The sequence below is a fragment of the Saccopteryx leptura genome, chromosome 2, assembly GCF_036850995.1.
Source record: "Saccopteryx leptura isolate mSacLep1 chromosome 2, mSacLep1_pri_phased_curated, whole genome shotgun sequence".
NCBI classification, from domain to species: domain Eukaryota; kingdom Metazoa; phylum Chordata; class Mammalia; order Chiroptera; family Emballonuridae; genus Saccopteryx; species Saccopteryx leptura.
The window spans coordinates 81,561,678-81,633,766 of NC_089504.1; the positions used below are offsets into that span (position 1 = coordinate 81,561,678).

General features: G+C 39.0%; 1 protein-coding gene and 1 pseudogene across 1 annotated transcript; both read right to left on the reverse strand.

The window, feature by feature from the left end:
• Positions 1-16,422: 16,422 nt before the first annotated feature.
• On the reverse strand, positions 16,423-17,265 carry LOC136393864 (interferon alpha-5-like; annotated as a pseudogene).
• An 8,818-nt stretch (positions 17,266-26,083) lies between these two features.
• Positions 26,084-30,950, reverse strand: KLHL9 (kelch like family member 9). The gene has a single exon (XM_066368263.1). The coding sequence runs from the start codon at positions 30,391-30,393 to the stop codon at positions 28,540-28,542; it is 1,854 nt and encodes a 617-aa protein (XP_066224360.1). The 5' UTR covers positions 30,394-30,950; the 3' UTR covers positions 26,084-28,539.
• Between the last annotated feature and the right edge of the window lie 41,139 nt (positions 30,951-72,089).

The window sequence follows — 72,089 nt, forward strand, 5'->3', positions numbered from 1 at the left end:
TAGATAAAAGTGAGTGGTTGCCAGGTGGAGGGGTATAAGAGGGAGGAGAACAAAGAGAGACAAATATACAGTGACAGAAAATTATGCTACTTTGGGTGATGGGCACACAATGTAATCAACAGTTCAAATGATATACAAATGTTCACCTATATACTTTTATTGATCAATGTCACCCCATTAAATTTAATTTCTAAATTTAAAAAATTTTAAGGTTTTTCATGAGAAGTTATATTTCAGATTCTGGGGACAGCAAATAACTCTCCAAGAAATTGAAAATATAAATGAGAAATATATTATCATAAGGTTACTTATTTAAGAAACATAGATCATTTACTTTTCTGAACATATTTTAGGAACTCGATATATTTCAAATATAAAACCTTACTTATGATTTAGATATTTTATAGCAAGCATAGATAATACAGTGCAGATTACTTTCTTGGCTTTGACAAACAATAATTTAATTGATTTGAGTGTCATCAGAATAATTTTTTTAATTTCCTCCTTTTTCTTTGGAATTTATAAAATGAGGAAAAGCATGCTTCACTCATTCTGCTGACAACCTCCAAGGCACAGCAGCTTTATTCTTCCCCTTTAGAAAGCTGCTGATTCCTTGTGGCAGGCAGAAAGGGTGGAGGTGTTGCCACATTCATACTCCCTGTGCTAACAAGACCCAGCTGTCTCAAGACCAGTGATCTCTTGTCACAGCTCCAACAAAACCCAGATGAAAGCCACTCATCCCCGTGCTCCTACTCCAGTCACACTGCCCAGGGACATACCTGTGCTGGGGAGGCCTGTGGCTAGTGCCTCTTCACTGCCAATTAAGCCTCTTCACTGCCCACTCTTCCTTCCCACTTGGTTCTCTAATATATAATATATTTATAAAAATATAAATACATTTTTTCTATGTATTTTTCCGAAGTTAGAAGTGGGGAGGCAGAGAGACAGACTCCCGCATGCACCTGACTGGGATCCAACCAGCATGCCCACCAGGAGGCGATGATCTGCCCATCTGGGGCATTGCTTCATTGTGGCCAGAGCCATTCTAGAGCCTGAGGTGGAGGCCATGGAGCTGTCCTCTCTATATATACTTTTAATATATAACCAATAACTTCTGGATATGATCAAGATATGGCTACAGATTTATTTTCAGGATAAGGTGAGAATATGGAGTTATGTGTAAAAACTTATACAACTCAACACCAAGAAAACAATCCAATTAAAAAATGGGCGAAGGATCTCAATAGACACTTCTCTAAAGAGGACATATGAATGGCTTATAGACATATGAAAAGATGCTTAACATCACCAATCAATAGAGAGACATAAATTAAAACCAAAATAAGTTATCACCTCACACTTGTCAGAATTGCTATCATCAATAAATCAAGTGCTGGCAAGAAAGTGGAGAAAAGGGAACCCTTATGCACTGTTGGTGGAAATGCAGACTGGTACAGCCACTATGTAAAACAGTATGGCATTACCTCAAAAAAATTAAAAATGAAACTGCCTTTTGACCCAGCAATTCCTATTCTAGAAGTACATCCAAAGAAACCTGACACATTGATTGAAAAGAATAGATGTAACCCTATGTTCATTGCAACATTATTTACAATTGTCAAGATTTGGAAGTAGCCCAATTGCCCAGCAGTAGATGAATGAATAAAACAAAGAAACAAAAAGAATTGTGGTACATTTATACAATCGAATACTACTTGGCTGTAAAAAAAAGAAAATCTTACCTTTTGTGACAGCATGGATGGACCTGGAATATATTACGCTAAATAAAATAAGCAAGGCAGATAAAGATAAATACTATATGATTTCACTTTTATGTGAAATCTAATGAACAAAATAATTTAACAAAATAGAAATAGAAGCATAGACACATAGAACAGACTGACAGCTGTCAAAGAAGGGGGTGAGGGGCTGGGTGAAAAGAGGTCAATGAATTAAGCAAAAAATATTTTTAATTATTTTATATATATAACATATAGACACAGATAACAGTACGATGATAGCCAGATGAAAGGGGGGTGAGGGCAATGGAAGTGGGCAAAGGAAGGATAAATAGGGACAGAAAGAGACTTTTCTTGGGGTGATGGGTGCATGATACAGTGAGAGGATGATGTTTTGTTGAGCTGTACACTTGAAATCACTGTGGCTTTGTTTACCAATGTCATCCCAGTAAACTCAATTTAAAAGTCATACAATTTTTGCCTATGAAACATGAAAGACATGAAGGACTCAAATTCATAATACAAAGTGAAAGTAACCAATCTGAAAGGCTACGTGCTATATGATTCCAACTGCACGACATCCTGGAAATAGCAAAACTATAGAGACAGTAAAAAGATTGGTGGTTGCCATGGAGTGATGCAACAATTTTCAACTTTTTTTATCTCGTTGCATACGTAACTAATTACTAAAATTCTGTGGCACACCAAAAAATAAATTTGCTGACAAAAAAAAAGTATATGGTAATTTTGACCTATTTACACCGAATGGCTATTGTTGTGTTGGCTGTTGTCTTTTTTAATTTGACAATCTAAGAGAAAAGAGGTCAGTGCCTCTGAATAAATATTAAGGTATTGCATGTTCTTAAAATTCTTGTGGTACATGGGTTGCAAATCACTGGGGTAGGGGGTTAAATTGGTAGGGCGCAGAGGTTTTTTAGAGCCATGAAACTATAATGGTAGATTCATGTCACTATACATTTGTACAAACCCATAGAATATACATCAAGAGTGAACAAAGATAGATGTAAAGGATGACTGTGGGTGATTATGATGTATATTTGTTGGATCATCAATTGTAACAAGTGTTCCATCTGGTGGGAGATACAGTACTGATAATGGGAAAGGCTATTCCTACATAGGGGCAGAGAATATGTGGGAGATTTTTATACCTTCTCAGTTTTCCTGTAAAACTATAACTGATCTGAAAATAAAGTATATATTTTAAAAATATATAAAATATAAGAAAAAAGACTTCTTTCAATGTTAGCTTCAGCTTTTTCTAAGAAAGAACCTTTTTAAAAATGAGATAAATCTGCAAGGGACAGAGATGTCTGCCTAGATCAGTAGTCAGTTTTCCAGACTTAATTTTGGTCTTTGTCCATCTTGGCCAATAGGTGGCACTCTTCCTTTCTAAATTTATTTAATAGTTGACAGTAAAATGAATCCAACTTTCTATTTATTTATTTATTTATTTATTTTTGCAACCACTGTTACATCATCGCAACAGGGACATTCCAAACCCTTCTCAAAGTTTTCACAGCAAGGGAAAAAATACTTGTCAAATGAGAGTTTCTGAAAAACCTAGAACTTTCACCCAACTTTTGCTTTCAGATGGTGGCTTTGTACTCTTAAGGGGAAATTGATAGACACCTTAATGAAAAAGGAAACAGCTGTATGAATGGGCAGTTACAGCTGAATGAAGAGTGAATGAGGAGCACACTGGGGATATCTAAACTGGAGAGGAAGGAAAATATATGGGAGTGAATGAATAGGATCCAGACACAGAGCGGAAGGGGAAGTGTGCCAGGTATCAGAATCAGCAAGTGAATACAATAGATATAAATATATAGTACATTATATATAGTATATTTCATAGTATATACAGGAAAGTATTTTATAGTACATATGTATATTATGTATATAATTACACAAAATTGGTAAGTCACTTTTTCCCAATTCTGTTTCTTAAAATGCCAGCATTTTGCAATCAGTTACAGAGAGAGAGGTGGGAGAGTTTTATTTTCTCACAGAGTTCTACAGGAAAAATAAGAAAATAGCCACCAAGTGCTAAGCCCTCATTCAGTGGAAGATACTCTGCTAAGTGTTTGAAAATGTTCTACTTTGTTTAATACAATACTCTATGATTATTTCCACTTTTTTACATTTGAGAAAACTGAGGCTTGGGAAATTAAGTGACTTCCCCAGTATCACACATATGTCCTGACAGAACATATATACAATACAATGCAGAATCTTATACCACATGGTATATATAAATGTGTAAGCTTCATCTTGTGAAATTCTCAAACTTTATTCAATTCTTTCTCAAGATCATTCTTCCCTGTTTGTCTCCTAACTGCACTGGCTACTCCATCTCTGTGACCTTTGCAGACTCTCCTCTTTTCTCCTTAAAAGATTAACATCTTCATAAGCTGTAGGCCATCTTCTCATTCTATACTCATAAGCTATGACCTACCAAGCACCTATTTCCAAAACACAATAAACAATTACAAAGTCATATCTCCAGGATGTACATTTTTGGAGATCCCAGATTCACATATGCATCTGCCAATGAGAAGTCTGTCTTTAGATGTTTCAGACACTTTACAGAGTACATTATCTTTTTCCCCCTTCCTGACATCTGTGAAGGAAAAGGCAGCTATGTAATACTAGAAAGCCCGGCGGTCATAGGAAATGACCGCTGTTCTAGATATTATAAATTGTAATTAAAAAGATTTGTGCAAAGGTGTCTGCTAATTCAAACTGAATTACCCAGGGCAGGTGGTGAGGACGCCCCTTTGCTTACTGCCCCACGGGGTTTCCCCCTTCTATTTGCTTAATTGCTTAAAGTAGAGTGCAATGAAGGAAACCACTGGCAGTACATTTCTTAAGAGCCACCGCTAGCTCAATAAATAAAGGTGATTTAAATAATAAAATGTTAATTCACATGTCAAAGATCTCTTTGTACACAACATTTCTTGTGTAGATCTCTTCATCATTTTTAAGCTCGCCTTGCAGAGGACCATCAATTATTTTTAATTTTACATCTGTTCTTTCACGAACTCTTGAACAGGCAACATAAAGTTGACCATGTCCAAATGCAGGCTCAGGTAAAAAAATGCCAACACGCTTAAGCGTTTGGCCCTGAGACTTATTGATGGTCATAGCAAAGACAAGTTTTACAGGAAATTGTCTACGTCTCAATTGAAACGGCAACCCTGTTTGAGATGGAGCCAAATCAATTCTTGGAATGACATGTATTTCACCTTTAGAGGAGCCAGTCAAAGACTTAGCTATTATGACATTATTTTTCAATTGGAGAACCTCTAGTCTTGTACCATTGCAAAAACCCCTTCTGGTGTTAAGATTTCTTAACAGCATAATAATTGCTCCAATCTTTAACCTCAATTTGTGAGGTGGCATGCCAGAAGGCGGGACTATTTGAATGCCGTGGCAACTTCACCCCATTGGCTAGTACAGTTACGCAAGCAACCAATAAGCTATTGGCGATAAACAGACACTTAAGCCGCATATAATAAAGAAACCTGACAAGCTCAGAAGGGCACATGGCAGACTTGACAAGCTCAGTAACCAAAAGTGACCATACAGATGGTCTGATTATAAATTACTAAATTCCATGGACAGTAGTCAAGTCCCAGGCCGACAGTTTCTTTAGCAAGGCTTAATCTTTACTAATGTGAAACCTGTATGTTTTACTTAAGCACTAGGATAACAGCATTTAAATGTGAGAGCAATTTTATTTTCCAGACACATCAAAGGCACAATTACAGGCCCCAGAGCACAAGATTACCAGAGATCACAGAACCCCTCATTGTTGTCTTGTTCCCCACATATCATCTCTATGTGCTGTACCCACCAATATACCGTATTTCCCCATGTATAAAATGCCCCTATGTATAAGACACATTTTGGGGCCTGAATTTTGGGGGAAAAAAAGTATTACATAAAGTTATTGAACTCAAGTTTTATTCATTGTAATATTTATACAACTCCTCATCACTGTCAAAACTCCCAACCATTAGCTTGTCCTCATCTGTGTCTGATGACGAATCATTGTCTTCAACAATGAGTGCAAAAACAAGTGTGAAAATGTGGGAAATTCAAGTAAAAAAAAACACTACAACCACTGTATAAGATGGTTAGACCCCAAAATTTTCAAAAAAGGGTGCATCTTATACATGGGAAAATACAGTAAAAGAAATATGTGTTTCTCCATTTTTTCTTATTCTTGCTGTTTCCCACTTTCATAATCTACCTCCCATAGATTTTGTGTAACCTTCTTTATGTTTTCTCCTTTTTTCTGAGAGAGAGAGGTAGACAGAGAGGGAGAGAGAGAGAAGCATCAACTTGTTGCTTCACTTTAGTTGTGCATTGATTGATTGCTTCTTGTACATGCCTTGATCAGGGGTTGGTCCAGCAATCTGGGCCTCAAGTTGAGCCAGTGACTCCTTGAAGCAAGTAACCTTGGCCTCAAACCAGCGACCTTGGAATTATTTCGATGATCCCATGCTTAAGTTGGCAACCTTGGGCTTCAAACCAGCAACTTCAGCATTCCAGATCAACACTCTATCTGCAGTGCCACCACCAGTCGGTCAGGCTCTCATTTGATTCTATATCTGCCATTCTCCAAAGCATTCTCAGTCTGTTGAGATTTGGCTTCCAGGTGTGTCCTCAAAACTTCAGCTCAAGTAAGCTCTTAAAAACCTTTCTGTAGGCTGAACATTCTTTCATCAACATATCCTTTATTCAAGCTTCCAGTAAGAATATCTTGTTTATCTCTCATAGATACATGAAACATAATTAAAATTCATTAAACATAATTATTGTTTTCTATCTTCTTCCGAGCTGAAAGCTTGAAGAGAATATGTTTTGCATTTGCTATTTTCACCTCTATCTCCTCAGAACTATCACATAATCTGACTTAGAAATATGCAGTTTTAAAATATAACTGGGGAAAAAAGAATGAGTAAGCTGAAAGCATCATCCATTTTTCAATATAGGTTGAAAATTCAGCCTATTTTTTTTCTCTATGATTAAACAAATCCAAGACGTAGTCTGGGGAAATTTTTTTTTATAAATTATGAAAGAAAACTTTTGATAAAAAATAAAGGTAAACATATTTTGTTACGTTTGAATACATTGTGAAGATAAACTTGATATTATATGTAAAATCTATTCTAAATACCATACATAGTATGACTAAGATAAAACAAGTAAATGAGTATATTAATATAGATATTAGAGCCCTTACCATGTTAATTATAGTTACTTTAAGTTTCTAATCTGAGCCCTGGCCAGTTGGCTCAGCGGTAGAACATTGGCCCAGTGTGTGGAAGTCCCAGGTTCGATTCTTGGTCAGGGCATACAGAAGAAGCAAACATCTATTTCTCCACCTCCTCCTCCTTTCTGTCTCTCTCTTTCTCTTGCTCCCTCTTCCCCTCCCTCAGCCATGACTCAAATGGGTTGAGCTAAGTTGGTCCCGGTCGCCAAGGATGGCCTCACCTCAGGTGCTAAAATGGTTTGGTTGCCAAGCAACAGAGCTAGGCAGAGCATCACCTGGTAGGGGCTTACTGGGAGTATCCCAGTCCAGGTGAATGTGGGAGTCTGTCTCTGCCCCCTGCCTCTCACTTAATAATAATAATAATAAGTAATAATAATAATAATAATAAAACTTCCAGTCTGATCATTTCAAAATCCCTGCCATATCTAAGTCCAGTTCTGGTGCATGCTATTTCTCTTCAAAGTGTGTTTTGTAAGTTTTTGTTGAAAGATGAATGTGATGTACTGGGTAAAAGAAACTGAGGTAAAATGGCTTTTAAGGTGAAAGTTTTGCATTTATCTTGCTAGTTGAGCTGTGTTTATTGTTTGCTATAGCTGTAGGTGTCAGAAGCTAAAATTTCTTCTGTGGCCTTGCTTTTTTCTCAAACCCTGTTGTCTTTGGGTTTCACTAAAGACATCTTCATGTCTGACTCTTGCAGTTCTTTACAATTGTAATGCCCCGTTATTGTACATGTGGTGGTAGGTATGGGAGAAGGAAAATGTTCTATAAACCTGATTATTCTCAGTTTTCTAGTGAGCCTGTGCCCCTGGGATGTGACCTTCCCAGTGCTTCTCATCTTTTAATCAGCTATTAGGTGAGACAGAAAAGTTAGAGGGAGCTGAAGTGAAATATTTCCCTTCCCCCAGGTGGCTTAGGCTCTGGTAAAATAGTGACTATTGAGGGCAGGCCTTTGTTTCAGAGAACAGAACACTCAGAGTAATTTATTTTTTTATTTTTTACTTTTCTATTATTATTTTTAATGGGGTGACATTGATAAATCAAGGTATATATGTTCAGAGAAAACATCTCTAGGTTATTCTGACATTTGATTATGCTGCATTCCCATTACCCAAAGTCCAATTGTCTTCTGTCACCTATTAACTGGTTTTCTTTGGGCCCCCCCCATAACCATCACACTCTTGTCCATGTCTCTGATTCTCATTTTTATGACCCTCCTATGTATGGAATCATATAGTTCTTAGTTTTTTCTGATTTACTATTTTGCTCAGTATAATGTTATTAAGGTCCATCCATGTTATTGTAAATGATCTGATGTCATCATTTCTTATGACTGATAGTATTCCATAGTATATATGTACCAAAGCTTTTTAATCCACTTGTCCACTGACAGGCATTTGGGCTGTTTCCAGATCTTCACTATTGTGAACAATGCTGCCATAAACATGGGGATGCATTTTTTCTTTTGAAACAGTGCTATGGTGTTCTTGGGGTATATTCCTAAAAGTGGGATAGCTGGGTCAAAAGGCAGTTCGATTTTTAATTTTTTGAGGAATCTCCATACTGTTTTCCACAGTGCCTGCACCATTCTGCATTCCCACCAGCAGTGCAGGAGGGTTCCCTTTTCTCCACATCCTCGCCGGCACTTATTCTTTGTTGTTTTGTTGATGAGCGCCATTCTGACTGGTGTGAGGTGATATCTCATTGTGGTTTTAATTTGCATTTCTCTAATCATTAGTGATGTTGAACATTTTTTCATATGCCTATTGTCCATCTGTGTGTCCTCTTTGGAGAAGTGTCTATTCATTTCTTTCGCCCATTTTTTGATTGGATTGTTTATCTTCCTGATGTTGACTTTTACAAGTTCTTTATAAATTTTGGTTATTAACCCCTTATCAGACGTATTGTCAAATATGTTCTCCCATTGTGTAGTTTGTCTTTTTATTCTGTTCTTATTGTCTTTAGCTGCACAAAAGTTTTTTATTTTGATATAGTCCTATTTGTTTTTCCTGTCTTTAATTTCACTTGACCGTGGAGATAAATTGGCAAATATATTGCTGTGAGAGATATCAGAGAGCTTACTGTCTATGTTTCCTTCTAAGATGCTTATGGTTTTACGGCTTACATTTAAGTCTTTTATCCATTTTGAGTTTATTTTTGTGACTGGTGTAAGTTGGTGGTCTAGTTTCATTTTTTTGAGGTAGTGGTCCAATTTTCCCAACACCATTTGTTGGAGAGGCTGTCTTTACTCCATTGTATGCTCTTACCTTCTTTGTCAAATATCATTTGTCCATAAAAGTGTGGGTTTATTTCTGGGTTCTCTGTTCTGTTCCATTGATCTATATGCCTGTTCTTATGCCAGTACCAGGCTGTTTGGAGTACAATGGCCTTGTAGTAGAACTTAATATCCGGAAGTGTGATACCTCCCACTTTATTCTTCCTTTTCAAGATTGCTGAGGCTATTCGTGTTCTCTTTTGGTTCCATATAAATTTTTGGAATATGTGTTCTATATCTTTGAAGTATGTCATTGGTATTGCATTGAATTTATAAATTGCTTTGAGTAATATAGACATTTTAATGGTGTTTATTCTTCCTAACCATAAGCATGGTATATGCTTCCACTTGTTTGTATCTTCCCTTATTTCTTTTACCAATCTTTTATAATTTTTGAGTACAAGTCTTTAATCTCCCTGGTTAAATTTATTCCTAGGTACTTTATTTTATTGCTTGCAATGGTGAAGGGGATTGCTTCCTTAATTTCTCTTTCTGACAGTTCATTGTTAGTATATAAAATGCCTCTGATTTCTGAGTATTAATTTTATATCCTGCCACCTTGCTAAATTCATTTATCAGGTCCAGTAGTTTTTTGACTGAGACTTTAGGGTTTTCTATATACAATATCATATCATTTGCAAATAAGGATAGTTTTACTTCTTCTTTTCAAATTTGGATGCCTTTTATTTCTTTTTCTTGTCTGATTGCTGTGGCTAGGTCTTCCAGAACTATGTTGAATAAGAGTGGTGAAAGGGGGCACCCCTGCCTTGTTCCTGATCTTAAGGGGATTGCTTTTAATTTTTGCCCATTGAGTATAATGTTGGCTGTGGGTTTGTCATAGATGGCCTTTATCATGTTGAGGTATGTTCCCTCTATTCCCATATTGCTGATAGTTTTGATCATGAATGGTTGCTGGATTTTATCAAATGCTTTTTATGCATCTATTGAAATTATCGTGTGGTTTTTCTCTTTCCTTTTGTTTATGTGATGAATCACATTGATTGATTTGCGAATATTGTACCAGCCTTGCCTCCCAGGAAAAAATCCCACTGGATCATGGTGTATGATTTTTTTCATATATTGCTGGATTCGTTTTGCTAATATTTTGTTGAGGATTTTAGCATCCAAATTCATCAGGGATTTTGGCCTACAATTTTCTTTCTTTGTGTTGTCTTTGCCTGGTTTTGGAATCAGAATTATGCTTGCCTCATAAAAGAAGCTTGGAAGTCTTCTTTCTTCTTGAATTTTTTGAAATAGCTTGAGAAGGATAGGATTTAGTTCTTTGAATATTTGGTAGAATTCACTTGTGAAGCCATCAGGCCCAGGACTTTTCATTTTGGGGAGATTTTTGATAACTGTTTTGATCTCATTTGTTGTAATCAGTCTGTTTAGGTTTTCTGATTCTCCAGATTAATTTTTGGAAGATTATATGTTTCAAGAAATTTGTCCATTTCATCTAGGTTGTCTAGTTTTTTGGCGTACAGTTCTTCATAGTATTTTCTTACAATATTTTGTATTTCTGTTGTGTCAGTTCTTATTTCTCCACTCTCATTTTTAATTTTATTTATTTGAGTCCTCTCTCTTTTTTTCTTGGTGAGTCTCGTTAAAGGTTCATCGATCTTGTTTATCTTTTCTAAGAACCAGCTCCTGGTTTCATTTATCCTCTGTATTGTTTCTTTAGCCTCTATGTCATTTATTTCCGCTCTGATCTTTATTATTTTTTTCCTTCTACTAGCTCTGGGCTTTACTTGCTGTTCTTTTTCTAGTTCTTTTAGATGCAGGGTCAAGTTGTTTATTTGAGCTTTTTCTAGCTTCTTAAGGTATGCCTGTAATGCTGTGAACTTCCCTCTCAGGACTGCTTTTGCTGTGTCCCATAAATTTTGAGTTAATGTATGCTCATTATTGTTCATTTCTAGAAATTTTTTTTATCTTTTTTGATCTCATTGTTAACCCATTTGTTATTTACTAACATGCTATTTAGTTTCCAAGTGTTTGAGTATTTTTCATTTTTTCTATTGTGGTTGCTTTCTAGTTTCATGCCATAGTGATCAGACAAAGTGCTCGATATGATTTCAATCTTCTTAAATTTGTTGATACCGCTTTGTGTCCTAACATGTGGTCTATCCTAGAGAATGTACCATGAGCACTTGAAAAGAAAGTATATTCTGCTGCTTTAGGGTGAAAGGTTCTGAAGATATCTATTAAATTGAGTTGATCTAGTGTGTCCTTTAAGTCTGCTGTTTCTTTGTTAATTTTTTTCTGAGGATCTATCTAGTGATGTTAGTGGGGTATTGAAATCCCCTACTATTATAGTATTGCTGTTGATCTCACCCTTTAAATCCATCAAAGTCTGTTTTATATATTTAGGTGCTCCTATATTAGGTGCATAGATATTTATAACTGTTATATCTTCCTGTTGGATTGCTCCCTTTATCATTATGTAATGACCTTCTTTATCTCTTACTATAGCCTTTGTTTTAAAGTATATTTTGTCTGTTATAAGTATTGCTACTCCAGCATTTTTTTCATTTCCATTTGCATGAAATATTTTTTTTCCATCCTTTTATCTCCAGTCTATGTACATCTTTTGTTTTAAGGTGTGTCTCTTGTAGACAGCATATATATGGGTCCTGTTTTCTTATCCACACAGCTACCCTATGTCTTTTGATCAGATCATATAACCTATTTACATTTAAGATTATTATTGATATATAGTTGTTTCTTGCCATTTTATTCTTTAAAACTGTATTTCTCTTTTCCCATATTATTTTTCCCCTTTGATCTGTTTACAACAGGCTCCTTAGCACTTCTTGCAGCACTGGTTTGGTTGTAGTGAATTCCTTGAATTTGTTTTTTGTCTGGAAAGCTTTTTATTTCTCTTTCAATTTTAAATGATAGCTTTGCTGGATAAAGTAGTCTTGGTTGTAAGCTCTTATTCTGTATTACTTTGAATATTTCTTGCCATTCCCTACTGTCCTCAAGTGTTTTTTCTGAGACATTGGAAGGTCCTTATAGGGGTTCCTTTGTAGGTGATAGCCTTTTTTTCTCTAGCAGATTTTAATATTTTCTCTTTATCACTTAGCTTTGGTTTATTTTAATTATAATGTGTCTTGGTGTAGATTTCCTTGGGGTTCTCTTTAATGGGGTTCTCTGTGCTTCTTGAATTTGTGAGATATTTTTCTTCCTTAAATTAGGGAAGTTTTTGGCCCTGGCCGGTTGGCTCAGCGGTAGAGCGTTGGCCTGGCGTGCGGGGGACCCGGGTTCGATTCCCAGGTAGGGCACATAGGAGAAGTGCCTATTTGCCTCTCCACCCCCCCTTCCTTCCTCTCTGTCTCTCTCTTCCCCTCCTGCAGCCAAGGCTCCACTGGAGCAAAGATGGCCCGGGCGCTGGGGATGGCTCCTTGGCCTCTGCCCCAGGCGCTAGAGTGGCTCTGGTTGCGGCAGAGCTACGCTCCGGAGGGGCAGAGCATCGCCCCCTGGTGGGCAGAGCGTCACCCCTGGTGGGCGTGCTAGGTGGATCCAGGTCGGGCGCATGCGGGAGTCTGTCTGACTGTCTCTCCCCGTTTCCAGCTTCAGAAAAATACAAAAAAAAAAAAAAATTAGGGAAGTTTTCAGCTATGATATGTTTGAACAAAGTCTCTATCCCTTGTTCTTTCTCTTCTTCTTCAGCAACCTCTATGATGCAGATGTTATTTCTCTTCATGTTGTCACACAGCTCTATTAGAGTTTCCTCAGACTTTTGAGTCTCTTTTCTTTTTCTGCTGTGCTTTTATGCCTTCATTTTTCTTGTCCTCTAACTCACTCATTTGATTCTCAGCTTCATCTGTCCTGCTTTTAATTTCTTCCATTTTGTTCTTTATTTCTGATATTGTATTTGTCATATCTGACTGATTCTTTTTTATTATTTCAATGTCCTTTTTTATATTTGCTATCTCTTTATTTAGGTGTTCGTAATGAGCATCTATTGTTCTAAGATCTTTAAGCATCCTAACAATCGTTATTTTAAACTCTGCATTCAGTAATTTGGTTATATTTGACTCATTCAGGTCCTTTTCTGGGGATTTCTCTTGATTCATTTGTGTTGCATTTCTCTGCCTTCCCATTTTGTCTGTGTAAAAGAAGGTTTTGGCCACTGGAGTCCACTGGGTATGGCCTCTGTGTTCCCTAGGTATGGTCTGTCTGCAGACCTGCCACCCCTCTGCTGTGCTCCCTAGGGCATTCGGATATGGGGGTTTCCAGTGCCAGCCCACTGGGGCTGTAGCTGTGGTTTCCGCCTCTCCTTTATGGGAGGGGCTGTGATCACGTGCTCAGGTGTACAAGCCTCAGTGGCCTTGTCCTTTGCCCCACCGCTGCAGGTGGGGTTATGTGTGCGCTCTGCTGCAAGCCTTGGCCCTGATGGCAGGGGTGAGCACCTTTGCTCAGCTGCCGGTCTCTGCCAGTTTCTGGGCTTTCACCCCACCCCTGCAGGAGGAGCCCACTCACAGGAGGGCTGCAAGCCTTGGCTCCATGGTCAGGCCAGGCTGCGTGGCCTGGCTCAGTCACGGGACTCTGCCTGTTCTGGGCTTTTGCTCCACCCCTGTGGGAGGAGCCGGCTCATGTGTCAGGCTGCAAGCCTTGGTTTCTATAGGCCAGGTGAGGCTGCGCTCCTGCACCCTTGCTCAAGGGCTGGTCTCCACCCCTTCCAGGGCTCCTGCCCTTCCCCTGCATGCTGGATTGCAGGCCACCAGCAACTGGGCTTGAGCACTTTTACACATCCCCTTTGCTCCAGCCAGGCAAGACTGAGCTCACACCTAGACCTCAGTTGTGGCCAGCTGGCTTCTGCCCTTGCTGACAGAACTGCGATTCCATGTCCTGCCACTGCCTGCCCTCAGCCCTGTGCATGGTGTGCTGCAGCTTAGGCCCTAACACTCACTATTGTAACCCCAAAAGCTCCCTCCTTCTAAGCGACTCTGCTCTAAGTATCATGGGAGAACTTGTTTGGCTGGTGTCCTACTTCCCTTTGCTGGTATTGCTGTTTCCAGGGGAAATATTCACTTCAGATTTGGGGAGGGACTCACCCAGGGGTTAAGGTGGCTGTTCCTCAAAGTGTTTCTCCCTGTGCCTCCTAGATTACACTCTCTTCCTGCTGCTCCGGTCCTCTCCTCTCTCCCCAACTCCCGGAGCCCCGGTTGAGTCGTTGTGAGAGAGGTTTTCTGTGTGGTCCCTTTAAGAAGAATCCTGGGTTTGAGAAATCAATCTCTTTCTCACAAACAGTATCCTGACTTGTTTCCAGCTAAATGCTGTTCATAGGCCTCTTCTAGGCTCTGGGGCTGCAGTTTGGGGCTTTGTTCCTGGGATTCAGGACCCTCCCCTCTCTGCTAAACTCACTTCCCACCACGCAAGTCTGTCTGGGCTGCCGTTCGCTCCGGGGAGCTGGGCAGCCCTCTCCAGATTTCCGCTTTTTCTACCAGACTCAGTGTGGCTTCTTCAGTGTTCCTTGGTTGAAGAGTCCTCTTAGTTTAGTCCAAAGTTGGTTTTTCCAGATGATGGTTCTTGAAATTAAGTTGTAATCCACTTTGGTTCTGGGAGGTGGAAGTTGGTACATCTGCCTACTCCATTGCCATCTTGTCCTCCTCCCACTCAGAGTAATTTAAAATTATTTCTGTTTCCATCTTTTGTTGGAAGCACCAGGTGATAGATTTTTCTCCGATCTTCACAGTGAAAACCTGGTGGGGCTTGGGGTGCAGGGGGGAAGCTCCTAAAGGTAAAACTCACAAATGTGTGGGACATTCTGAAGTTTTAAAATCTCAGGTTTATCAAAACAGGTATCCCAGTAATTCTTTAATTAGTTTAAGTATTCCTACCAATACCAGCTTCAGCTACAGGCTTTTCCTCCAGGTCAACTGTGATTCTCTGCATTCTTCCTCTCCAGTTATCAGAGCAGTATGCCCTCTGAGCTCAATTCTCAATAGATACAAGATGACTTGTTTTTTAGTGTATTCTGCATTTTTTATTGTTGTTGTGAAATCTGGAATAATGACTTCTAATTTAAATACATGTTGAACAAGAAACCAGAATTCTCCAGTATATGAATATATAATATACACAATATCATTATAGCTATCTCTTAGGAGTAATGCCCCTAGACATATGCATTTTTACAAAAACATTTTAACAATAATTTTGAATAATTTAACTTACAGTCACATTCTGTGCCTAATGCAGAATTAAAACCCTTTAAGAAGCCTAAACACATGGGCAATGGAACTTATTAAGAAAAGAGAATCATATCAATAATTGTATTAGTTATAGAGAATCATTTCCAGGACCCTTCCTTACTTCATCTTTCTTACAAATTTGGTGATGAAGAAAATGATGAGATGACTTCCACTCAAATAACTCCCTATAGGTACAGTTGCTCTATTTCTTCCATTCAAAGTACCTCTTTATTGCCATTGCAGGGCCTTCCACTCCTCCTTACAATCATACACCTACTAACACTGATTTTAATATGAATTGGTGATAATCTTTTAAAGAATTAATATTTAAATAGTAATTAACTGATTGTTGTTTCTAGATTACTTTTCCCACAAAAATCAAAGACACAAGAAAATAGGAACTGCATTTATGTTTACCTCCATATCGAGAGGGACATAAGCCCTGGCTTAGATCAAGTTTAATTTTGCTTAAATATAAATATGACAATAATGGGTAAATGAATCATACCATCCTTTCTTAAATCAAGTTGTACATTTAGGTTTGGTATTTCTTTTTTAAATAAACACAGAGAAAGTTTTCTATAGTAAAAATTTAATAACCAAAGAGAAGAATAATTTGAAAATATAAAGAATATATTTTATTATATGAATCACAATGTAAAGGTGCACATACTATTTATAAAAAAATAATTTAAATCTTATAGTTAAATAAATAGAGAAATAGATCCATCATCATGGTTGCCTGTGTAAGACTACTATCCACAGAGTTAAATATTAAATATAATATTAATACTCTTGAAAACATTTGACGAATTTGATTGAAGTCAGGTCATGATTATAGCAGAAACGAGAGTCTTTGACATAACAAAACACTATTAATCAGTAAGATTCATTTCCACGTGGAACCAGGTGTCATTCCTTACTCCTTAATCTTGCCTCCAAGTTTGCTGATAAAGACAAGGATCTCATGATGTCTGCTCTGACAATCTCCCACGCACAAGGGCTATGATTCTTTTCTTGCAGGTAGAGAGTGATTCTCTGGAAGTAGTTCCTCACAGCCAGGAAGGAGTCCTCATTCATCAGCGTAGTATTTCCATCCCCACCTCCTGCATCAGAGAGGCTTTTAGGTGACTCAGCTGCTGATAAAGTCTAGTGCACAGTTGGTCCAGGAGGGTGTTATCCCAAGCAGCAAACGAGTCCTCTGTTCTGAAGAGGTAGAAGGTCTGTAGCATCATTTCATGGACAACAGAGATAGCTTCAGCCTTCTGGACCTGGCTCCCACCAAACACCTCCTTGGGGAAGCCAAAGTCGGTTCTGTCCTTCAGGCAGGAGAAAAGGGAGATTCTCCTCATTTGTCTCAGGAGCATCAAGGTCCTCCTGATAACCAGGTTGTAGGTCTGAGGCAGGTCACTGCCCAAACAGCAGATGGGGTTGCAGCTGAGCACCACCACAGCCACCAGGAAGGGCCATTGGGGAACTTGCAGGTGCTGTTGGCCTGGTTAAGCTGGGTGACTCTCTGAACCTTGGTCTCTAGGCTGTCTAAGACCTTCCTTTTTGCATGTGTCTTATATAGAGAACATAGGAGTTTTCCATTTCTGAATGGTTCCCTTCTTGCATTTACTACATGTGGTTTTTTTTTGTTTTGTTTGTTTGTTTTACTACATGTGTCCTTCCACCAGGAAGGACAAGGATAGGGCCATTGGGGATCTTGCAGGTGCTGCTGGCCTGGCTGAGCTGGGTGACTCTCTGAACCATGGTCTCTAGGCTCTCTAAGACCTTCTTTTGTGCATATACGGAACATACAAGTTATTCAATTTCTAAATTGTTCCCTTCCTTTCTACTTCTGCTTTTCTTTATGCACTTTCTACATGCATTTTGATCAGTGTTTCTAGATTGTATTTTTTTTCACTATTTCCCCCTGTCCACCAAGTCTTTCGAAGTTTATTCTAATTGAACCCCATAAGAAAACTGATATACGGTGTATATATTATATTTATGTACTGTATTTATATGTGCTTTATACATAAAAAATAAAAGTGTAAAACAATTTATTCAGTGAAAGATTAAGAATGAATAAATAAAACTTTTAAGCTACAAGTTAAATTTACAAGTTATTGACAATATTTAATATAATTAAAATGGCAATTTAATTTTATAGTTGAATTAACTTTATTTTATTTTAGGTTTTATTTATTGATTTTACAGGGAATAGGATGAGAAGTAGTTGCTTCATTCTAGCTGTGTTTTGGTTTCTTGTCATATGAGCCTTGTCCAGACAAGTCCAGGATTTTAAACTGGTGACCTGAGGATTCTAGATCAGTGCGTTATATGTTGCACTACCACAGGCCAGGCAAAATTTTTAAAAATATATTTTTATGCCCTGACTGGGTATCAAACCAACAACCTTGGTTTATTGGGAGGATGCTCTAACCAACTGAGCTACCAGGCCAGGGCCTTAGTAACAACAAATTTAATTTTATAACAAATTTTGCATTAATTGAATTTATTGGGATGGTATTGGTTCACAAAACCATACAAGTTTCAAGTGCACAACTCAATAAACCACCATGTGTTCTCTGCATCATGCACCCTCTGCCTAGCAAAGCAACTTTTAATGTAATATATACTGCTTACAAAAATTGAGGGATATTTCAAAATGAATATGAAGCAATGGAAAAAGAAGCATTTGATTTTTTTTCTTTTATTATTAAACAAGAACATCAGAAAAGCAAATGACAGGTCAAAGAAAGTTGTTCAATTATGCAACTATGATGCAAAACCAACGTTTATTTCAGTGGTGAAAATGCACTATACAGAAGGCTGGGAGTACTGGAATATCTGCACGTTCCCTGATCCCTTAATTTTTGTGAACAGTATATATTTACTCATATGAATAGTAATGTATCCAACTACATACTCAAATAAAAATGTATGTAATTCAAAATACTACCAATGTATAGATATAATTTAGAATCATTTAAAACTACTACACATTACTGAAAATATAAATTACTTTTTTAACATAAATTTTTAGGTACTTTTAATTTGGCTTCATATCCGAACATAATTTTTAACTTCTCTAGCTGCTGGATATTCATATAAATACTGTCAATATTTTTTTTTTTTTTAGCATTTGACAATGAGAACAATTTAGACAAAATCATCAATTTAAAATACTTCTTTGTATTTTGCATTAAATTAAAATTCCCAAAGGACTTTTTGAGGTTTCAACCCAAGTCTAGTCTTTTCAAACAAACAACTTTTTCTTAAATTTATAACTGAGTAAATATTATTATCATGTGAATATTAATTTTCATCTCTGATCCTGAACTCTCCTTTACTTTTTATTTTTTTAACTTATTTTTATTAAATGTTTTAATGTATTGTGTTAACATGGATTCAAGTGTTCCACTCAATATAACAGCCTCAATCCCTCACAATATGCCCCCCATTAATCCCCTTAGCCCGCTCTTTCCTTTCTCCCTCTCCCTCCTTCCCTCTCTGGGACTTACTGTCCTATTATCTGTATATATTATCTTTATTATATGCGGCTTAAGTGTCTATTTGTCGCCGATAGCTTATTGGTTGCTTGCGTAACTGTACTAGCCAATGGGGTGAAGTTGCCACGGTATTCAAATAGTCCCGCCTTCTGGCATGCCACCTCACAAATTGAGGTTAAAGATTGGAGCAATTATTATGCTGTTAAGAAATCTTAACACCAGAAGGGGTCTTTGCAATGGTACAAGACTAGAGGTTCTCCAATTGAAAAATAATGTTATAATAGCTAAGTCTTTGACTGGCTCCTCTAAAGGTGAAATACATGTCATTCCAAGAATTGATTTGGCTCCATCTCAAACAGGGTTGCCGTTTCAATTGAGACGTAGACAATTTCCTGTAAAACTTGCCTTTGCTATGACCATCAATAAGTCTCAGGGCCAAACGCTTAAGCGTGTTGGCATTTTTTTACCTGAGCCTGCATTTGGACACGGTAAACTTTATGTTGCCTGTTCAAGAGTTCGTGAAAGAACGGACGTAAAATTAAAAATAATTGATGGTCCTCTGCAAGGCGAGCTTAAAAATGATGAAAAGATCTACACAAGAAATGTGTACAAAGAGATCTTTGACATGTGAATTAACATTTTATTATTTAAATCACCTTTATTTATTGAGCTAGCGGTGGCTCTTAAGAAATGTACCGCCAGTGGTTTCCTACATTGCACTCTACTTTAAGCAATTAAGCAAGTAGAAGGGGGAAACCCCGTGGGGCAGTAAGCAAAGGGGCGTCCTCGCCGCCTGCCCTGGTAATTCAGTTTGAATTAGCAGACACCTTTGCACAAATCTTTTTAATTACAATTTATAATATCTAGAACAGCGGTCATTTCCTATGACCGCTGGGCTTTCTAGTGTATATATAATTTGGCCAATCCCTTCACCTTCTCTGATTCTGTCCCCTCACCCACCTTCCCTCTGACCGCTGTCCCTCTTCTCCCTGTGACCCTGCCTCTGCTTCTGCCTCTATTCTGTTCCTCAGTTCACTGTGCTCATTAGATTCCACATATAGGTGAGATCATATCATATTTGTCTTTCTCTGCCTTGCTTATTTCACTTAGCATAATAGTCTCCAGGTCCATCCACGCCCATCATGAAAGGTAAGATATCCTTCTTTTTCACAGCCACATAGTATTCTGTGTGTAAATGTACCACAGCATTTTTACCCACAGTTGACAGACAGTTGGTCTGTTTCCAGATCTTAGTTTTCGTAAACAATGCTGCAATAAACATGAGGGGGTGCATATCTTCTTTTGAATTAGTGATTTGAGATTCTTAGGATATATTTCTAAAAGTGGAACAGCTGGGTCAAAAGGCAGTTCCATTTTTAATTTTTTTACTCTTTATTTTGTATAGGAAGTCAGGTTGCCTCAACCTTCTAGGACCCAACTCTTTAAGTGGTAGGTGCTATGATCTGAATGTTTGTGTCCCCCTAAATTCATATTTTAAAATACTATGAGTGATGTGATGATATTAATAAGTGAGGCTTTTGGAAAATGCATAAGTGATGAGGGCCAAGACCTCATAAATGGGATTACTGCACTTATAAAAAAAAGACTCAAGAAATCCCTATTCTCTTCCAGTTTATGAGAATACAACGAGAAGTCTACAACCCAGAAAAAGGCTCTTGCTGAGCATGCTGAAGCCATGATCTTGGATTTAGCCTCCAAAACTGTGAGCAATAAATTTCTGTTATTTATAAGCTACTCACCCTGTGGTATTTTGTTATCACAGCCTGAACTTGACTGAGGTAGTAGGTATGAGGCCATCTACAGAAAATCAGCTCATTAGTAACTAGACTCTGTCTTATTTGCATTATTATTTGCTTATTTGAGGGCCCAAGGATGATGTCCATGTCTCTAGCTTGAACAAAAGAATGATAGGGACCCTTTCACCTAGACAGGGAACACAGCAAGAAGAGCAAGGCCTATGGGCAAAAAAGGCTGAAAATATATATTGCATTTTGGACCTGTAAAGTGCAGGTATTCTAGGACAGCAGGTAGAAAGGCAGGTCTCATGTTTAGAGATAGGATTCTGAGTAATGACACACATATGCAAGTCATAATCATGAAGAGGACATTTGGAACAGTTAGGGAGGTTAGGTCTGTATGTGCAGAGAGGCTGAGGTGGGGCACCTAGCTGAGCATTTTGAGGAACACCAAAATTCCAAGAGAGGTGGTCAGCAAGGGAAAGAAGAAAGGTATAGGGTCAATGCTGGACATGGCCCTTTCCCCTCCTGAGCTACCTGTCAGCAGGTCATGGATCCTGACCTCAGGCCAGGAGATAAAGGGTAGTAAAACTGTAACCAAGGTTTTATTAAAAACAGTGGAACCAAGTCACCAGATATGTATCAAGGAGGGACAATACAGAATGGCACATAATCTTCCCCTACCCTCTGCTTACCTGCTTGCACTTAGACAAAAATTTTCGCTTGAGTAACCACTCAGGGCTTAGCTTTTTAAACCACAGCTCCTCCCAGCAGGGCAGAGAACTTTCACTTACCACCTGCCATTGGTGCTGCCCCTATATGTAAGTAATAAAGACAATATTCACTCCATCTGGTCCTTTTTGTGGTTTCTTTGGGATACTACAACACCATATCCATTTTCTAGGTCTGGATCTCCTGTGTTACAAAAGGAGCAGAAAAGCAGGAGGTGGTGATGGGATAGAAGTCAGATGGTCAGATTTTAAGTGGGGGGTGTGGTCAGTGTCAGATGCTTCTAAGATGTCAGTCATGGCCAAATAATGGTGATCTGTGACCTGAGTAAGATGTGGTTTATTGTATTTTGCCTGAGCCATACAGGAGAACAGGGAGGCTGAAGGCACATTACAGTGAGAAGTGAGCTGCCTATGAAGCACAGATATTACAGAGAACATTCAAGAAGTTTGGATATGAAGAGAATGACAGGAGCAAAATAACACATGTGGTTGTAGGACTGAGGAATGGTCATATTAAGGATGAAAATGACAATAAAGCACATTTCATATTGATCAAAATCACAGTAAACAGGAAGACGTTATACAGGCAAGAGAGGTGGTAAGTGATAAAAGCATAAGCACCTCTCTCAAGCCTCCTCTGCTTTCCTACCAAGGGACTCCTTTTAAGGAACTAAGTCTCCTAGAATTGCCTGTCTGGCATCACAGAGGTTTGCACTGTGGGGCAATGCAATACGGTGAGGCTTGGGGTGGGTAAGAGATCCAGTGCTTTATAAAAGGATGTTAGATCTAAATGTGAGATTGAAGTGGGGATGGATATGGGCTACACTTACATGGCTTTCTCAGGCAGATCGGTTTCATCTAGAAGGTATATCAATCTTGAGCATGTGAAAATGTGTTCTTTAGATTCATGTGCCTACATTTTTAATCATGTATCCTCAGGGATACCAATGTCTAGGTTTGAATACTGTTGTATAATAGCAGTATTCTGTGGTTTCACATGTTAATACTTACCTAGACTCTCTTTCCTTTGGAGAAAAATAAGAGAATCAAATATTTGATGTTGGAAGAAATTAATACCTTATACTTTACACCTGTTACTATTTTATAACTACCAATTTGTACTTCTTACTATCTTCCCTTTTTACCCAGCCCCCAAGAGCCCCTCCCAACTGGCAATCATTAGTTTGTTCTTGATGAGTTTGTTTTGTCATTTATTTTGTAAAACAATTTTTTTTTTTTTAACTAGTAAGGCCATTTAACCAATTGTTCCCTAATCATGGCCTGGCCTAAATATTTACATTAACCCATCTTCTAATCGATAAGCAATCATAAAAGGAGCAGTGAAAATAGCCATTGATGGGCTTCATGTGCCATTGAAAGACAGTGGTATCTCAAAATTCAAAATATTTTTCCTTAATTTCTAAGTTTTCCTATTATGGATAAGTGGAGAGGTAGTCTAGAAGGTTGGAAAACCTTTCCCCAATTTTTTTTTTTTACACAGGGACAGAGAGAGAGTCAGAGAGAGGGATAGATAGGGACAGACAGACAGGAATGGAGAGAGATGAGAAGCATCAGTCATCAGGGTTTTTTTGTTGTTGTGACACCTTAGTTGTTCATTGATTGCTTTCTCATATGTGCCTTGATCACGGGTCTTCAGCAAATCGAGTAACCCCTTGCTCAAGTCAGCAACCTTGAGTCCAAGCTGGTGAGCTTTTTGCTCAAGCCAGATGAGCCCGCGCTCAAGCTGGCGACCTCGGGGTCTCAAACCTGGGTGCTTTGCACCCCAGTCCGACGCTCTAGCCACTGCACCACCGCCTGGTCAGGCACCTTTCCTCCCAATTTTTGAAACCTTCAAGTGTTTCAGTGTACATGTGATATATGAGTGGTTTTGTGAAATCTGTTGGTGACTTTCTCCTCTAGAGAAAGATAGAGAATAAAACAAACTGAAGTAAACATTCTAATATGAATGTTATTACTGACTTTAAAATTTTATATTAAGTATGTTTCAGTTCGATTATCTTGAGTTAGAAACTTTTTATGGATTGCTAATTTATCACTGGAAGAACTTTTTTACTTCTAAGTGATATATTTCCCAAATAAGATGTTTGAGTCAATAGAAATTAGACCTGCTCCCTACCCACACGTACACAGTCTCTGCTGACTGGCTCTTGGGTGAAATGAGGCAAAGAATAATATACCTCTATCTCTATAATAACAGTTTTCTGGCTGCTGTCATCAGCTTTATACTCATTCTAAGATTGCATGAAATATAAAACTGTTCCTTCAGATCTAGAAAAGAAATATGGGCATATGCATATTCTAGGTATCTTTCAGGAAGCACTATTAAGAGGTCGCCTGTTTTCAGTTATACTCCATCTGAGGAAAAGAATGTATGTATACGTTAATGTTTAAGGATATTTTTCTGTGAAACAGTGTTTTGGAGAATGTGGAAATGGGTAGTTATGCCACTCTATGGTTCTCATAGCCAAGAAATGGGTTTTATTTGAACCCATGAATGGTACAAAAGAATTTGCATCAGCTGGTAGAGATGTCACATGTATGTGTGCTTGTGTGTGTTGCTGTCTGGGTTAGATGTGACCTATGTGATTTGAGTATTCTGACCCTAGCATTTGCACTGGAAAACCAATATGAAAAGCTCTTAGAATATTATGTTTGTCAAATATACTTATACTTGGATATATTTCATATTACATTCTTTCTGCCACTGCAAAAACTTAACTCTGTTTTCATGATAAGGCTCTCTGCTAAAAAACAAAAATAAAAAGAGGTAATGGGGAATCCATTCCAAAAAAAGGAAAACAAAAACATATAGATGTGAATGCTTAGACTCCTAATAAAAAGTTGCAGATTTTCAATAATGAAATTATTTTATCAATAAAATAAAGGTCAAAGCAATTTAAACCTTTATTTATTATAGCCAAAACTACATTCTTCTCTTTGACCCACTAATACACAGTTACTACAGGTTTTAATATTTATATAATTGAGTAGGATCTGAAGACTGTGAACTTTCACATACCCTATAAAAATTTGTTTTGTCACTATTGTTTTTGCTTAAAAGGGTTACATTTTCTGTAATCTATCTAAACAAGGTTTTTAATTTCAACCAGTAGGTGGCAGAATAACATCAGCTCCTAGAAAGTGGTTGCTCAGAGACTGTTACCAAGAAAATAGAGGAATTACCTATTATTAGTGCATTTGGCTAAGGAACTCAACTTTAAGAGCTGTGCAATGTGTGCAATCATCTTTAATGAATATCTAAGTCTTTTTGTTTTAACCATCACTCAGTCATTCAAATATATGCTTAACAATAGATAAGACACAGATAAGGTATCAAAAGCATGGTGGGAAGAATTTTTAAAAACTCATTTTTAAAAGTGAATTTAGAGCCTGACCAGGCGGTGGCGCAGTGGATAGAGCTTCGGACTGGGATGCAGAGGATCTAGGTTTGAGATCCCAAGGTCGCCAGCTTGAGTGCAGACTCATCTAGCTTGAATTGAACAACAACAACAAAAGCTCACCAGCTTGGACCCAAGGTCGCTGTCTCAAGCAAGGGGGTTACTCGGTCTGCTGAAGGCCCGCAGTCAAGGCACATATGAGAAAGCAATCAATGAACAACTAAGGTGTCGCAATTATGAGTTGATGCTTTTCATTTCTCTCCCTTCCTGTCTGTCTGTCCCTATCTATACCACTCTCTGACTGTCCCTGTTAAAAAAAAAAAGGTGAATTTAGAGAATGTCTGATAAAGTCATAGTAGGAAGAAAATAATTATAGTATAATGCTGAGATGACCATTTTTGGGCTTACTTTTATTTTGTTATTAAATCCAGAAATACACTTAACATCCAAAATATGTATTTGGAAATAATCTTTTACTATTCTTGCCAAATTGCTCTCTAAACCATGCCTACTGATAATGCACTCAGCAATATGAGAGTGCCTTCTAATGCAATAGTTGCAAAAAACTAAAAAACAAACTTTTCCTCAGTATCTGAAGAAAAATTAAACTGCCACTTCAATAAATTTTGGTATTTGTGATAAAAATATAAATCTCTCACTTTAAGACTCCCAATTAATGAGGAATAAAGAGCTATTTCATGAATAAGATCATGAATATCTCTCTCTCTTTAACAAAGGAATTCTAAAACTAGAATTATCCCTATTAAAATACCTACAAAATACAATGCCTCATGTAACTACTATAATTTTGCTGGAAGTATTAACCAGTATTTCAAGTTTTAAACAAATAATATGAAACAAGGTTTGTATACTATGCAGCTAATATGATTCTTTAAGGTGAAAACACAAGAGAATCCATCCAAAAAACTGTTAAGAATCTGAGAGTAATTACTGTTCCACCAAAAAAACTAAGAATCGGAGAGTACTAATGACAGAAACATGCCAAGACCATGTATTTTCTACTACTTCAATAAAGTTTGACTATAACGTGAAAACAAAATTCCATTTGAAACAGCAATCTACTTACCACAAGACAACTTGAATAAAAGATCACTGGAACTAAAGAAAAAAATACCCTAAATTGCTCAAATAATAAACACAATTTTATTATATGATTTTAAAAAGTCAAAAGTTCAGTGAGAAAGTGAAGATTATTCAGAAAGTAGTGATGGAACATTGGATAACTTGAAAACATACATTAAATTTTATACCAGAAGTCCAGTAAGAAGTCATATCCATAACAATTACAAAATATTAGGTTATTATAACATCTCATGATGGAAAAAAAATTAAGAAAGCATTTTTAAAATGACAAAAGAAAAATTAATTTCACTACATTACAAAAAAAAGTATATGTTAAGACATGTACTGAAAGGAAAACAGGGAAATATCTGCTATAAATAAAGATTAATATTCTTATTAAATAAAGATTTTTATAAAAATTTCAACCAGAAAGAAAAGCTATTTAACAGGAGACAAGCAGTTAATGCCACCTTATCACTTTAGGAATTAGCACTGACAAAGCAATAGGATAAAGGGCAAGGACTGTGACATCAGTAAACTGTAAAAAAAAAAAAAAAAAAAAAAAAAAAAAATCCAAAACAGCAAAATTATTTCCAAAAGGCCAAAATGCAAAAGTGATAGACAAATTTGACTTCAAAATTAACTGAGCAGCCCTGCCTTTGTGTAATATTGAGAAAAAAAAAATGCAATCAAATTCCACTTAAATCTTTTTTATTATATAAAGATCATATAACTTGATGTGAAAAACAAAGCAATTTAGTAAGTACTGCAGAGGCTAAGGATATGAACATCTGATCAAAGAAAACAAATCTTGACCCTCATTAATAATCAAGGAAATGACGGGGATGTCATTTCTTGCTTATTCAATGCACAAGGTTAAACAGCAATATCTACATTTTCTACTCTCTCCATGTACTCAAATATTTTTAGTAATAAAAAATTGAGTCATTAAAAAAATAGAAGTATGAAAATTTCTGTCAATGCAGAAATCATAAAAAGCATTGAAATGAACCAAAACTTGTATGGGCAGCAAAGTTCAGATCCCTGGAAGCCAATTCCTTTTGCCTAGGTTCCTGAGTTTTATTATGGGATTGTCAATAACAACAAGGCTGTTCCTGATTTACAATATGACAATCTCCCAAGTATGGGGATATACAAATACATATGCATGTATGCAAATGTATATATGTACACTTTTTTCTTCAGGTAGACATTCCAGGAAGGTACTTCAGAATTCCTCACTACAGAGGATTCTTATGGATAATAGGATCCCATTAAGATTTACCCATGTGTTTCTCAACCACTAGGGATGCCCACTGTATTTAGTACCACCTGTAAGAGCTAGCAGTGTCCTAGACTTTCAACAGCTGGCTCCTTAGGGAATCTGAAGTTGGTCCTGTCCTTTAGACATACTCAAAAGGACATTTTTCTGAACTGATGCAAAACACAGTGTATTTACTACTTGCTCAGATCACAGCCTTGAGGCAGATCACACAAAGCTCAGGATGCACGGCTGGAGCAGCTCAAGACAACCACCCCAAATTAAATAATCTTGTTAGAATGACTAAGCTTCTTTCTCTGCTTTTATAGTATTGTAAGTTTTACTGAAAAAAGTAGAAAATAGTAGAGCCTAAATTTACTGAGCAAAAGCAATTCTCTAAAACATGAACTTTGCTAAATAAACTGTTTGAAAGCAACTCTACACAAAATATATAAGCAGAAAAAACTAGTATGTTTCATTTCAAGTAACAATTTAGTCAAATTCTAAACTTTGTTATCAATTTAATATGGTATAGTACTTATCTGTTTTGATTGAGCATGACTATTCTTTTATACTGAATTCCCATTTGAACAGAAACTGCTAGATAGAATTTAAATTTAAAAACAACTTCACTCTACCTGAAGTGCCAATTTTAAAGTTGTTTATGTGTATGTATGTATATACGTATGTGTATTTTCTCTGTCTCCCTCTTTTCAGACATACATACTCTGACTTATACTGAATTTTAGGACTATACTGAATTTTCAATTAATATTTTTGAATTTATTTCTCCTGTCTGCCTAAGAAACTTCACATATTCTGAATGCACCCACACAATCTGGTGAGTTGGCAGCTTTGTCAAAAAGTCTATGAGAAAAGGGAGGTAGCAAATAATACTCGGCAACCTTCTGTTTATTATCTTAGGTTAGTGCTGGCAGCCTCCCTTCAATGTTTTGCAATCAAAGATGAACATTTTCAACTTTGAAGCATGATGAACACACTTATACGTTTACTACAATCACCAATAATTTGACTTACATTAACACCAAAAAGACAACTAACATTTTTCACACATCTTTTTACATTTGTTAAAACAGCTTTCTATGTTGAATATTTTTAGAATGCATTTAACCATTTGATAAACATACAAAGTCAAACAATACAAATAACATCAGTTACCTTTTTATCTAATAAGTCAACCAACCATTGGAAGATTCAACTGAAGGGGAAGAAGGAGATCATCCATTACACACTGCAAAGATATATAACACCTTAGTCCTAGGAATGATCTGAAGGAGCCGAAAGAGGCGATTCTCTAGACGGTGACCCAGGGTTTTCTTCAGGTGGAAATACTGTGAGAGTACAAGCTCGAATGCCACCAAGGGACTCTGGAAGATCAAAAACTTTATGCCACTCATCCTTTTCTGGGTCATATTTCTGGACAATCTCTACCATACAACGATTATTCCAAGAATATCCACCTACAACATAGATTTTATTTTCAAATACAGCAACTCCAACATCACTTTGGCCTCTTAACATAGCAGCAATTGGTGTCCACTGGTCAAGGGTTGGTGAATAGTATTCACAACTTAGCACATCATCATAATCACTTGTTCCTCTGAAGTGATTGCCACCAATGACATAGAGCTTGTCTCCAACTGTACACATGCAATGCAGACCTCTGACTGTTGTCATTGGAGCCTTCTGTGTCCATCTGTCTGTATCTGGGTCAAAACACATGAGCTCATTTTGGAAAGTGTCATGAGTAATTCCACCTGAAATATACATCAAGCCTCCATATACTGTTCCTGCATGGCCATAGTGGGGTTCACTCATTTTTGCAACATAACTCCACTCATTCATTCTTGGATTGTAACATTCCACCGTGGCCAGTTCACCAGCTGCACTTCGTCCCCCAACAGCATACAAATGTCCTTTGAGGGCACTCAAGTGGAAAAACGTGCGCTTTTCATTTAATGATGCAACCTGCATCCATTTATTATACCGAGGATCAAATCTGAAAACTGTATCAACAGCAGTTTTTCCTTTTGTATCGTAATTACTTTGACCACCAACTACATAAAGGAAGTTTCCAATGACAGCAATGCCATGCTGGTAACGAGGAGCATCCATGGGGGCTAAGGACTTCCACTCTTGTGCCCTTTCATCATACATCCGCAATTCTTTACTGACAACCAGCTGCTGCCTCAAAACTCCTCCTAACGTAACCAGGTGTGTTGAGTCAGATCGAATGGCAGTTCTATCAGACTGCATCACAGGCTGCATATACGGCATCATTTGGTAATTGCTAGCTTCCAAAAGCAAATTCACACAGGTATTGTCCGTTCTCATGAAATCTACTGTCTGCACGTAATTGATGAGGTCCTGTGGTGTCATTAGTGGAAATCGAATATTCTTCATTAATTTTGCAGCATAATCCATCCGAGGGTCTTCCAACCTTAGCCAGCGACAGGCAGCCTTAAAGAGCTCAAGTTCAGTACAGTGCTTAAGACTATTACTGGAAAGCACAAAGGCAAGCCTTTCGAAAGGGAGTTTGAGAAACTCCCCAGTACTCAATAATGCAGGAAAATTCTTCAGGATAAAATTATTGACATATTTATCCACTTCTATAAGATTATAGGTGTTAGCTATTCGCCCAACTTCAACACAGTTATCCAAAGATACTCCTGAAATAAGAAACACTTTACAGAAGTCCAAAACAGGTAAAATCTGTAAAAAGCTGGCAGCTTCAAGTGTGTCCTGAAGATTATCCATATTAAGAAAAAGTTTTGCAGTGTAAATAAAGTCAATTATTTTCTTCAGACCAACTTTGTTCACTCCATGAAGCTTAATGCACATTAAGTCTTGTTCTTTCATTCCACCTGTGAACATAGCCTTGAAATAATCACTAGCAGACGCCATCATAGCTCTGTGAACGGGAAAGATTTCCTCTCCATCACCTGGTACCAGGGTCACATCACAAAGCAATCCTTCTATTCTGAGCTGATCAAAGCCTTGCAATACCACCGAACTGTGAGTATTGCTGGTAAAAAATCGGGTGGTTCCGGCCTTACTAGGCTGTAAATGTGCGGAGACGCCCATTTCTCCGTTACCTAGAGACACTTTCATGGGGAAGCCTCTTGCACAAGGATGTGTGCCGCAGAAAAGAGTTAAAACCGAGAGGCTTTCAAGGAAACGAGTACCTGCGAAGAGCAGGAGCGCTCGCTTTCCTCGTCAAGGGCAAGCAGCGGCCGTCGCACCCCTCAGGCGGCCCAGTCAGTCATCCACTTCAAACGGTGGCGCAGCAGGCCCACAAAGGGCTGTGGACCTCAAATACGACTGTTATGCAAATGAGTCATCACCTGAAGGCAGTTAAGTAACCCGGTTCACCTAGTCCGGCGGCCTGCGCTGCAGCTCTTCCAGCAGCTCCGCTCCGGGCCGAGGGGGAGGCGCCGCCACGTACCGCCGCTCCGGGCTCCGCGGCCCCTCGGCTGCGAGCCCCGGCACCTCAGCGAGCAGCGCCGTGCGTCCTCCGCGGTTACTGAAACGTTGCCGCGGCTACAGGACTGTCTTGGAGCAAGCGCCTGGAACACTGCCGGAAAAACGGGCCTGGAACAAGGGCCTAGCCCCGGACGCCGAGCCAGCCCTTCCGGAAAGGCCTAGTCCCAGGATCCCTCAGGCTAGGAGCGGCCGCCGCACCTACTGCGGCTGCGCGGCAGTCTGACTCGTCAGTGGGCGGGGTGTGAGGACGCGAGCGGGAGGAGGGAGCAGGAGACGCGAGGGGCGGGAGCTTGGGGAGCTGTGCGGGGTAGGAGCGAGCTGGGCCTCTGGGCCGCTTTGAATGTGGACTGAATAGGGCGGAGTAGGTGCAAGTATTTATGCTGCGTGTTTGGTATAAACTCTTAACAGCATCTGAGCGCGCCACACCAATTGTATACTTTTTCTTTAAGATGTTTCGATTCCTGGCTTCTGTTTTGTGAATAACAATGAAATGCGTTTTTTGTATAAATTGAATGGAAGCAAGGCAGGAGAGGGTATAGGGGGAACATGCTTAAAATATTTCCTCTGTGAAAGACTTTATAATTTATATTCCATACCATTTAGTGGACATCTCAATTATAACTATGGTTCATATTTTCAAAATTGTTACCATTTAAAATACATATCATTTATCTCTTTACCAAAATGTGCCATGCAATATAAATAATATAACATTATCAGTAACTTTTTCATGCTTTGTTTTCCACTCACAAAGTTTTAAATAACTGCACAACTGTTCAGGAACTATACACACAATAGTTTCCTTTGCCCATTATTTGTTTCTGAATACATACCTTCTTGTGCTCCATTGTTTTATAGAATCTGTAATAAAAAACAGAATTTGGGCAAAAATCTTTCCCCTGTTTTTGAACAAACTCTTAGGGTATAACACTGATTCAAGAAAAATATTTCTTTCCAAAACATTGTCACCAACAATGTTTGAGTATGCATTTCCCTCTATTGATCTTCCCTTTACAGGTATTTTATTAACTTGTCTTTCTTCATTACTAGTAAAGTTAAATTTGACATCTGAATAAATGCATACTTTAACAATTCTTTTTAACATTTTCCATAATTTGAAGTCTTTTAAATTCTTCTAGTTTCTTCAATGCATATGTATATGCAAACTAATCAGAATATTCTGTATTCTTTTTACACTCTCCCTACTTTTATATAAAAGATAACATACCATATACTCACTGGTCTCCACCTATCTTTTTTCACTTGGAAATCTTCCTATATTAATAATATATAGAGAACTTCTTTACCTTTTTAAACCATTGTATTGTTTCCCACTAAATGAATGTGTCATAAATTCTTTCTTTTTTTTTTTTTTTTTTTTTTTGTATGTTTCCGAAGCTGGAAACAGGGAGGCAGTCAGACAACTCCCGCATGCGCCCGACCAGGATCCACCTGGCATGCCCACCAGGGGGTGATGCTCTGCCCATCTTAGGGCATTCTAGCGCCTGAGGCAGAGGCCACAGAGCCATCCTCAGCGCCCAGGCAAACTTTGCTCCAGTGAAGCCTTGGCTGCGGGAGGGGAAGAGAGAGACAGAGAGGAAGGAGAGGGGAGGGGTGGAGAAGCAGATGGGCGCTTCTCCTGTGTGTCCTGGCCAGGAATCGAACCTGGGACTCCTGCACACCAGGCCGATGCTCTACCACTGAGCCAACCGGCCAGGGCTGTCATAAATTCTTTAGGCAGTCCCCTGCTCATGAACATTTAGCTGCTTCCAGTTGTTTTCTTTTGTGTCTGGTTGGTGGCAGCCAAGTCGAGAAGGCTTGGGCCACCACTGTCCTCCACCAGATCCTTCTGTAGGTCTTCACCCTGTTAAGCATAAGAAGTTGGTTGGAATGAAATTAGCCTAGAGAAATTTTTCACTGGACTTGATCAACATTTGGAAATCCTGGAAGCTTGCTTGGTGTATGAAGGAATTGGAGATGGAAGGACTCTCCTGAGCTAGACTGCATACTGGACCTGAAGAGGTGCTTCTAAGGAATCAGTCTCTATAGAAAGGAAGAAATAGAACAGACACTGGTGTTTGGAGATAATCAAAGGGTTGTTTCAATTTGGCCAAAGCAAGAGAATGGGAGAGCAAGATCTCTCAAATCTGTCTTCCTCAAAAAATAAAAGTAGGGAGGATTTATGAGGCTAAGAGGTAAGGGTGGGGAAGTTTCAGGGAACCCAAGTGAAAGATTGTGTTTCTTCGGTAATAGATAACATTACACAGAATGGAAATAAAAGCAGCTGATAGCAACTTTTATTTCTTCCATAGAACAAACTCATATATTCTCTTTTTGACCCTAGAGTTATCTCCTGTTTGACAAAGAAACAATAAATCAGCAACTTATAATGTTATTGTGAGAACAAGAGGTGTTGGGCTGAAGATCCAAGATTCTGCAAAAGTGTCTCATAATTGTGCATCAGAGATGTTAACTTTAAAGCAAAAAGTAGAACCTGATCTGTGGTGTGCAGTGGACAAAACATCACCCCAGAACACCGGGGTCACTGGTTCAAAACCCTGGGTTTGCCTGGCCAAGGCACATACAGCAAGCAACTACTACGAGTTGATTCTTCCCACTTTCCTTCGTCTTTCTTTCTCTTTCTTTCTAAAATAAATAAATAAAAAATAAACACAAAGCAAAAAGCAGAAACTAGACATCTGTGACCATCACCCTTAACATACTATTGTTTTGTGCTTAACTAGCTGTATTTTCTATTGTCTCAAGCACAGTATACTTTTAAACATTTCTTCTGGAACTTTCTTTACAGGCACACCTTCAGAACATGACTAACATTCTCTAAATATTTGACTATAAGCTATGTGACAACCAAAGCAAATGAAACATTTAGTTAAAGACTATACCTATATCTCTAGACTCTATAATCTAAAACTTAAACATATTTATTATTAACTTCCGGTTTCAGCAATATTAAGCCACAGTGAGTTAAAGCGTCCAGTTCATAAGAAGCAACAACCCATCATAGATGGCTTTTATAATGTATGTACTTAATGATCTATTTTACTATATTTATTGTATTTCAGTATTTTTTCTTCCATATCATGTTCACCTATATGTGTGCCAATTACATGAAATGTTGCCCTTTATATTTTTAAATTATTCTCTTTATAACTTGAAGTTTTACTTTCAAATCTTTTTGCATGTGTCTATTTTTAATAAATCAATACCAAAACTGATTTTATCATTTCAATTGAAGGATGAAAGTGCAGTTCATTTATTTATTTCATTCAAGGTATACGTACTATTTGATATCTAAATTACTGGTTCTATGACCATCTTCATAGCATAAAAAAGTGAAGAAAGAAAAAGTGCCAGTCCTTTCAAAACTATAGATAGTGTAGGCCTCAGTTAGTAAGAGAAAGAGAGAAAAAAATTATAAAGTACACACCCACACACCTAGTTGCTGGAATGATTGACAAAGGCTTGGCAGGACTCTGCCTTCACTGTGTAGCCTTTGGATTTCTGTTACTGGACTGAAGGTTTCCATTTACCTGTAAGTATCAAAGCCAAATAAAATACAAACAGGAGTTTGCAGCCAAAAAAAGTAAGGATTTATTAAGGAGATAGAGACATGCCTGTAATCATAGGTACCTCATATTCAACAACCTGGCTCCTTAGTGGCTTCCAAGGGATGAGTTGATTATATAGGGAAACAAATTATTAGTCATGATTACTAACAGAATTTGAACCTGTTGGGCAGATAAAATATATTATGCTCACTTTGTTAAAGATGGCGTTGCCCAGGTGATATTAATGTGTGTTGAGAATCCTTGTAGCCTGGGGCTTGGTTTTGGGATTAAGCCTTTCCCACCCTTTTTGATATGGGGTGGTACAATCCAATCATGCCTCAGAGAAGTGACTTTGTATTAGAGACTTCCCTATTTTGTATATTGGATTAAAGGTTTGGATTTCTACACTATAAAATAGGGGCAGAATAGGAGCTTGTGCTCTTGGTTCCTGAGATTATCTTTAGAGGAGCAGAGCAGAGAGGAGAGCAGCAGAAAGAAGCCATGTGGCCAGGAGAAGCAGCCAAGATGGCGGAGTGTTGAGTGAGAAGAGAGTTTGTGCAGAGTTTGTATCTGGGATAAGGAAGGAGATGGGGAACAGTGGTGAATAAGTCTGGTGAGCTAGAAAACTTGGATTCTAGAAAACTCGGATAAGTCAGTAGCTTTGTGAGCACTGAATGTGAGTGGGTGTTGGAGCCCAGTGTGTGTTTTTACTTGCCCGCCGGGTGCAAGCTAGAATTAAAGATGACAGCTCATCAGTTTTTGGCTCCATTGTTTCTTTACTGACTGTCCGAATCCAATGCGAACCTGCATGGGCCAGGCTGCTGTGATAGTGGCCCTGGCCTTGGCTTCTGGCTTCACAGAACCATAGTCTCACTGAGTGGTTGGTGGCTGAATAGGGGGTAATTGATCATTGTGTCTGGTCCTGATGTCAGACATGGAGTTGCTCTGTCCAATTTCACAAGGATTTGTTCTGTGAGAGCTTTCTGTTTTCTTGGCTCTAGAGCTAAAACACAACTGAGGCCAAGATACTATGTTTCATTCTGTTTCAGCAAACCACAGACCCCAGGACCTTGTTCCTAAAACTACTGGTAGTTGACTAGAACCTCATTGTCCAGAGGGCTTATGTTGGGCAGATAAAATGTATTATGCTCACTTTGTTAAAGATGGCGCCGCTGCCCACGTGGAGGCCATTGCCCAGGTGATGTTAATGTGTGTTGGGGGCAGGCAGGATCGTTGTAGCCTGGGGCTTGGTTTTGGGATTAAGCCTTTCCCACCCTTTTTGATGTGGGGTGGTATAATCCAATCATGCCTCAGAGAAGTAACTTTGTATTAGAGACTACCCTATTTTGTATATTGGATTAAAGGTTGTGAAGCTACAATATAAAGTGGGGGCAGAACAGGAGTTGGCGCTCTTGGCTCCTGAGATTATCATTAGAGGAGAGAGCAGAGAGGCGAGCAGAAGGAGGCCACGTGGAGGAGGCCAGGAGAAGCAGCCAAGATGGCGGAGTGCTGAGTGAGATGCCAGTTTGTGTAGAGTTTGTATCTGGGATAAGGAAGGAGATGGGGAACTGAGGAGAATAAGGCTGGTGAGCTAGAAACCTTTGATTCTAGGAAACTCGGATAAGTCAGTGGCTTTATGAGCACTGAATGTGAGTGGGTTTTGGAGCCCAGTGTGTATTTTTACTTGCCCGCCGGGTGCAAGCTAGGATTAAAGACTATGGCCCACCAGTTTGTGGCTCCATTGTTTCTTTACCGACTGTCCGAATCCAATGCGAACCTGCATGGGCAGGGCTGCTGTGATGGTAGCCCTGGCCGTAGCCACTGGCTTTACAGCTTACATGATTAAGCAAGGGATAGGAAGGTGAATGAGTCAGGGTGCTAGGGGAGGAGGCCAGTTTTAGTCAAAGGGGAAAAAAATCAAAATAAAAGGCCAGATTAAGTAAAATAAGGTTTCTGTGCAGTTACATTCCTTGAGTGTGTACAGGAGAGCAGAGGCTTAGCAGGAAAGACACATCAGAGCACAGCAGAGTTGACTGCAGTGATATGTCTCACACTTTATAGTTAGCAAAAACAATTGAAGCTTGGGCTCAACTTGCTTCACAAAATAGAAAAACAGTGTGGTATTTTAAAGATGGCTACAACTTTTTTGACTTTTTTTTTCTATTCTTTTTAACCTTAGGGGCCACTATGAATCCTACAAGCTATTGGTTTAGCTCAAAATGCATTACAAATAATCTTAATAAAGTCCTATAAAAAGTCTGGGAAGTGGGCTGGGCTGGAGGTCATATAATAAGCATGTCTTCTCTCAGTTCCGGACTCTTTATACTGTATCACACTGTTCCCTTTGCCCTTCTCTATGATACTTACAAGAGGAGTGGAGGCTTAAGACTTCCCTCTAGCCTGCCCTAAATTACTCACTATTATGATAACTGCCTTGGGAAAGAGGAGAAAAGTGAGTGCCTGGTCTCTAGGATGCCATTGTTATTCTTCCTTAGAAGGCCAAGAGCCTGAAGTCTTTTTGCAGCAAAGTAGTTGATAAGATTAACTAATGACCCCATTGTTGGGTCAGAGTGCCTTGAGGCAACAATGAAAGGGATTTCAGGAGCTCAGAAGCACCAGCTGCCTAGGCAGACGGAATAGAAGGCTGATGGAGTGGAGCCAAAAGGGGCTCAGAGTGAAAATTGGGAATGGGGGTCTCGTACTTTTGGAGACATGGTTGCTGATTTAGGACTAGGTACTGAGAAGCAGCTAATGATATATTAGAAGGAAATAACTACCACTCAGTAGTAAAAAACAAAACAAAACTATACAATTCATTTGAACCTAAGTTTTTTGCTGTCTGACTCCTGAGCCTCCATAGCTCTGCAAAATGAAGACAATTACCCCTTCTCAGGATGTCGCATGATGTTCTGAGAATCAAGAGAGGTTATACGTGTGTGCACTTGGGAAAAATCAGGATGTTCTGCCCCTATTAGGCAGTTTTTGGAGGGAGTAGTGTAACGTAGCAGAAAGACCTGTGAACTACGTGTCAAAAGGCCTGGTGTCCTGACCCACTTCCATCTCTGACCAATCATTAGACACCAGAAAAATGCTCAACTGCCTCCTTTTCTGTAAAGTGAAATAATGGCTGCAGTGCTATCCCTGGAGATGTGAAATACCAGCTAGGAAGCTTGTAGGAAAGTGCAATACAAACCATTAATTGCTGTATAAATGTCAAGTAGCGTTAGAATTACAACCATATACATTTCCAGATATACACTTTAATTTGAATATTGCCTTATTTGTCTACTTTGCATTCTTCGAAATGACCTTTATATGATGTTATCATCATTGTTTGTAGTTGTCTACTTTTATTTACAATGTGAACACATTATCTTGTAGTGCTTGTGACTGGTTCCCTAATATCTCTTCCCTCCCAAATAATCTGCACACACAATTCACAGCAATCTCATTCTCTTTGCATTGTCTGGTCTAAGAATCAGCAGGTGATTCAAGTCTTGGCCCCTGATGTATGTAGCAGTCTGCTGAGGGGCCTGGACAAGATGTCATTGTTCTCAATTAGGAGACAGAAGGAGAATGATTCTTTTCTACCTCTTAACCCTGTGATGCATGGCTACCATGCCTGGAACAGCAGCAGTATCTTGAGTCCATGAGGAAAGCTGCTTCCTTATAGTATAATTGATATGTGGTGGATGAAAGGGGGAAGAATTAGAAAGAACCTTAGACCATTGAGAGTCATTGAGCTGTTGTATCAACCATCCCCGGAGCCACCCTCCCTCTAGACCTCTTATTTTAAAAAGTAATAATGCATTTTTTTTAATTGTTTGAGTCTATTTCAGAAACTTTTTGAAACTGCTGAAGCCACCTGACATGTGGTGGCACAGTGGGTAAAGCATCAACCTGGGATGCTCAGGTTGCTGGTTCAAAACCCTGGGTTTGCCCAGTTAAGGCACATATGAAAAGGAACTACAGCAACTATGAAGCAATTAGGAGTTGATGCTTCCTGCTTCACCCCCTTTCTCTCTCTCTCTTTAAAATCAATAAAGAATAAAAAAAAAAGAAAGAAAAAAATTGCTGCAGCCAAAGATATTTTAACTGGTAGACCTTGTAATTTGACCAATAAGTTTGCATGGTTCTTGAAAGTTAGTTCTCTTTATTAGTATTTTTGTGAAAAATAACTCCTATCCTCCCTAGTATAAAAGTGATCATTGTTAATGACAGTAGACTTGGCAAAGATGGAAATATTTAATGAAGAAAATATAAATCATAAGGGCCTCCCGTCTTGGAGGAAGCCACAGCGAACATTTTGGTTAAATTTCCCCTTAGTGTTCACTGTAACATGATTTTACTTGTTTAAAAGGGTTGGAGAGAGGAGGAAACCCACAATAGAATTTACTAGATTTGTATCCTTCCAGAAGAGATGCCAAAAAAAAGGTGGGGGCAAATCTGGAAAATTTTGTTGGGAAGAAATACTAAGAGGTTTGGGAAGAGAGAGGAGTGAATAGGAAATTCCAAGAGACAAAATGTAACCTTGAGGATTTTCTCAAAGGTTGGCTGTGCCCCTCTCTCTGGCTTTCCTCACCATGTTAAGGAAGAGGGTCCTTCCTTTTCCACTACCTTTTCCTTCCCTGGGGCCAACTCCTCGGTCTGGAAACGGTAAACGCTGAAACCACCTGGCGCCTTGCATATTTTGAGCAGCTAGGCCAGCTGCCTCTCAGTGGTCTCCTTAATGGAGACAAGGAGATGAGAGCTATGCTTTCCGGATTCAGGTCATGAATCTAGCACGATGCTCAGAGTTCAGAGAAAGGCAAGAATTGCAAGATTTGGTTTATGTCAGAGGTTACAAACTGACAGCCTCTGAGCTGAGTGTGACCCATACATGCATTTTGTTAGGCTGCACAGGATTGAAAAACTGGGAGATTTTAGATACATGTGCAGATTTCACTTTCTTTTACTATGAAAATATGGCCATGTTGAACTTGCACTGCAACTTAGGGAGACAGTAGCTGGAGGTGACATGTGCTTGCATACTCAGCACACTCACGCGAGGTGTGCAGATACTCATATCCACCTGTTTTACTTATTTCCATGACCAGCCTGGTCCCTGTTGGAGGGAATGGAGTTTTCATTCTGTAAGTCCTAGTCACCTCACTTGCCAGATTTGATCAACTTGTATTGGTTCCTGAAGGGCTTTGTTGTAAAAGATTCTGGGGTTCATTAGAAAAGAGCCCCTATTGATTGGTGATGTCTGCCATGGGCATCTGACTGGGGGCTCATTGTTACATGGAGTTTAAAGGTCAACCACTATACATGGTGAGAAGACCTGTAGAATTTCTTGTCAGGTAGAGAGTAGCTTTCAGAATGGTTTGGAAGAAACAGTAGGCCAGGCTGAATTCTAGTTCTGATTCTAGCACCACCAGCATTACAGCGCCTCAGAAAAATAAATGCCAGCAATATACCTGCACAAAGGTTGCCGTTGGGTAGTCATTTTGTTCCTGATAAGATGGGAAGTAAATTCTCAGAATTCTGCTTGTGAGGCAGAGCCAGTGAAATTCTCTTTCTTTTGGAGGCTCTAACATCTATTGTGTAAGATGGAACATTCCTGACCTGTAAGCTTTAAATTGTGGACTAGTGGGAATTCCCAGAAGGGTGCATTGCATTCACCACTGGTCCCAGCTGCAACCACCTCCCACAAAACCAGCTGTATAGACTGTTCCCTTATATCTCAGGAGTCAGAAACTGAGTCTTAGAGGTTGGGTTTGTCAAGTTCACACAGTCAATGAGTTTGGCTTTAAGGCCATGCTCTTAGCTGTTATGCTATGTGGCCCCTTGGCTCTTTGTGACAGTCCCATAAAAAGGCTCTGAATCTGGAAAACAGTTGATGGTGGGAAGTGTGAAGGTAGGTGGGAGAGACAGGACTATGTGCTTAGAGTTTGCGATGACGGTCTGCTGCTGAAGTGAGATGACAGCACTGTGGGGTTTGCTCAGCAAGAAAATGATCTGTTGATTCTCCAGTGGGTGCACATGTCAGTAACTGCTCTCACCAGGGTAGATATTTACAGAAATGCCTTGATTTTTATGCCACTGCTAAAAAAATTTTCAGTGTGAAGATTTAATGAAATAATTTCTGAAGCTCAGTTGAAGCACTTAGCAGAAGGTACTATTTAAGATATAAATTATCTTGTCCTTGCCAGATAGCTCAGTTGGTTAGAGCATCATCCCGAAGTGCTGAGGTTGCTGGTTTGATCCCTGGTCAGGGTACATGAAGTAGCAGGTTGATGTTTTTATCTCTCCTTCTCTCTCTAAAATCAACACAGTAAACATTTTAAAAAAATCATTTTTTTTTAAAAAAGACATAAGTTGTCTCAAATGGTTTTTTATGACAGGAAACTCATTTTATGATAATGCAGCACACTGTGTAATGACCATTTGGCACAAGAAAGCCCTGTTCTCTGGAGATAGAGGGGGTCCTGGGGCTGCTCTCCCCTCTCAAAGGTGAGCTGGAGCAGATTCTCTCAGCAGCTGTGTTTGGGGGTGGCAGCTAGAGCTGGGTGTGGGGTGACCGCAGGGACCCCTCCTGGGTGCTCCTGCCAGGCCACCAGGTCTGTATGTGAATGGCGTGCTTGGTGTTGCAGACAGTTCAACTCAGGCCCAGAGGCCAGGGCAGGCCAGAAATCAGATGGTGCTTCCTTCTTCCCAGTGTTCTTAAACTTTGTGACTTTTGTATGTGTGAATTTGTTGAATGAATAAATTTTCTGCAAGTACCAGACCTATTTTTCCAACTATTTATTGGAAATATCTGTCTTGATATCTTGCAGCAACCTAAAAATTTACACACACACACACACACACACACACACACACACAATCTCATTTTTTTTCTTAAATATCATCTCTTTTTTCTGTGAGCAGTATGTGTAATAAGGAAGATTCAACAGCCTTTGTTTGAATTATGACTTCCTCACTTATCTGTGACTTTAGTATGTTTACTAAACTTCTCTTTGCCTCATGTTCCTCATCTGTAAAATGGGTCTAAAAATAGTGTCTGCCTTACAGGGTTGCTTGAGGATTCATTTAGAATGATTGGCATGGGTCTGGCACATAACTCACAATAAATGTCAGCTATTATCATTTCCAGTTTTAGCCAAGTACCTAGTTAGGAACTTTTTTCCAAACTCTGTTGTCAACTCACCTCCCCAGAGCAGCTAATCTAACTTCCTCTCTCTGTTTTGTCCACCCTAACACACCAGAGTTCAAGTGGTTCTTATTGCAAATCTTGATACCCTTTCTTTTCCAACACAACCTCTGAAGACCACAATGTTTTATTTCCCTTTTTTTGAGATACTGCTACATATTTAGATTAGCTAACATCCAAAACACTGAAAACACCAAATGCTGGAGAGATTTTGAACAATAAGAACTCTCATTCATTGCTGGTGGGAATGCAAAATGATGCAGCTACTTTGAAAGACATTTGGGAAGTTTCTTACAGAACTAAACATACTTTACTATATTATCTAACAATGTGCTCCTTGTTATTTACCTAGAGGAGTTGAAAACATGTTCACACTGAAACTTGTACACAAATGTGTGTAGCAGCTTTATTCATAATCGCCAAACCCTAGAAGCAACCAAGATGCCTTCCAGTAGGTTGATAGGTAAACAAAATGGTGCATACAGACAATGGAATATTATTCAGTGATGAAAAGAAATGATCTAAAAGTAAATGAGCTATCAAGACACTAAAAGACATGGAGAGGCTTAAATATGTATTTATTAAGTGAAAGAGGCCAATCTGAGAAAGTTGCAAACTTTACAATTCTAACTATATGACATTCTTGAAAAGGCAAAACTATGAAGTCAGTGCAAATGTAGGTGGTTGCCCGTGATGAGGAGGGAAGGAGAGATGAAGAGCAGAACAAGGTTGGTTTTCCGGATAGTAAAAGTATAAATGGTGGATACACATTATACATTTTTCAAAGTCCACAGATGTACAACACACAAACAGTGAGCCTAGTGCAAACTTTGGAATTTAGTTAATAATAATGTATCAATATTAGCTCACTAATTATAACACATAAACCACACTAATGCAAAAGGTTATAAAAAGGAAAAATGTATGAAGTGGAAGAAACATGAGGGGGTACATGGGAACTTTCCATTCGATTTTCTGTAATATTTTTTATCAATTTTTATTTTTTAATTACAGTTGACAGACAATATTATAGTAGTTTCAGGTATACAACTCAGTGATTAGACATTATATAACTTACTAGCCGATCATCCTGATAAGTCTCATACCCATCTGACACCATACATAGTTATTAGAATATGTTTTATTGACTATATGCCCTGTGCTATACTTTATACTCTCATATCTATTCTGAACAACCAATTTGTACTTTTTAACCCCTTCACCTCTTTCACCCATTCCCCCAGCCCCTCTCCCATCTGGCAAACATCAAAATGTTCTCTGTATCTATGAGTCTGTCCCTATTCTGCTTGTTCATTTATTTTATTGTTTATATTTTTACCTTTTTTATTTCCTACTTCCTCTTAAAGAAGACTCTTTAACATATTATATAATACTGGTTGCATGGGAACTCCTTCAGCTGTTTCTTTTCTGGGAAGCTCTCTATATATTCTCTGATTCTAAATGATAGCTTTGCTGGATAGAGTAATCTTGCTTGTGGGTCCTTGCTTTTTCATCACTTGGAGTATTTTTTGCCACTGTCTTCTGGCCTGAAAATTTTCTGACAGTCTATGGGAGTGAGACAGGATAGTAAGAAGCTAGGAAAGTTCCTTGGCAAGTAAAATGGGTAAACTGAGACAAATAGTTGAACAAACTGGCTGAGCAGTTTAAAGCCAGATACAGTATGCCACTTTTAACATCCTAGAGAGAACATTTAGGCCTCAGTTGTAGTTTAGCACCAGGCCCAGAAAAGCAGCAAAACTAGGTGTGCTACCTACCCCAGGACCAGCTATAATGACTGAAGATCCCCTGCCTTGCAGCTAATCAATCAGTTAAGACTGAAAGGGCACACCTGGAAAATCTAATGACTACTCTATTGAAACCCTCCCTTAAATTCCCAGCCATTTTTTTCTTAAATTTTTATGTATGAACCTTAAAGAGAGAAAGAGAGAGAGGAACATTGATATGTTCCTATATGTGCCCTGACCAGGGACTGAACCCCTGTACTACTCTGGGACAAAGCTATAACCAACTGAGCGATCCAGCCAGGGCCTAAACTCCCAGTCTAAAAACTCTCGAAATGAAGGACTCAGTGCACTCGCCCTCCTAGGAGTACACCCTCGCCTTTTCATTCCCCTATTCCTCTTCTTCCCCCACTGGCATAGATCTCTTCAACTTTAAGGGTCTCAGAGGCAAGATTAACGGTGGATGCAATAAGCAAGTGCCCTGGGCCCTGAATTCTGAAGGGCTCTGCAAAACGCCAACTTTACACTTTTTTCTAATGACATCAAGTTTGGTTTCATATGTGCAATTTTAACATTAATAGTAAATAATATTTTTTATTTATTTAAAAATATGGTTAATGTATATTTTTGTAATTTTTTTAAAATTTTTTATTTAATTTATTATGTTTACATAAATTCTAGTGTCACCCTGAATGCACCCCCCCTCCCCCATATTCCCCTCAACATCTCTGTTGCCCCCATTGCAACAGTGCCCTCCCCACTTCCCTTCAGATTTAATTCCATTCCTCATTGTTCCTTGGATTCCTCAAATGAGTGAAGTCATATGATATTTTTCTTTCTCTGCCTGGCTTATTTCACTTAACATAATAGTTTCCAGTCCCATCCATTTTGTTTCAAAAGGTAATATTGCCTTCTTTTTCATGGGCCCATAGTATTCCATTGTATATATGTACCACTCATTGCAGAACCACCCTGGGCCTATGACAGTCCAAGCCCTGTACCAACTCCCTGGTTGTTTCAGACCCTAATCATTTTATATAACTCCACTATAATCTGTGAAAGCAAGGAACCTGAATGCCAAAAGAATTTTTTTAAAAAACTTGTACTCCTATTAAATCATCTGAGTTAAAAAGGAAGCTGCTCAGTTTGGTCCTGAGCCATTCTGCCATCACCCCCAACCCCCTCACTCTAGACTTTTTAGCAGAAAGATACCCGAGTCAGATGCCACAGGGATGGTTAGGAATGAAACGGAAATCAACAGAGGAGTCTTAGCTTTCAGAGGTTCCAAGTTCATTTACATCTTCCCTCCAACACTCAGCACTGTGCTTGGGGCGGGCTTGTTTGGGCCCCCTTTGTGTGCACTCCTGCAGCCCAGAGTTAAAATCACAGGGATTAAATTCTCCTTCGAGGAAGGCCCCTCCCAGGAAGGAAGAACAAGTATGTGAATTAGGTGAAGGTGCTTTATTCTCTCCCCTTCCTCCATCCCCTCTCCTTTCCTACTTCCATTGAATAAAATGACCCTTCCCTAACCCGGACGTGGGCAATGGAAACACATTTACAACGACTACCAGCTCAGCTGAGGTCAGTCTGAGATTGGAACTATGGATGTTCATGTTGCTGTTCACCACTCAGCCAAATAAGTAGACAGATACTGAATCTTTATGGGTGCTTTATTCCAATGACCATCAATCTGATAAGTTGGCGGTTGTGTACCCAAGGCCAGTTTCCTTTTATCAGCTAAAGCTAACCTTTTTATAAGGGGAGAAAAGGGTTTTGAAATTCAAGGGAAAGAAAGTTTATTAGATAAAAGTTGCATTTCAAAGATTTGTTAGAAATTCTTTATTTATTTGTGTTATACTCAGGCATTCTGTCCCTGGAGTACAAAGGTTTTGCTTGCAGACTCCTGGGGCTCAAAGATGGATAGCTTATAAGTCTCACGAAGTCATGTAGCCCCATTCAGGTAACCCAGTTCCTGGAACAAAGCTTTTACTTGCATTAATTATAACTAAAGCTATTATAACTCAAACTAAAATTTTAAATCTTGAGTTTCACCTATCAAATCAACTCAACAAAAAAACAGAGGCAGAAAAATTCAAAGCATTTTCCTAGCACAGATATCTCTTTCTTTTAAGGTTATGATGAAAGCTGATCGTATTGCCTGACCTGTAGTGGCACAATGGATAAAGTGTCAACTTGGAATGTTGAGGTTGCTGGTTCAAAACCCTGGGCTTGCCCCTTCAAGGCACATATGACATGCAACCAATGAACACCTAAAGTGAAGCAACTATTAGATGATACTTCTCACTCCCACCCCCTCTCTGTAAACTCAGTAAAATCTTTAAAAATAAAGAAAGAAGAAAGAAAGAAAGCTGCTGGTATTGAAGCTTACTAGAGGTTGAGCACAGGTCTAGTTTTTTTTTTATATATATATAAATATTAATCCGTGTAAGTCTCCATTTTACACACAATCCAGGTAACTGAGGCAGGGAGAAATGAAGGGACTTTTTGCTCAAGGCTCACAGTGGAGCCCAGGTCTCTTCCAAAGTTCAAGCTCTGCTACTCTCATGTGCTGCCTTCCAAATCTCTGGCTAACCGTAATGCCTGTGGGTCTGGGCAAGAGGAGTCCCTGCCCTGGGCTCAGAGTTTTTTTAGAGGGACTAGGAGGCTCTGCTTATTTAGGGCCCACCTTCCCCCTACCGACCCCCTTTATATTTTTAGACTATTTTAAACCAAAAATTTCAAAGAAATGTGAAAAAAGAAAGAGTTAGGAAAGGAGAGACTTCATTTAGATAAAGCAATTTGCAAAGAGGAGAAAGATAGTCTTCTGCAGAAACTGAAAATGCACTACACAGAGGCAAAGGGGCGGCTGCCTTTCATGGAGAAAGTTCCTAACCAAGTTTACAACTAGTCCAACTTTATGCAAATGAGGTTTTCAAGTTCATACAGTTCTGATTGTTCAGTATCATGCATTCTGACTGGTCATTACACAGCAGTTCTTATTGATTGGTATCATTGTAAATGAGGATATAATTATGAATTTCTGATTATATGGGGCATGTCTCAGTCCATTGGTAGAAAGATGAAACCAGGGATTACCACTATCGTGTTGACTCAGACTGATCCCAGGAAGGGAAGGTAACTTTGGGCTACATGACTCTTTAGTCAAGAGCAATTTTCAGAGTGGGTTTACAGAGGAGGGCTGTCAGCCATGAGTTCTATAAGCAGTTTGATGCCCTATTCAAATCTCTCAATCTTGAAGAGAGATTTGAATAGTGCATAAAAATATCTATTATAAACACCAAAGTATAAAATTTTATTCATAGGATTATAGGAAACAGTTGAATCACAGGAATATGACTAGCTGTGTATTTGTAAACTAAATGTATTTGGCTCCATTCTTGGCTCCAGCACTACCTTGAAGACTAAAAGTAGAATCTTCCTCTGAGTTTCCCTAAGAAGGTGCTTTAGGATTGGGCAGGATAGTTCCACAGAATAATGTTTAGTATTTCTCTGTAGATATCTTTTCATCTCCAAATTTATACAAAAAGAACATCAGCTAAATTGTGTTCCCTCAGATCCCTTTAGGAAGTCTAACAAGATTCACAAGAAATAGGACTACACAAACATGGCCATTTGAGGAGCTGAATAATCATGAGAGGGGAGATGATGGAAAGCACACAGGCATCAAAGACACTTGCTTCAGGAATGTTCCTAAGGGCTGTGGTCTTTAGTAGGTTTTGAATGACGAACTTCTTAATGACTTTGTCCTTGGGCACACATCGGGTGCAGTTGGTGCAGCAAATAGGCTGCACATGGCCTCAGTCTTCTTTGCCACAACCATTTTCCTTCTTCTCGGTTGTCTTGAAAGCAAGGACCATTCCTTTTTTAAAAAATAAGATTTTTCTCCCCTGTCCCTCTGTTTTTCTTTTGTATGAATTTGGTCATACTCACATTTTCAACTTGATCCAAATTTGCAATAAGGCATAACAGGATTTGGATGGACAAAGTGTACTTAAGAACTTTGGCCCTCTGATGTTAAGAGAAGCACTTTATGGATATCTGTTGAGTTGATGGAAAAGTTGGATTTGGCACTTGTGAAACAGTGTGAATGGAAATTATGTAAATCAATAATTTTCAACCTTTTCACTTCATGGCACACATAAACTAATTTCTAAAATTCTGCGACATACCAAAACATGTATTTTTGCCAATAAGACAAAAAATAGATATAATTTTGATTCATTCACACCAGAAGGCTATTGTGTTAGCTATTATCTCTCTCTTTTTTTCTTTTCTTTTCTTTTTTTATCACACTCTAAGGGAAAATAAGTCAGTGCCCCTGACTGATTAGTTAGGCTTTACTGCTTAACCCTGACTTGGATTCTGTAAGGTATCATAGTGTTCCTATAATAATTACCTTGCAACACATATTGATGCAGATTGTCACATCTTCTTAGAAGTATATATGTGTGTATTTTTTGAGGACAAATCATGTCCCTTAATAATAAAAATATACTTTTAAAATGTTTTATCATGTTTACATATCCACTTTTAAATTTCTATTATGTGTATACTTTAGAATATGCATAGTATTTTATACCTGTAGTGTGTTGGGGACCAAAATATAAACAGGGTATTTTTACAATCTGGATATCTTGGGGACAGAGGTGCTGGGCCTAACCCCTCACCTCACCTGCCTAGTTAACAAAGAGCTATACCTGACTCTTGCTTGTCCCACCCATGTTCTCCGGAAGAGATTGGAAGCTAGTTTCTTATTGGTGTAAAGTTAGATTTGAATGGTATGGTGGGGGTTGTCTTTGAGTTGTCTTGGAAACAATTGAATTGCTAATGGACCACATTTTTTTCCCTGAATAAAGGCGGTTGCGTTTTTGGGGGCAGCCATTGCATTGGCTTAGGAGCAGTAGAGACTGTTCGCCGTGCCGTCCTCCCGAACCCATCTATAGGTATATATTTTTAAGTCTCTGTCTATCATTTATTCAATTTCATACCTTTTCCCATTCAAAGACCCCATAATAGACTCGTTGTGGCTGGACCGCAACAGTAGTATATATAAATATATATGTATATTACAAAAAAAACATTTCAGAGATGTGTGCTCAAAAAAGGGTAAAATATTAAGTACCTGTATCTTCATAATCTTAGGTACTTTGGCTTAAACATGTGAGTAGACATTCTCTGGATTCGACATGTATGTTATAAACTGAAAGTTTTGTTTTGGTCATAAGCAATAGCACAAGATTTCTATATACACAATTTTCTGGACATGTTAAATATACTCAGGAGAGCTAGATTGTGTGAGATTGTGTGCCTGTAGTATTGGGTAAATATCATAGTCCTCCAAGGTGGCTATTGGCTCTCAGGAAAAATCAAGTGCCCACAAATTGTCGTGAACCAGCCTCGAAGAGTCTATTCCGGGGTCCCGAGCGAGAAAAGGTATGAAATTGAATTAAAGATAGAGACTTAAAGATATATACATACTGGATGGGTTCAGGAGGAACCCATGGCTTACCAATAGTCACTACTGTTCCTGAGCTGCAACATGGCTTCCCCAGAAAAGACATTCATCTTTATTCATGGAAAAACATGGTCCATTAGCAATTCAATTAAGTTTCCAAGGCAACTCAAAGACAACCCCCACCATACTAGTCAAATCTAACTTTACACCAACAAGAAACTAGCTTCCAGTCTCTCCTGGAGAACATGAGTGGGCAGAAAGCACAGCTTTGTTAACTTAACTAGGCAGGTGAGGTGGGGGGTTGGGCCCAACACCTCTGTCCCCATGATATCCAAATTGCAAAATACCCTGTTGGCTTATTCGGTCTCCAACAACAAATTATCCCTTCTAGAGTCTGTGTTCACAGAGAGCTTCTTCTCTACTCACCCTGGGCTACACTCTTCCCCATAACCCTCCTCTCATCTTCCTACACTGGCTTTGCTTCCCTCACTGCTTGGAATATTATATAGTCGTGGCATAAAGTGGATCAAGTAATACATGCCTCATAGGGCCAAAGCTTTTTCACTGAGCATCCATGAGTAGTAAAAGAAAGTAAGTTCCACACATCCCAAAAGTGGAACTCAAAATTTTAGAATAGTAAGGCCCTGAGTGAGGGGAAAAAAATCTGTGATCATGACTCTATGATAGGGTATAGCTTCCGTGTATACCCAAGATCCCACTCCCCAGGGGTGAAAGCCAAAGAGGTGAGCACTGCTGCTCACTTCTCAGCCTTAACAAAAACAAGCAGCAGGCCCTAGCCGGTTTGCTCAGTGGTAGAGCGTCGGCCTGGCGTGCAGGAGTCCCGGGTTCGATTCCCAGCCAGGGCTCACAGGAGAAGCGCCCATCTGCTTCTCCACCCCTCCCCCTCTCCTTCCTCTCTGTCTCTCTCTTCCTCTCCCGCAGCCGAGGCTCCATTGGAGCAAAAGATGGCCCGGGTGCTGGGGATGGCTCCTTGATCTCTACCCCAGGCGCTAGAGTGGCTCTGGTCGCAACAGAGTGATGCCCCGGATGGGCAGAGCATCGCCCCTGGTGGGCGTGCTGGGTGGATCCCGGTCGGTGCATGCGGGAGTCTGTCTGACTGCCTCCCCATTTCCAGCTTCAGAAAAATAAAAAAATAAAAAACAAACAAAACAAACAAACAAACAAACAAAAAACCAATCAGCTGATCACACCATATCTCCTTTCACATGCTACATGGCAGAAGGGGAAAGAACCTCTGGGTTTTGTGTTTCGGTCAGTGGTTGTGGTGGTAGAGGCAGGGATTGGGGCTTTCAGCAAGGTTGCGGTGGGCCTTGCTCACCTCCCTGCTCCATGTGAAACATGTTCACAAGTTACCTGCCTTCCTTTCCTATCTCCACCCCTGAGAGGCTGTGGAAAGCTGAGTGAGTGGCATAAATGCATGAAAGTGTGTAGTTACCTCAGCTCTTTGACCATCGGGAAGTGTGGGCCCAGAGTGTATCAGGATTTGAAAGCAGGATAACTTCTCTGCCTTCTCCTTTTGATGGGAAGTGGCTAAAGGGCAATGAAAGGGCTTAGCAGACCTGGAGGGGAAGAATACACTGCTATGGGCTTGAGTAAGAAATTTCCACATATCTCCAAGTAACGCCCATGTCACTCTCTCACTACTAGAAGTGAACTAGATTCAAAGCTAGGGACATGGAAATGGACCCATGACCTAGGTCACCCTGTCTCCTATCCACCAGGAAGCCCAGTTCTTCAGGGGTTCACAGACAGGATAATTTTCCTTTAAAAAATGGCTTTTCAGATGTTAGAAAATTAGCCCTTGCACAGTGGACACAGCTAGGTGTGCACCGGGCGGAGGATGGGGGTGCTGTGCTGCATGCTGACGTGGCCATGCTAAGGCCAGGACTCTGGGAGGTGCTCCTTACAGATCGGATATCTCTGTGATATCCATCTGTCTTGAACCAACTTTAACTCAGAAATTAAATCCTGCTGGTTGGTCACCCTGGCAAGGAAGCAACTTTTCACTGAGACTATGCATTGCCTGGCTTGATGACATCAATTCAGGGCCATCGGATCACGCGGTCGTCAACGACGAAGAACGCTCATAGTGCAGCCACATAGCACCTGCAGAAAAATGAGAGAGTGAGGGAAAGCTCAGATCTTGAGTAGAACAGAGGGGAACAGATTAATAGGGGAAAGAATGACTCAGGGTAGGAAGGAATGGGAAAGGGAATGTCTCCATCATTGCTAAGCAACCCACTTCCACTCTATGCCCCTTCCCCACAATCTAACTCAGGCTCACCTGTTGATGACTGACTAGAACACTGACAAGGTAAGATGGACTTTATATCAACTTGGCAAGAGTGTGAGTATGCGTGTGTTCAGAGCAGGTGGTACTAGAGGAAAAGGTGTCTGAGCACAGGCAATGCCTGCCGGGATATTTTTAGGCCTGCAAAACTCCATTTTGGGCAAGTGCCTTTCTTACAGACATTCTTTCTGACATTGTGCAGGATCTTGTACTTAATGCCAACAGTGGCCTATCAGGGCTGAGGTATCCTCTGTGATCATTATATGCTTGGTAGAGTCATTGGATATCTTTTTTAAGACATGCACAGTGCGTGCACCACAGGTGGGTTCTGCAATTTATGACAACAGTGTAGTTTTTCTGGGCTTACCTTGGACCATCTGTCAGCCCACTGAAGCCAATGTGGCCAAGCATTCTAAAATACATCTATGTGGTATCTTGGTCAACACCATTAAGGGACTGAGTGGAATGACTGCTAAAAAAGAACCATGAAATGGAGTCACCAAAAAGGAGGAGTGCCCATGAAATAAAGTATCAGTGGAACCACCTGCTGTGTTTTTCCCACCTGGAGGAGAGAAGAGCTTAGAGTCAGTGTAGCTCATTCTGGCTCCACTTCAATCTCTTCACCTGCCTTGCTCCCCATATCTGGGCCTGAGGAAGCAACTTTTATCTCCTATGAAAGGTTCACACAGAGCAGGTAATGCCTGGGAAGGTTGTCTATTTTTTATTACATAATTGACATCACACATTAATTTAAAAAATCTGATTCTCTTAACTTGAAGTTCAGACAGGATAAGTAACCACAAAGGTAGAAAATACAGTCCTTGACAATTCAGGGGGAGTTAATCCTCAGGACTGTGACCTTTCTCATGCTCCCATGGCCAAACACTGGTCATCCAAGGTCAGGTGCTGGCTTAAAGAGCTAAATCACTGGCCAGGAGTCACATATCAACTTATACCTGACTCACAGATCCTTGCTCTTCACTAGGAGCTGCGCCACATTCTGCAGTAACAGTCTAATATCACACCCTCTGACCTCTACCTGAAGTTTTTCCAAATTGTCCCTCATATGCCAATTAGTTAGGACCCACAGTCTACTTAGTGCTTAATGGTCCTTTCAGTTTTTCCTTGTCCATCGACAACCTCTTGTCTTTGTTCTCTCTTTTTCCTTGGTAGATGTTATAAGCTGACTTGTGTGCCCCCCCCTCCCAAATTCATATGTTTAAATTCTAACCCCCTAGTACCACAAAATATAACATTTTGGTTTTAAAGAGGGTATTAAGTAAAAATGAAGCCCTCAGGGTGGGGTCCTAACCCACTATGTCTGGTCCTTGCAAGAACAGGAAGAGAAAGCAGGGATGGGTGCACACAGAGAGAAGGCCACATGAGGACATAGCAAGAATATAGCCATCTGCAAGACAAGAAGGGCTTCAGAGGAAACCAAACCTGACCACGCCTTGCTCTTGGGCTTTTAGCCTTTAGAACTGTGAGAAAATAGATTTCTGTTGTTTAAGCCATCCGGTCAGTGGTGTTTTGTTATGGCAGCTCTAGCAAACTGACAGACTTCATGATTCATCACACTTAAAAAACACACTAAACACCCTCACCTCATTATTTTTTCATCATTCCTATCTGACAAAAGTCCAAATCTTCTGCCTCTTCTACGTTTGACCTCTAGTAAGTGGCTGAGACCTACTAGATGAGATCAAACAACTGAGCATATCATGCCCTTATAGTTCTATGGTCTATAGCTAAAGGGCATTTCCAGTTTTGCATGGTATTCATACCTACATTCATTGCATAGATTTGGTTAGTTCCTTCTGTGTGCACTTAGGATATATCAGTGAACAAAATTGGCAAACTCCCTGCTTCTTGGAGCTGATATCATTGTTGCACGGTCAACTCCCTTGTCCCCTACTAATCTATTTGAAATATTCTCCACTTTGATAAACTTTTGTTCTCCTAACCTCAACAGATGTGCTGAATGTTTCTTCACAGAGCAAACCATGGCCATCAAGAGAGAACATTCTTCACAAAACCCAAAAAACATTTGTTTCCCTCTCTTCCTTTGTGTTAAGAGTGAAAAAAGTTTCCTAGGGAGAGTCTTTTGATTTATGTAGTTGGGAAAAGTGTCTTTGCTTCCCTAGGCCTACGTTTTAGTCTATGTCAGGGGTCCCCAAACTTTTTACACAGGGGGCCAGTTCACTGTCCCTCAGACCGTTGGAGGGCCGGACTATAAAAAAAACTATGAACAAATCCCTATGCACACTGCACATATCTTATTTTAAAGTAAAAAGACAAAACGGGAACAAATACAATATTTAAAATAAAGAACAAGTAAATTTAAATCAACAAACTGACCAGTATTTCAATGGGAACTATGGGCCTGCTTTTGGCTAATGAGATGGTCAATGTGCTCCTTTCATTGACCACCAATGAAAGAGGTGCCCCTTCCGGAAGTGCAGCGGGGGCCAGATAAATGGCCTCAGGGGGCCGCACGTGGCCCGTGGGCCGTAGTTTGGGGACCCCTGGTCTATGTTGTGACTTGGATTAATTATCTTATTCCAGAACGGGAACTCACTGCTCTGTCATAAGCATTAGGTGCTTAGCATTTGGTTGGTATTCAAGAACTCTTTCGGAAATGAGTAAGAAATGAGAGGGCTGGTTGGAGAGAGGGTCCACATATCACATCCTAGGTCAGAGCAAAGAGAAAGGCGACAGGAGTCTGAGGGGTGTCCACCTAAAGCTGTCTCCTGGAAACCACCAAAGGTTTCACCTCAGGAACTCTGTCTCCTTGGCTTCTGGAAGACCACAACTAGAGATTTAGCCTTGAGGTTAAATGAGGTTGTGGTGGAGCTTTCTGGACACGTTTCCCCAGCAGAGGAACTCTTCTCACAGTTCCTCTATCACTGTTTGGCAGGAAGGGCTCAGCTTTGGGGGATTCAGATCCTCAAATTCCCCATGAATGGCCTCTGCCTCAGAATGCCTTCAAAGGGCTGCTCACGATCTGGACCTGCTGGAGTGTGACCCATCTTCTCTGCATATTGCAAACCCATGAAGATAATAATGGTAATAATAATTATGATATTTAATATAGAAACTCAGTACTCAACTTCCAAATCTCATCTACTAAAGGGGGAATATTTAAATGCACTAATAATATGATTGGGAAGTTAGAATGAACAGGTAAATTGATACAAATTTAATGCCTGACTTTGCTGAAGTTATCTCATGGATTGGGCAAGTAACACTGTCCAAAGTCCCCAAGAACCCCAGTGCCCTAGAAATATCATGACTGATCCAATGGACAGTGAGACCTCAAGATGGCTCCTATTCACTAAAGTTGAGGAAGTTGATATCTCAAACTATCTCTGCAGGACAAGTGTATTTTTGGAAATGCTTTTATATAATTACACCAAAGGCTTCACTGTACAGTTTGATATTTTTATATGGTATATATCCTGGAAATCTTTCCATGGCAATTCTCATAGATTGACTTAATTTTGTATTTTGGTGTGCCATAGTTTAATTGGACAATATCTCAGCCATTTTTTAAGCTTAAGGGTCAGGGAAGTTAGAACCTCCCAAATGGGAACTGTAGGAGAAAGGGTCGTCTGCAGGGCTATGAAAGAGCAAGGCTCAGGACACATTATTAAGGCTGTGCCTGGCACACAAGAGAAACCTCATAGCCTACCTGAAGCTCCTTATGGAGAATGTGAATCTTAGCAAGTTGTTTGGCAGATCATAGCTACTCTATGAAATGTATAAATAAATGATATAAATACTCTCTTCTAGTTTAGACCTGTGTCTTCCAACCACCGGCCTGTGAACTAGTCCACCAGAAATTTTCTGCTGGTCCACAAAAGAGTTAACCACCCTGATGTTGTATAAAGATTATAGACCTAATGATCGTAATCAAATTTGCTTATGCTCAGGGTAATTTCTGCCTTAGTGGTCCCCAAAACAATTCTCCTGTTTTCACTGGTCCCCAAATGTATAAAGGTTAAAAATCACTGGTTTAGACAGCCACTGGTTATAATGTTCAAGGTACAGAAAAAACAATGTTATAAAGATAACTTGAAAAAATGGTGAAGGATGGTCCAGGGGATGTTCTCTGACTTTCAAACACAATTTTCAGCCAAGGAAAATCCCAGCACTTTACAACAAAAACTGTCAGTGTGGGTATTAGATTTAAGTGAGTTAAGAACTTGCCTCAGATACAAACTGAAAAGGGTGCCAAATGACTTAGTAATGAGGAAAAGTAATATATTAATGCAATATTTAAAAAAAATAAGTACTAATAATAAAAAATCCTTGATAAAATATCAAAATTTTAAGGACAAGATCTAGCCCTGCAATGATAAAAGTCTGAAAGTTTGCCCTGGCCGGATAGGCCAGTTGGTTGGAGTATCGTCCAGAGAGCAGAGGTTACCAGTTTGATTCCCGGTCAGGGCACCTACAGGAATAGATTGATGTTCCTCTTTCTCCCCCTTCTTCTCTCTCTTAAAAAATTTTTTTTAAAAGAGAGAGAAAAAAGCCTGAGAATTATACAAGTAGGAGGTGGGGGTGGGAGGTAGGGGGCCAGGAGAAAACGTTCAAAGTTAAGTTTTGATAAATCCCATTCTGTCTATAATTTTCTCACCAAAGAAACAGAAATGTACTTATTTGCTAATTATCCTGGGCACCTTTTATACAACACTGCTAAAAAGGGCTATGACTTGTTTACCTATGATATTGAAGCTGTCATAATAAAAATGTCTGGTCACTTTTCAGTCTCAATATGTACAGAAGCACTTGAAGAATATTTGACTTTTTCTAAATGGAAAACGGTAGCTCTCTAAAAATGTGCCAACAAGATGGTTACCACAGTTGCCAACCAAAGAAAAGATCAAATCATTGGGCTGCCATAAAATCATATTGTCAAAGTGTGGGACAGGAAGAATATTGCTTGTAATTTGAAAAAAGAATGAATGTAAATCATAAATTTATATGCTGCTTCTCCAAAACTGTTTCAGTAAGCCAAAATTAAATTATTTAAGATGGAAATTCTCTCAATTGTAAATGAGATAAGCAAAGAAGTAATTCTGACAATATTATGGATACATTTGCTTTTAATAAAGTCCGGGAAATTATACCAAATTCTGCTTTTGGCATAATAAAATATTTAAAGTTAAAATACTGTTAATTTTAATATACCTACTTTTCAATATTTTAAAATTATGTAGGAGAAATTAACCACTAAAATTTAATAAATTCATATATAATACATATAAAGATTGGCGTCCAGATTCTAGATGTTTTCCCCTTTCCCTGAATTTGCATCCTTCTCCCAGAAACAACCCCGCATCTGAACACATACTACAGCACGCTCTGATTTCAAGCCGTCAACCCCTGAATAAATGGCACTTTCGTAAACCGATCTGGCTAAAACATTCTCCGAGGACGGAGAGGTCACCGCAGGGATGGCGCGGAAAATGAAAGGCTCTGTGCGAAGCGACGCAGAGCTGCCCCACCGCGGTCAGGCTCGACAAGGAAGACTTGACTCTCATCCCGAGGCCCTGACAACGCTCACCGGGGCTGGGGCTCCAGCTCACTGGGAAGTCCGGGTTCTCTCCGTGGGCGCGGAACCCAAGTTCAGGCCTCTGGATCTCAAGGCAAGTCCGCTGCGTCGGCGGCGCGGGTTAGTCCTTCACGGGGAGTTCGGGCGCCTCCTCCCGGCCTTCGGTGGACGTGCGCTCAGTGTCACTGTGAATCAGATAAAGCACCGAAATTCTCTACTGGTGTCTGCGAAAATGGCAATGGTGATACTTTGCTGTCGTTGGGATATGCCTTGGAACCAGAGCTGGAAAATAAGGGAATCCTCAAGCTTTTAAGGCACCTGAAAAGGAATACCTCTAAATTACACTGGAATGCCAGAATTCATTTAAAGTTTCTTGAGAAAAGTGGAGATAATCAAAATCCAGAAAACATAAGCTCCCTGTTTCCGTGGTGAGATTCTGCAGCAAATCTTCAACTGGTGTGGCACAGAAGACTACATCGCTGCTTTGAGTAAGCTCTTCTTCCTGGATAAACTGCCCTCTATCCCTTACCACAAAATCAGGAATAACTGGGGCAAAAGACAAAACAGAAATCCTTCAGGTTTGTCTTATTCGGTCGAGTATTGCAGTCCAAAGATTTTTCCATGTTATACCATCTCTATTTGAAGGACGAGGAAGTTGTCAGAATGAAAACTGAACTGTGCTCTTCTCTTATTTTATAATTCCCAGAGGGAGGAGGGGGATCAGGAAATAAAGAAGAATGTTACAGTGTATATGAGGCCATCTCTAATCAATTATATTATTGTTTGCCATACTGAGGTAGTTCTTTCCAGGAATTTAGGGGAAAAGGCCAAGAAAAGAGTAACTATTCCAATAATAACCAAGAACGTGTTTCCATTTTAATATTCTACATCTTACAAATACAAACTTGAAGAAAATATTCTTGAAATTAAAAAGTTGTGTTTGTTTTAAAAAATATTTCTCAAAAATCATTTTTTAATTTCCTATGAACCATAAACAATTCCCATTGTCTTTTCTTTTTATGCTAGAGATTGCGAGAGGGAGAAAAGGAGACAGGCAGTAAAGGAGAAAGAGATAAGAAACATCAACTCATAATTGTGGCACTTTAGTTGTTCATTGATAGCTTCTCTTAGGTGGCTTTTTGTTGGGGGCTGGGAGGCTCCAGCTGAGCCAGTGACCCTTTGCTCAAACCAGCAATCTTAGGCTCCAGCCAGCAACTTTGGGCATCAAGCCAGCGACCTTTGGTTTCAGTTAGTGGCCATGAGGTTGTGTCTACGATCCCACAGTCAAGCCCGCGACCTTCCATTCTCATGACATTCAAACCTGTATTTGTTTTCTTTTTGCCCACACACAAAACTGTCAAATTTTGCTTTCCAGAAATATTGAAATGCGAAACAAGAAATTTGAAGTCTTGATAATTATAGAGAAATGGTGCCACCTGTTGCCTTTCTTTTATTTTCTTTTGTCTGTATTAAACTCGGGATGAAGTAAAACAACATAAAGCAGCAAAACATTGCCTCATAAACCACCAACTGAAAAAAGAGTCATAAAAATTTTAAATGAAAAATCACAAATGAGTAAAGGAAAGAAGGCTATTTCTCTCTGGCTTTGCAGTCTGGGTCTCACTGTGTACTCAACATGAGATAGAAATTAGATTTTAAAGATGAGGCTAAGGAGGCAAGAGCATGCAATGGAGTAAAGACAGTCCCTTCAATAAATGGTGTTGGGAAAATTGGACAGGTACATGCAAAAAATGAAACTAGATCACTAACTTATACCATACACAAGAATAAACTCAAAATGGATAAAAGACTTAAACATAAATCGCAAAATGATAAAAATCATAGAAGGAAACAGGCAGTAAAATTTCAGATACCTCTCGCAACAATATTTTTGCTGCTACACCTCCTCAAGCAAGGAAAACAAGAGAAAAAAATAAGCAAATGGACTACATCAAACTAAAAAGCTTTTGCACAGCAAAAGAAACCATCAACAAAACAAAAAGACAGCCCACAAAATGAGAGAACATATTTGCCAATGCTATATCTGATAAGGGTTAATTTCCAAAATATATAAAGAACTTATACAACTCAACACCAGGAAGACAAACAATCTAATTTAAAAATGGGCAAAGGATCTGAACAGACACTTCTTCAAAGAGAACATACAGAAGGCCTATAGACATGAAAAAAATGTTCAATGTCACTATTATTCAGGGAGATGCAAATTAAAACCACAATGAGCCATCACCTCACACCTGTCAGAATGGCTTTCATTAATAAATCAACAAACAAGTGCTGGCAAAGATGTGGAAAAAAGGGAACCCTCGTGCATTGTTGGTGAGAATGTAGACTGGTGCAGCCACGGTGGAAAACAGTATGGATTTTCCTCAAAACATTAAAAATGAAACTGCCTTATGAACCAGCAATCCCACTTCTGGGAATATATCCTAAGAATCCCAAAATACTAATTCAAAAGAGTATATGCACCCTTATGTTCACTGAGCATTATTTACAATAGCCAAGATTTGGAAACAACACAAGTGCCCATTAGTAGATGAATGGATATAAAAGCTGTGGCACATTTACACAGTGGTGTACTACTCGGCCAAAAGTAAAAAAGAAGGAAATCTTACTTTTTCTGACAGGATGAACAGACCTGGAGAATATTACACTAAATGAAATAAGCAATCAGAGAAAGACAAATACCATATGATCTCACTTATATGTGAAATCTAATGAACAAATTAAATTTACAAGAAAAATAGAAACAGAGACATGGATCCATGGAACAGATGAACAGCTGTCAGAAGGGAGGGGGTTGGAAGACTGGATATATATAAACACAGACACAGTTAACAGTGTGGTGACAGCCAAAGGGAAAGGGGCGTGGGGATAGGTGGAAGTGGGCAGAAACAGGGGGAATGGGAACAAAAGACACTTTGCTTGGGGTGACAGACATACAATACAGTGTGCAGATAATGCTTTTTTGAGTTGCACACCTGAATTGCACTCCAATAAATTCAGTTAAAACTATAAAAAAGGGGGGCTCAATGGAATCACACTGACTGAATAAATAATTAAAGGGCTAAGTTCTGTATTGTAAGCTTCTATTGGGAGAGTCATTATTGAGCAAAGCATATTCAATAAGAGTTGAACAATAAAAGCAGTATTGGAAAAATAAAAATAATTGGCCTACTAAAGATAAAATTATTACAATTGGATAATTAATTTCTCCACCTACTTAGAAAAAACAAACTTTTGCTATCAGCATTGAGGACTGCTGACACTTTTGATATCTGGGGACATGTGTAAGGAAAGGAGATGATCCCCAATGAGATCTAGGGTTTATACATAAACACTCCAGGGGGAAGAGCAAAGATCCTAAAAGATTAATTGTTTTTGCCAACAAAGGCAAAGTCCCTCCACAGCGGGAGAATTCTAAAGATCTCGGTGTGGTCAACCTGCCCTCAGCCAGTGAGCCCAGGACAGTCTGGATTGAAGGCAGTCTGTTACTCCAGAGGAAAAGGGCTACTAGGGGTGATATCTACCTTGTGAATGAGGTGTTGCTGGGAAAATTATATTGTAATTAAAATTTGCATATCCATACACACCTAAAAAGAACCAGGATTCCTGCTGCAGTTATTAGCACAGCCTGAGGAGCCCTAGAGACCTTCAGTAAAAAATAATGGAAGAGAGGACAATGTCTTTATTAGTCCTGACCTAGTGGCCCCAGTGAAGCATAACCACATGGACCTACATAAATGAGTTCTAGAAGGAAGAGGAATTCACTAAAAATCATCAGCCTCTGCTGTGAATAAAACAGTAAACAAAACAGTCAGTGGGTTTGAAAAGCTTAACTGTTAAAAATGTTTTGGTAAATTTCTGGTAGGTGTTTGGTGATCATGATCAGAATAGTACTGTCACATTTAATTTGTAGTTGCTATCATTATCATCATCATCATCACCACCACCATCATCATCACTTGTGAGAAAGACTCCAGGAATTATTTGAAATTGTTCTGGTAGGTGCTTGGTGATCATAATTAAAGAAGCATTAATATTTATTTTGTAATCAATTCAGAATTGATACATGATAAGAAAATGAAAGTAGCATCAAGGAATGTGTTCTTTAGTCTCAAATCACTGTGGACAACTAAAAATATTCTAATGAAACCATGCCATAACCCCAATACCTTAAGATCTTCTTATCACAGTGTTATAAACTGAATGTTGTATATGTACTAAAAAATCATGTTGATACTCTAACTCTAATGTGATAAAGTTAGGAGGTGGGGTCTTTGGAAGAAAACTAGAATTAGATGAAGTTATGAAGGTGGAGCCACCAGGATAGGATTAATGTTTTACAAGAGTCACAACAAGCTTCCTCCCTCCACTCTCCACCATGTGAGGATACAAGGAGAAGAGGACAGTCTGCAACCCAGATGCAGGCTCTCAACAGAACTCAATCATGCTGGCACCCTCATCTTAAATGTCCTGCCTCCAGAATTGTGACAAATACAATTATTGTTTATTAGCCTATGGTAATTAGGTCTATGGTGATTTTCTATAGCAGCTTGAGCTTAGACACATGGCATCATTCATTTAGCACCTACTATATACTAGTTGAGACTGTGCCTATATATTTCATATTCAAATCATACATGACAGAGATGAAATTGTCATGTATAATTATTCTCAACCTCTTTCTTTAAAACAAGACCTGATATCTGTGCTCACAGGTGAAAAAACATAGATGCAGAATCAGAGAGAAGGAGAATGATGGCTCAATTTGACAGGCATAAAGAATTAATGAGAGTCAAAATATTTTCCTTACTGAGTTTTTCTGTCAGCTTGTTAATGAAGAAAAAGACCCTATGTGATTTCAGGACCTAAATTATTTTTATTTATCGATATAATTCCTACCACCCTTGAATAGTCCAGTCAGAGAAGATTTTTTTCTTTTAAATTTAACCTGCTCAAGGAAATGTATTCTTAAGGCAATAGACCATTTTGTCTGGTTTCTTGGTAGACCTTCATATTCTTTAATGTAAAAGTGGATGTGTAATTCCTGTCAGTAGGGGCTGATAAGGAAAGGAAGAACTTACTGGTCAGTTAAAACTCATCAAATGTTCAAAACTTTATTTTACTCTTGGTAGCATGTTGATCTGAAGATCTGTTTCTTAGCACAATGTATTTCTATACATGTTTAAATTATCATAAATGTTTGGGCATATAAAGATTTAATATGTGATGTGATAGGTGTCAAAAAATTTCTCTCAATTTGATGTCTGATTTTACTGATTCATGATACTAATATTAAATCATAGCCACAAAAATGCAAAAGTTCTTATTGACATAAGGAAAATTCTGTTAAACCATTTTAATATTTTAAAAAAAGTGTTCAAGGTTAATTAAAATTTTTTTCATGAAACAGTTTTAACACCCTGAACATTGATAAATATGCTTGGATAAAACCGATCTGCCTGAGAAAAGGATGGAAGTGTAGCCTATCTCGATCCCCATCTCAGTCTCACATTTAGACCTTGTATCCCTTTATAAAGCACAGACCCTCTTACCCACCCCAAGCCTCACCGTGGTGCATTCTAGAAGGCTTAGTTCCTGAGAAGGTGTCTCTTGGTAGGAAAGCAGAGGAGGCGTTAGTAAGGTTCTTACGCTTTATCACTTACCTCCTCTCTCTCCTGTATAACACTTCTGTTTACTGGCTGATTTTATAAACATTTAATGTGCTTTATTGTCATCTTCTTCATCCAAAATATAACAATTCCTCAATCCTACACCACCTGTATTATCTTGCTCCTGTCATTTTGTTCATAGCTCATAGCCAAACTTCTTGAATGTTCTCTGTGAGATCTGTCCTTACTTTACAGGCAGCTCACTTCTCCACTCACTGTGATGTGCCTGCAGCCTCCCTGTTCTGCTATATGGCTCAGGCAAAATACAATAAACCACATCTTACTCAGGTCACAAATCACCCTCATTCAGCTGTGACTGACATTTCAGAAGTATCTGACAGTAACCACATCTTCCATTTAAAGTCTACCCTTCATCTGGCTGCTATGCCATCACCATGTCTTACTTTTCTGCTCCTCCTTCTCTCTTTCCTTTGCTGACCACTCCTTTCATCTTCAGGAATTCTGTTGTTCCTCTAAATCAGTGGTAGTCAACCTGGTCCCTACCGCCCACTAGTGGGCATTCCAGCTTTCATGGTGGGCGGTAGTGGAGCAACCAAAGTATAAATAAAATATAGATTTAACTATAGTAAGTTGTCTTATAAAGATTTATTCTGTCAAACTTAGCAAAAATCTGACATAAAGTACTTGGCAAGTAATTATTATTATATGCTTTAACTTGCTGTAACTCTGCTTTATAAATTTTATAAAGTAAAGTTACTTCCCTACTTTATAAATCACCATTACTGTGGAACCGGTGGGAGGTTAAAAAATTTTACTACTAACAGAGATACAAAAGTGGGCGATAGGTATAAAAAGGTTGACTACCCCTGCTCTAAATGCTCAGCTAGGTGCCACACCTCATAACCTCTCTGCACATACAATCTCAACCTCCCCAGTTGTTCCAAATGTCCTCTTCACGATTATGACTTGCATATATGTGTCACTACTCAGAATCATCTCTCTAAACATGAGACCTGCCTTTCTACCTGCTGTCCTAGAATACCTGCACTTTATTTTTTTTGTTTTTGTTTTCTTTTTTTTTTTAATAATTTTATTTTTAATGGGGCGACATCAATAAATCAGGATACATATATTTAAAGATAACAACTCCAGGTTATCTTGTCATTCACTTATGTTGCATACCCATCACCCAAAGTCAGATTGTCCTCTGTCACCTTCTATCTAGTTTTCTTTGTGCCCATCCCCCTCCCCCTTTCCCTCTCCCTCTCCCCCCTCTCCCTGTAACCACCACACTCTTATCAATGTCTCTTAGTTTCACTTTTAAGTCCCACCTAAGTATGGAATAATGCAGTTCCTGTTTTTTTTTCTGATTTACTTATTTCACTTCGTATAATGTTATCAAGATCCCATCATTTTGCTGTAAATGATCGGATGTCATCATTTCTTATGGCTGAGTAGTATTCCATAATGTATATGTGCCACATCTTCTTTATCCAGTCATCTATTGATGGGCTTTTTGGTTGTTTCCATGTCCTGGCCACTGTGAACAATGCTGCAATAAACATGGGGCTGCATGTGTCTTTACGTATTAATGTTTCTGAGTTTTTGAGGTATATACCCAGTAGAGGGATTGCTGGGTCATAAGGTAGTTCTATTTTCAGTTTTTTGAGGAACCACCATACTTACTTCCATAATGGTTGTACTACTTTACATTCCCACCAACAGTGGATGAGGGTTCCTTTTTCTCCACAACCTCTCCAACATTTGCTATTACCTGTCTTGCTAATAATAGCTAATCTAACAGGTGTGAGGTGGTATCTCATTGCAGTTTTGATTTGCATTTCTCTAATAGCTAAAGAAGATGAGCATCTTTTCATATATCTGTTGGCCATTTGTATTTCTTCCTGGGAGAAGTGTCTGTTCATATCCTCTTCCCATTTTTTTATTGGATTGTTTGTTTGTTGTTGAGTTTTATGAGTTCTTTGTATATTTTGGATATTAGGCCCTTATCTGAGCAGGTGTTTAAAAATGTCATTTCCCAATTAGTTGGCTCTCTGTTTATCTTGTTATCAGTTTCTCTTGCTGAGCAAAAACATCTTAGTCTGATGTAGTCCCATTCATTAATTTTTGCTTTCACTTCTCTTGCCTGTGGAGTCAAATTCATAAAATGCTCTTTAAAGCCCAGGTCCATGAGATTAGTACCTATGTCTTTTTCTATGTACTTTACTGTTTCAGGTCTTAAGTTTAGATCTTTGATCCATTTTGAGTTAATTTTAGTACAGGGGGACAAACTGTAGTCCAGCTTCATTCTTTTGCATGGGGCTTTCCAGTTTTCCCAGCACCATTTGTTGAAGAGGCTTTCTTTTCTCCATTGTGTGTTGTTGGCCCCTTTATCAAAAATTATTTGACTATATATATGTGGTTTTATTTCTGGGATTTCTATTCTGTTCCATTGGTCTGAGTGTCTATTTTTCTGCCAATACCATGCTGTTTTGATTGTCGTGGCCCTATAATAGAGTTTGAAGTCAGGTATTGTAATTCCCCCAGCTTCATTCTTTTTCTTTAGGATTGCTTTGGCTATTCAGGGTTTTTTATAGTTCCATATAAATCTGATGATTTTTTGCTCCATTTCTTTAAAAAATGTCATTGGACTTTTGATGGGAATTGCATTAAATTTGTATAATGCTTTGGGTAGTATGGTCATCTTGATTATATTTATTCTTCCTAACCAAGAACAAGGTATATTCTTCCATCTCATTATATTTTTTTGATTTCCCTTAACAATGGTTTATAGTTTTCATTATATAAGTCCTTTACATTCTTTGTTATGTTTATTCCTAAGTATTTTATTTTTTTTGTTGCAATTGTGAAGGGGATTGTTCTTTTGAGTTCCTTCTCAGTTGTTTCATTGTTGGCATATAGAAAGGCTATTGACTTCTGTATGTTAATTTTGTATCCTGCGACCTTACTGTATTGGCTTATTGTTTCTAGTAGTCTTTTTGTGGATTCTTTGGGATTTTCAATGTATAGGATCATATCATCTGCAAAAAGTGATACCTTTACTTCTTTTCCGATATGGATGCCTTTTATTTCTTTGTCTTGTCTGATTGCTGTGGCTAGAACCTCTAGTACCACATTAAATAAGAGTGGAGAGAGTGGACAACCCTGTCTTGTTCCTGACTTAAGGGGGAAAGCCTTCAGTTTAGTGCCATTTAATAAGATGTTAGCTGATGGTTTATCATATATGGCCTTTATCATGTTGAGATATTTTTCTTCTATACCCATTTTGTTGAGAGTCTTAAACATAAAATTGTGTTGTATTTTATCAAAAGCCTTTTCTGCGTCTATTTATAATATCATGTGGTTCTTGTTCTTTGTTTTGTTGATATGGTGTATTACGTTAACCGTTTTACATATCTTGAACCATCCTTGAGATTCTGGGATAAATCCCACTTGATCATGATGTATTATCTTTTTAATATGTTGTTGTAATCAATTTGCTAGTATTTTGTTTAGTATTTTAGCATCTGTATTCGTTAGAGATATTGGTCTGTTGTTTTTTTTTTTTGTGCAGTCCTTGCCTCGTTTTGGTATGAGGGTTGTGTTGGCCTAATAAAATGTGTTTGGAAGTATTGCTTCTTCTTCAATTTTTTGGAAGACTTTCAGTAGAATAGGAACCAAGTCTTCTTTGAATGTTTGGTAAAATTCGCTGGTATAGCCATCAGGGCCTGGACTTTTATTTTTGGGGAGGTTTTTAATGGTTTTTTCTATTTCTTCTCTACTAATGGGCCTGTTTAGGCTTTCTGCTTCTTCTTGACTCAGTCTAGGAAGGTTGTATTGTTCTAGGAATTTATCGATTTCTTCTAGGTTGTTTAATTTAGTGGCATAAAGTTTTTCATAGTATTCTACAATAATTCTTTGTATATCTACTGTGTCTGTGGTAATTTCTCCTCTTTCATTATGGATTTTGTTTATATGAGTTCTTTCTCTTTTTTCCTTGGTAAATATTGCCAAGGGTTTGTCAATTTTGTTGATCTTTTCAAAGAACCAGCTCCTTGTTCTATTAATTTTTTCTATAGTTTTTCTGTTCTCTATTTCATTTATTTCTGCTCTGATTTTTATTATCTCCTTTCTTTGGCTGGTTTTGGGTTGTCTTTGTTCTTCTTTTTCTAGTTCCTTAAGGTGTGAAGTTAAGTGGTTCACTTGGGCTCTCTCTTGTTTGTTCATATATGCCTGAAGTGATATGAACTTCCCTCTTATCACTGCTTTTGCTGCATCCCATAGATTCTGATATGTCGTATTGTCATTTTCATTAGTCTGTATCTATCTTTTGATCTCTGCACTTATTTCTTCCTTGACCCATTCATTCTTTAAAAGTATGTTGTTTAGTTTCCACATTTTTGTGGGATTTTTTTCCTCTTTTTTGCAGTTGAATTCTAGTTTCAAGGCTTTATGATCAGAAAATATACTTGATACAACTTCGATTTTTCTGAATTTGCTGATGTTGTTTTTGTGGCCCAACATATGGTCAATTCTTGAGAATGATCCATGTACACTGGAGAAAAATGTATACTCAGTCACTTTGGGATGAAATGTGCTGTAGATGTCTATCATATCCAGGTGCTCTAGTGTTTTGTTTAAGGCCACTATATCTTTGTTGATTCTGTTTGGATGATGACTGATCTAGAGCCGTCAGCGGTGTATTGAGGTCTCCAAGTATGATTTTATTTTTGTCAGTTTTTGTTTTAAGGTCAATAAGTAGCTGTTTTATATATTTTGGTGCTCCTTGGTTTGGTGCATATATATTAAGAATTGTTATGTCTTCTTGATTCAGTGTCCCCTTAATCATTATGAAATGACCATTTTTGTCTCTGAGTACTTTTGTTGTCTTGTAGTCAGCATTATCAGATATGAGTATTGCTATACCTGCTTTTTTTTGGATGTTATTTGCTTGGAGTATTGTTTTCCAGCCTTTCACTTTGAATTTGTTTTTATCTTGTTACTTAGATGAGTTTCTTGTATGCAGCATACAGTTGGATTTTCTTTTTTAATCCATTCTGCTACTCTGTGCCTTTTTATTGGTGAGTTTAATCTGTTTACATTTAGTGTAATTATTGACACTTGTAAGTTCCCTATTGCCATTTTATATCTTGCTTTCTGTTAGTTTTGTGTCTTGTTTGATCCTTCTCTTTCATTTTTCTATCTTTTGTTTTTATTTGGTTGTATTCCATACATCTTTCCTCTGTTGCTATCTTTTTTATCTCATGTGCTTCTGTGGTTGTTTTTTCAATGGTGGTTACCTTTAAGTAATGAAAAGGGTTCCTACCCTGTTCATTGTAGCGCACTATTTTGTGAGTACTTTTGTATTCCATCGTCCTTTGCTACTGGTAATCTCCATCCTCTCCCCCCCTTTCTTTTTGTTGTTGTCACAGTTTAAATTTGGTTTTATTGTGTTCTTCTTGGAGCTTTTACTTGTGACTTTGTTTTTTTTTGTTCTTTGTATCTGATTGGAGAACCCCCTTTAGTAATTCCTGGAGTGGGGTTTTTTTTATGATAAATTCCCTTATCCTTTCTGTATCTGTGAATGTTTTTATTTCTCCTTCATATTTGAAGGATAGCTTTGATGGGTATAGTATTCATGGCTGGAAGTTCCTCTCTTTCAGGACTTTAAATATTGGGGTCCACTCTCTTCTAGCTTGTAGAGTTTCTGTTGAGAAATCTGATGATAATCTATTGGGCCTTCCTTTATATGTTGTATTCTTCTTTTCCCTGGCTGCCTTGAGAATTTTTTCTTTGCCGTTGGTTTGTGCCAATTTCATTATGATATGCCTTGGAGTAGGTTTGTTGGGGTTAAGAAAACTCGAAGTTCTGTTTGCTTCTTGAATTTGAGGCTTTAGTTCTTTCCACAGGCTTGGGAAGTTCTCATCTATTATTTGTTTGAGTATGTTCTCCATTCCATTTTCTCTCTCTTCTCCCTCTGATATACCTATTATTCTTATGTTATTCTTTTTGATGGAGTCAGATAATTCTTGTAGGGCTATCTCATTTTTTAAATTTTTGAGTCTCTTTCTTCTTCTCTCTTTTGTGCCTCAAGTTGCTTGTCTTTTATTTCACTAACCCTCTCTTCTATCTGGCCTGTTCTATTAGCTAAGCTTGTTACCTCGTTTTTCAACTCGTGAATTGAGTTTTTCATCTCTGTTTGATTTGTTTTTATAGTTTCAATTTCCTTGGAAATATATTCTTTGTGTTCGTTGAGTTGTTTTCTGAGCTCCCTAAATTGCCTTTCTGTGTTTTCTTGTATATCTCGGAGGATTTTTAGGATTTCTATCTTAAATTCTCTGTCATTTAGCCCCAAGGTTTCCAATATATTAAATTTTTTCTCCATAGATTTTTCTTCATCTAGCTGTGTTACCTCTCTTTCTTTTGTATCCATGATATTTGATTTTCTCATCCTTAGTGGCATCTGATGGTGGTTTTGTTGATAGTATTAATGAGATTTAATAAAGAATAAAAAGTTAAAAAAATTAAAAATAAAAAAGAGATGTTTTTTTTTTAAAAAATTAATAATGAAATAAAGAAAAATAAAATAAAAAAAATTTTTTTTAAAGGAAATTATTCCCCCCCCCCGTCCTTTTTTTCTCTCCTCTCCTCTCCCTTCTTTCTTGAGAAAATCTTGTGGTGAACTGTGAATTATATTGTACTAAATAGAACAAACAATGCCTGTAATGGAGGGCCTGAATTGGGGAGAAGTAATAAGGGGGCAAAAAAAAAAAAAAAAAAAAAAAAAAAAAAAGACCGTGTGGACCCACAAAAAGCAAATAAGAAAAAAAATTGGGTCAAGAAGAAAATGATTTGCTTTTAGGTGTTGGTTTACTAAGAGTTATGATGAGAGGACTAAGAGGGAAACAGGAAAATGGGGGGACAAATTAAAAAATTACTATTGTATTTAGTGGAAAAAGAACTAGATAAAATGGAGAGCCAGGGATGGGAACACTGCTAGTGTGTTAAAAAGGTGAAGTAAAAACCCCCCAAAATGCCACAAACATAAGTTTGAGTCCCAGATATTGTAAAGGAGAAAGGAAGAAACTAATATAGAGGGAGATAAGAAAGAGAGAGAGAGAGAAAAAAGAGGGAACCACTAAAAGAAGAAAAAAGAAAAAAGAGGAGAGAGAGAGAGTGTGTGTGTTAAGGGTTTTGGAGTGCAACCCTCATAGAGAGAAAGGAAAGAGGAAAGAAAAGATAATGGGAGATGTAACACTTATGGGTAGTGTAGTTCAAGGAGAGGAAAGAGTAAGACTGGCAGAGAGTTCAATGACCAAATTGAAGGAGGAATAAAATATATCAAGAATGAAGATAAGAGAAACAAACAAATATAATAAAATGGGATAGGCTATAAAGTCTGCGTATTATTCTTGATTTTGACAGGTTATCTTCTTGCTTTTTCTTTTCTCTCCCTCTTCCTGGTCGGTGACTCTGTACCTTGGGTTCTGCCCCTTTGGCACGCTCAGGTAGAGGTTTGCAGTTGATAAGTCTCTATGGCGATGTCGTGTAGTGTGCTTCAGTCTCGTTGGCAGTCAAGGTTCATTAGCATTTATAGGCTCTACCAGTGAGAGAGTCTGTGTTCCTGGAGCCTTTCTCCTAGTCTTTCCTTCCTCAATTAGTAGCTTGATAATCTAGCTATGGGGTTGCTGCTGCCTCTGCCTGGATAGTAAGAGGCTCAAAGAGCTGGCAACTCCCCACTCTATTCCCCCTCAGCACAGGGCTCTGAGTAAGGCTCAGTCAGTCAGAGCTGCTAGCATAGTCAGGCGGGGCTTCCGCCCACTCAAAGACCTCTGGCTCTGCCACTCTGTGGGATAACACAGGCGCACACTGCCTAGGCACTTGGAGGAATCTCTCACCCACTATCTGTGCACGCAGATCAGGATATCAGGCCAGCAGTGTCACACTCTGAGTGAAACCCCCACCCGCACAGAAAAGTTCCAGCGTTGGAATTGGCTCTCACTCAGTCCCCAGGCGCGGCTTTTTCAAGGCACTGCGGCGGCCCAAGATTCCACTTTTTGGCCCACACAAAGGCCCCTGACTCTGCCCCTCTGTGGGATAATGCGGGCGGGCACTGCCGAGGCACTCAGAGGAATCTCTCGCTAACTATCTGCGCGTGCAGACCAGGATATCAGGCCAGCAGTCTTACCTGAGTGAAACCCCCACCCGCACGGAAAAGTTCTGGTATTGGAATTGGCTCTCGCTCCGTCCCCGTGCACGGCTTTCCCAGGGCGCTGGGGCGGCCTGGAGATTCCGCTTTCGGCCCACACAGAGGCCTCTGACTCTGCCCCTCTGTAGGGTAACACGTGCGCCCACTCCTGAGGTGCTGGGAGGAATCTCTCGCTCACTATCTGCGCGCACAGACCAGGATATCAGGCCAGCAGTCTCACCTGAGTGAAACCCCCACCCGCACGGAAAAGTTCCGGCGTTGGAATTGGCTCTTGCTCCATCCCCGTGTGCGGCTTTCCCACGGCGCTGGGGCGGCCCGGAGCTTCCACTTTTGACCCACACAAAGGCCTCTGACTCTGCCTCTCTGTGGGACAACACGGGCGCACACTCTCAGGACTTTGGAAGGAATCTCTCGCCCACTATCTGCGTGCACTGACCCGGAGATCGGGGAAAATGGCTGCCCCGCTTGTCTTTCTTTGTCTGGGTTTGGTGCGAGTGTTAGCTTGTATTGCCCGGTTGCCACAGGAACAGTTTTTCCTTGGCCTGGATCTCTGTGCCACAGCCTGGTTCGGCCATTTGTGCCGCAGCCTGGATCTATTCACCCCCTTTGCCCGCCTCAGTTTCTATATTCTCAGTTCCCAGTGAAAGCCGCCCTGTTTAGGTTAGTGAGGAAGGCGGAGCATTTCTTACTCCCTATTTCCTTCGGGGTTTGATTATATATTTAGCCAATTTTTCGCTCGACCATACCTTCGGGTGTATTGCAAAACATCTGGAGGCTCCAAGGATAGGTTTTTCTGTTTCTGGTTGAAGAGCTTGTTGAGTTTATGGGGAGATTTATCGGTATTGCTTCCTACCGTGGCATTACTCAGACGTCATCTCAATACCTGCACTTTACAGGTCCAAAATTGAATATATATTTTTAGCCTTTTCTTGCCCATAGGCCTTGCTCTTCTTGCTGTGTTCCCTGTCTAGGTGAAAGGGTCCCCATCATTCTTTTGTTCAAAGTAGAGACATGGACATCATCCTTGGGTCCTCAAATAAGCAAATAACAATGCAAATAAGACAGTCTAATTACTAATGAGCTGATTTTCAGTAGATGGGTCATACCTACTACCTTAGTCAAGTTCAGACTGCGATAACAAAATACCATAGAATGGGTAGCTTATAAATAACAAATTTATTGTTCACAGTTTTGGAAGTTAAAGTCTAAGATCATGGGTTCATCGTGGTCAGCAACGACTTTCTTCTGGGTTGCAGACTTCTCGTATTCTCACAAGCTGGAATGGAATAGGCATCTCTCTGGGACCTTTTTATAAGAGAAGTAATCTCATTTATGAGGTCTTAGCCCTCATCACTTAAGCGTTTTCCAAAGACCTCTCCTATTAATACCATCATATCACTCATAGTATTTTAAAAGATGAATCTGGTGGTACACAAACATTCAGGTCATAGCACCTGACACTTAAAAGAGTAGGATCCTAGAAGGTTGAGGCAATCTGACTTATTATGCAAAATAAAAAGTAAAAAAGAGTTCAAAATTGGAGAATTAATTATTCATATGATAATATTTACACAGTTATGAATTTAGAAAAAAGCTGTTTTCTTCTGTTTG

Bases quoted from the DNA above. Each gene is read 5' to 3' on its own strand.
- KLHL9 (XM_066368263.1), bottom strand. From the start codon at position 30,393: ATGAAAGTGTCTCTAGGTAACGGAGAAATGGGCGTCTCCGCACATTTA.